General features: G+C 33.1%; 7 protein-coding genes and 1 pseudogene across 9 annotated transcripts; 5 read left to right on the top strand and 3 right to left on the bottom strand.

The window, feature by feature from the left end:
• The first annotated feature begins 8,019 nt into the window (after positions 1 to 8,019).
• On the top strand, positions 8,020 to 10,135 carry LOC21385677 (histidine-containing phosphotransfer protein 1). The gene is made up of 6 exons (XM_010104380.2): positions 8,020 to 8,386; positions 8,520 to 8,650; positions 8,817 to 8,885; positions 9,375 to 9,446; positions 9,642 to 9,714; positions 9,825 to 10,135. The coding sequence occupies exons 1-6, from the start codon at positions 8,324 to 8,326 to the stop codon at positions 9,867 to 9,869; spliced, it is 453 nt and encodes a 150-aa protein (XP_010102682.2). The 5' UTR covers positions 8,020 to 8,323; the 3' UTR covers positions 9,870 to 10,135.
• Positions 10,136 to 12,357: 2,222 nt separating this feature from the next.
• On the bottom strand, positions 12,358 to 19,643 carry LOC21385676. Its single transcript, XM_010104379.1, has 13 exons — positions 19,467 to 19,643; positions 18,746 to 18,925; positions 18,278 to 18,388; positions 17,822 to 18,103; positions 17,529 to 17,705; positions 17,120 to 17,398; positions 16,309 to 16,431; positions 15,909 to 16,106; positions 15,053 to 15,306; positions 14,171 to 14,375; positions 13,787 to 14,089; positions 12,915 to 13,244; positions 12,358 to 12,435 (listed from the first exon to the last, which is right to left on the bottom strand). Exons 1-13 carry the CDS (start codon positions 19,641 to 19,643, stop codon positions 12,358 to 12,360), a joined length of 2,697 nt encoding a protein of 898 aa, XP_010102681.1.
• Positions 19,644 to 21,461: 1,818 nt separating this feature from the next.
• Positions 21,462 to 31,007, bottom strand: LOC21385675 (annotated as a pseudogene).
• Positions 31,008 to 33,937: 2,930 nt separating this feature from the next.
• LOC21385673 (myosin-7) lies at positions 33,938 to 36,576 on the top strand. The gene has a single exon (XM_010104377.2). It carries the CDS (start codon positions 34,060 to 34,062, stop codon positions 36,166 to 36,168), a length of 2,109 nt encoding a protein of 702 aa, XP_010102679.1. The 5' UTR covers positions 33,938 to 34,059; the 3' UTR covers positions 36,169 to 36,576.
• Positions 36,577 to 38,715: 2,139 nt separating this feature from the next.
• Positions 38,716 to 41,697, bottom strand: LOC21385672 (gibberellin receptor GID1C). 3 transcript variants are annotated; one of them, XM_024169644.1, is made up of 2 exons: positions 41,200 to 41,697; positions 38,716 to 40,399 (listed from the first exon to the last, which is right to left on the bottom strand). In XM_024169644.1, exons 1-2 carry the CDS (start codon positions 41,236 to 41,238, stop codon positions 39,401 to 39,403), a joined length of 1,038 nt encoding a protein of 345 aa, XP_024025412.1. In that variant the 5' UTR covers positions 41,239 to 41,697; the 3' UTR covers positions 38,716 to 39,400. The 3 variants fall into 3 exon arrangements, with proteins under 3 accessions (XP_024025412.1, XP_010102678.1, XP_024025410.1); XM_010104376.2 differs by having other exon boundaries at positions 38,716 to 40,396; XM_024169642.1 differs by lacking the exon at positions 41,200 to 41,697 and adding an exon at positions 40,628 to 40,766 and having other exon boundaries at positions 38,716 to 40,396.
• A 9,258-nt stretch (positions 41,698 to 50,955) lies between these two features.
• Positions 50,956 to 51,980, top strand: LOC21385671 (histone H2AX). Its single transcript, XM_010104375.2, has 2 exons — positions 50,956 to 51,268; positions 51,585 to 51,980. Exons 1-2 carry the CDS (start codon positions 51,065 to 51,067, stop codon positions 51,804 to 51,806), a joined length of 426 nt encoding a protein of 141 aa, XP_010102677.1. The 5' UTR covers positions 50,956 to 51,064; the 3' UTR covers positions 51,807 to 51,980.
• Positions 51,981 to 52,732: 752 nt separating this feature from the next.
• Positions 52,733 to 54,859, top strand: LOC21385670. Its single transcript, XM_024169646.1, has 7 exons — positions 52,733 to 53,007; positions 53,104 to 53,322; positions 53,570 to 53,656; positions 53,834 to 53,980; positions 54,142 to 54,168; positions 54,277 to 54,372; positions 54,473 to 54,859. Exons 1-7 carry the CDS (start codon positions 52,792 to 52,794, stop codon positions 54,671 to 54,673), a joined length of 993 nt encoding a protein of 330 aa, XP_024025414.1. The 5' UTR covers positions 52,733 to 52,791; the 3' UTR covers positions 54,674 to 54,859.
• A 219-nt stretch (positions 54,860 to 55,078) lies between these two features.
• LOC21385669 (probable protein S-acyltransferase 17) lies at positions 55,079 to 59,166 on the top strand. Its single transcript, XM_010104373.2, has 10 exons — positions 55,079 to 55,309; positions 55,383 to 55,476; positions 55,836 to 55,930; positions 56,062 to 56,229; positions 56,339 to 56,411; positions 56,519 to 56,571; positions 57,194 to 57,285; positions 57,362 to 57,414; positions 57,805 to 57,930; positions 58,547 to 59,166. The coding sequence occupies exons 1-10, from the start codon at positions 55,161 to 55,163 to the stop codon at positions 58,823 to 58,825; spliced, it is 1,182 nt and encodes a 393-aa protein (XP_010102675.1). The 5' UTR covers positions 55,079 to 55,160; the 3' UTR covers positions 58,826 to 59,166.
• The last annotated feature ends 4,955 nt before the right edge of the window (positions 59,167 to 64,121 follow it).

Here is a 64,121-nt window from a genome sequence, read left to right as displayed (position 1 = left end):
GGCAGACTTGGGTTGTTTCTGGGCATCTTCAAAGATTAAAACTTGATCTTCCTTGCCTCTTTTTGATTCAAAATCAAAACGCTAATTCTACCCAAAACCTAGAATTTGAACGAATTTAATCCGATCCATGGAACCATATAATTAACGACCAAATCCGTCATCCATATATTCGTCATCATGAATCAAATATAAACATCCATAAATGCAAGTGCCTACCAATCACATACATACATAATTAATTTTTTATTATCAAATAATCGGAGCATAAATTAATATCGTCTATAGACCGCTCTGATACCAATTGTTGGTCTCCGAATCGAATTCAGACGCGGAAGCGTGTTGGTAGGAGGAAGAGGCAGATCGTGTATAACAAAAATTTTCATAAAACTTTTGAGATACTCTATAGATTATATTAATTTATGCACGAATAAATTAATCTCATTAATTCATTTATTAAGAACTCAATCGGAAAAAATACCTGGAAGCTGACTCGGATGATAACTTGAGTTCTTTGACCACGAACAGTCCTTGCTCCAATCTTTGTGTTTAGAAAACCAATGTCTTCCACGTCAATTCCTAGAATCCACGAAGACGTGTGTGTGGGCACACATGAGACAAACGGGTTACAATAAACACTCGAATTTTCACAAACACCAACGCATGCACGATGTGAAATTTTTGGAGAAAAAATTTTTCCTTCCTTTCTCTCTTGAGGAAAAAAAAAACATGGCTTAGGAAAGTTTTAAAAAGAAACCTCATTCCTTCCACAAATCCAATTTTATCTGTGAAAAAAAAAAAAAAAAAAAAAGTTAAGGGGTACTAATGGGTTTCTCTCATTCATGTTCTTGTGGCTCATATTGTATTTTACATTGTTAATTATGCATATTACTATACGTGTATATATGTGTGTGTTGTACATTATACGTGCACAGTACAGGCGTATCGTATGCGTATTAACTGTTATAAATAAGCAGCACGCATCCATGTGTGTTATGTTGAGAGAGATTGTGACTATTCGGAGTAACACATCATGCATCACAAACATCTATAATTTTTGTGGGTATAAATAACTAATAATTAACATAAAGACAATATTCATGCAAAAGTATTTTCGGTTTGTGGCCTTTCTATGCCTTCATTTTTGTACTCTTGTCTTGTGACCTACCATTTGCAGCGCAACAAATCTACTGAGTTATGGACCCCACATATATGATGTATACACAGCACATAAAATGTGCATATGAAAACACATATATATGTATATATATTGCACATATGGTTATACACACACACACACATATATATATATATATATATGTATAGATGCCTTTCATGTCAAGATCAGGGCATAAGAATCCAACAGACTGGGGTGGTCCTTTCAATCTCTTACTAAGCACTGAGACACTAAAAATCCATTCATGAAATCTCAAAGAGCCTCACAAGAGCCCGTATTGAATGAGGACAAACTTAATGGCAGCCAGCCTTGTGGCCTGTGAGGGTCATCTAGTCTGCATCATCTTTCGTCTTTGTTTGGACTATTTTTTTGTCACCACATAACCAGTGAGTGGACGGTTTAATTTCTGTTGTCGTTTAAGGGCTATGATTGTCTTTCACAAGCCAACATTAGTGTTTGTTGTCGTTAGAAGGCTTAAATTGTCGTTCACGGTGAAGGGCTTAAATACTCATAATTAGTTGAAAGTGATTTTGTATTCAACTTTTACCATATCCAAGACCAACCCAACTGCAAACTTGTAATCGTTCCCTTGATTCTTTCCTGCTAGGAAAATGATACATATTACATAATGTATCTCGTGACAAAATTTTAATGATGCATTATTTATTTATTCTCTTCTGTTGTCTTCAAATTTTAATGATGCTACCATTGAATCGTGGTCTGTGGTCATGCTCATGGATGACGTTTCTCCAATGAGATAAGTTCAATTTGAGCCACAAAAAGATGATACAAATTATTTGTTAAAACTTAAATCCCTTGTACTACATATTGTACTAAGAATAAACTAAGTCTTTTAATGAAGAATTTTTGCGGTCATCATCCTAACTGAAGTTTCTGTAAAACCATCATGAATGAAGGACCGTGACAATCCTCTGATAAAATCATTTCCAATTTGAATGTTTTTCAATACTTCCAAGTTCCAAATTACACGAGTCCCCTCCAAGGCCTAATCCTTTTATTTGGATCCCAAAATGATATAATGCCTAAAAATTTTAGTCATCACTTGGTGCTTATAAATGCATCTGCCGACACATTCTAAAACATGTCCCCTCCATCATGCCTTGCGCGTCTAACACGTGGACAATCCCTGAAAAAAGGTGTCAGAAAAAACAAAATGTGCGTTTAAAATTCATTTTAAAATAATTTTTTTAATATGAAAATAAAAATAAAAACGTTTTAAATCTCAAAAAAAAATTATTTTTTAAAATACATTTAGTAATTTTATGAAGATATTATTTTTAGTATAAAAAAATTTATTAATGTCTCTCTCTGCTTAAGAGAGGAGAAAAGAAAAATAAAAAATGAAAAACGACTAAAAATCATTTTTTATTTTTTCTATCATTTTACACTAAATCAAAAAATCATTTTACTTTTCATTTTTTATCTTTCATCGTACTAAACGCCATTTTGATATTATTTTCATTTTTTTTTAAACGTGAAAAATAAAATCAAGAACCATTCTAAACACCGCAAAAATTTCCTCGTTATTATGAAATTCATGGTTGAAACATTTCAACCCAAAGTCATTTGTGTTTACAAATTGGGTCCGTTTAGTTCGCTGATTCGAGTTTTTAATTCGAGTTGAGATGTGATTTTATGTGAGAGCTTTTTACTGTAGCAAAAAAATTAGATGTGATTGTTTGTGAGAGCTTTTTATTGTAGTAAAACTCGAATTCTAAACTCGAATCAGTGAAATGAACAGGGCCATATTTCTTGAAAATGAGAAAAACTAGGAGATAAAAGGGTTTGTTCTTTTTAACTAACTCAAATCACAATTTAAATTTTTTATTATAATATTTTTTTTTATAAAAATTAAAATATAATTTTTTTACTACAATATATTTTTTCACGTACTAAACTCAAATTCTTAACTTAAGTTTAAAAAAAATGCCTAAAATTGCAATGTCGTCGTTGAAAGTAGCAAAAAAAAAAACACAACAACAACAATAAAGATATCATAGGGGACTGTGTGGGACATATACGTACTCTCGCTGTGGTAAATTGTCGCATTGAGTTGCACACAAATTATCCAATCAATTGAAAAGCACCGTTTCACTAGCAAAATGATAAAAAATAAAAAAAAATAAAAAAAAATGAAAAAGCACCGCCAATCAAACAACAACAGCAGGACGAACAACAACGAAAACGACAGCAGCAGCCAGCGATTGTGATAAGTGACGGAGCCAGAAAATATATTTAGGGGATAAAGTGAACCGAAATTTTAACTAAAATAACAATATAACTATTTTAATTAAGTTTAATTCACTTTCTAAAGTTTACAGTTCACAAAATTATGGATTTATATAATATTTTAGTTAATTTTTGTATTATTTGTTAATTTAAATTTAAAATACAAGTATCTTAAACTTTAAAAGTTAATTTTTGAGTATAACTTGAGGCTAGGGGTGGCAATTCGTGTCGTATTTTGATCATTTCTTTTTAAATTTGTAGTCAACCCGAACACGTCCCGTGATACGAAATTTTTTAAAAATCGCAACACGACCACTTTATAAGTTAACACGACACGATCTGAAAATGACCCGTGACACGAAATTGACCCGTGAACCCGAAATTGACACGAAAATTGTATACTTTTATTTAGTTTTTTATATATTAAAAATAACTTAAAATTCATAACACACTAAATTACAATAACATCCATTGAAATTAAGCAAATACTAGTATAAGATTTTGAGTATAACTATCATGATATCACAAGTTCATAATAAAATTTAAAATATGCAATGAAAAATATATGTATTTTTTAGTTTTTTACGAGTTTCGTATCGTGTTCGAGTTAGGCGGGTTCAACCCGAAATTGACCTGTGTTTTTCGTGTCAATTTCAGGTCGACCCAATTCTGACCCCGAACATCTTTTTTCTCAACCCTAACCCGCAAAATTCGTGTCGTTTTCGAGTCGTGTTGTCGTGTCGTGACCCATATTGCCGGCCCTACTTGAGGCCCCCTTCATTTCACTGATTTGAGTTTAGAATTTAAGTTTTATTACAGTAAAAAGTTCTTAAAAACAGTCACATCTAACTTTTTTATTACAATAAAAAAACTCTTACATAAAGTCATATATGAACTCAAATTAAAATTTCAAATTAACGAACTAAACAGGACCTAAAACTTCTCTAAACCAATTAATATAAATATTATAAATTAAAAATTTAGGGGGCAAATTAGAAAGAAGTTTGTAAACAAAATTTTTGTTGGAGTTTAGATTAAGATCTCATTTATTTTACCGATTTGAGTTTAAAATTTAAATTTTATTATAATAAAAAAATTTTAAAAATAATTACATTTAATATTTTATTATAATAAAAATTTTTTATATAAAATTATATTTAAACTCAAATTAAAAATTTAAATTAATAAATTAAATGAATCCTTAAAAGAGCCACTTGGGTCAGGAGGCAGCCAACGTGGCTCCACCACTGATGGTGATAAAGAATCTTGATAAGATTGAAAGCAGGACAGGCGTGATATGTGAAAAGGATGAGGGAGAAAAGGAAAGGAAGGAAAGAGTAGGTACTTGAGTTTTAAAAAAATAAATATGTAAAACGGATTTTTATTCCCTTTGAACGTCCAATCTTTTTCTTTCACCCAGCTCATTGATGATTCTTTTTTTTTTTTATCCTACTATATTTTAAATCAGAGTGATATATTCTAAAGTTTTCCCCTGTGTTCTTAACTCTCCGTGGCATGTCTTTTACCAAAGTTTTTGAAGAAAAGACAAACCCTAAAATTTCAAGAGATAATAAAAAGATCATGTAACGTTTTCCCAATGTCATTTCTCTATCACCATTCACCTACTTAATCCTTTTGCTTTCCATGCCCGCTACTCTTACCAGCTCATGAATCCCAGCAAATAATACGTAGGGATAAAATTAATTTGGTACATTATAACAAAACATTGAATTGATTTTTATAATATTAAAATGACACTTTTAAATTTTAAAAAAATATTTTTATATCTCGAGCATCTTTTTTGAGACGTAGAATGACGATTTTATCTTCATTAATATTATTTCAATATTCTAACATAAAGTTCAATTTCATTTTTTTCATTAATTAGTTTAAAATTGTCTTTATCATTAATTAGTTAACAACTAAAACTTAAAAGAAAAAACTAAAAAGAAAATTTACGCCTCTATAGCTTTTTAAATTTTATATCCAGATCTCAAATCACAAGCGTTAAAAAATCTCAATTTCAAACTTAGAATTTGAGGGTGCGTTTAAAATTCATTTTAAAATAATTTTATTTTTTGTATAAAAATAAAAATATTTTACATCTCAGATAAAAATTATTTTTTAAAATACGTAAGTAATTTTATAAAAAGATTATTTTTAGTGTAAAAAAAACTCATTAATATCTTTCTTTCTCTCTGTTAGAGAGAGAATAAAATGAAAATAAAAAATAAAAAATGATTAAAAATTATTTTTTATTTTTCTTTTATTTTACAATAAATTAAAAAATTATTTTTATTTTTATTTTTTATCTTTATTACACTAAAAAACGTTTTAAAAATATTTTTATTTTCATTTTTAAAAAAAATAAAAAATAAAAATAAAATCAATACCAAACACAATAGTTTCTAGAGAAATTTCATATTCTTATCTCACAACACTACCTTTGAGCTTTATTCAATCCAACAAAATTCCAAACCAAACAAACCCAGATTTCTTCTTCATTTTTCATCTATTTTTTTTTTTAACGAAAGAGAACAATCATGGGTTTGTAGATCTGGGTTTTCTTTCTTCCCATTGATCCCCAATCTAAAAAATTCACCCACATCCCACCTTCAGTGCTTAAATAACGCCGGCCCCTATCCCCACTCGGTGCCCAGTTCCCCGTTGAAGCCGTCGGCGAACCCGCATTTGCGATTCAACGAAAATCGTCTCCGGCAAAATCTCCACGCCCCAAGATCCGTGACTGTGACTTCTCCACACCCCAAGCTCGCCAACCATGGTCGCCTTTGCACTGTTCTCGTAAGCCTCCACCGACAAACCCACCCTCGTCACTGGGATAGGGCAATGGATCAAGGAGAGCCTAGAGGAGTCTTTGTTTTTGGGTTGCAGATGTTTCTGGGTTATTTTTGGGGTCGTTGTTTCGTAACAAAACTAAAAAAAAGTTTAAACTAAGTTATAATTTTATTTAAATTTACGTTTTTTTAAGTTCTAATTTTATTTAATTTTATTCAAATTATAACTTTAACTTAAGTTATAATTCAAATTTAACTCAAAAATTACACTCAAATTATACTTTAAAAAACAAACCTTTGTTACTTGGTTCTACTGTTTGCATATATGAGGAAAAAAATTTCTTGCAGCATGTAATTCGTTTGCTATTTTCTATTTTCTATTTGTTTGATTAAATATATTTTTTGGAGTTCGTTTTTATATTTTTTTCTTTTTGAGAAACTTTTGTTTGAATATTTAATGATCGATGAATAAACATATTATTTATTTATTTTTTTTGTTTCTTCAGAAGAGAAAATGAGTTTTTTTTTTTTTTTTTTTTTTGAGAATATGAAAGTTCTCTGGAAATTCAATTTCTAAGTTTGAAAATGAGATTTTCCATCATTTGTGATTTGAGATTTGTGATCTGGATATAACATTTGAAAAGATGCACATGCACAGGCTTAAGTTTTCTTTTTAAGTTTTAGTTTTTAACTAATTAATGATAAAGACAGTTTTACACTAATTAGTGAAAAAAATAAAATTGAATTTCAGAATATTGAGATAATATTAATGAGGGTAAAATCGTCATTTTGCATCCCAAAAAAGAGGATATTGAAAAAAATGTGGGGTACTAAATTAATTTTATTCCTTGTATGTCACTTTTCTCTCTATATATATCATTTATCTACATTTTTATAGGTGGGAAGATTCTGCTATCATGGACGTTGAAATAAAAATATAACATAACATTCATTTAACGTAATATTAAAATTAAAAATGAAAGTCACTAAGATAATTAAAATAATTTTTACAACTTTTTAACATCTGTATTATGTTAAATAACTAAATTAGATTACGTTTGTTTCTTATATTCGTCTATGATTTTGAATCATGATTTATTATTCTTTACAGTGTTTTCTCTCATAAAAAAATATACGTAAAACGAAAATAATTCTAAATCACGATTTTAAAAAAATATACCAAACGCATAAATTTATTAGAGTGTTATGTGTTACGTTGTATAAATGTCTATCTTATGTTTTTACTTGTACATGTTAGATAGTGTGACTGTCATCTCAATGGAACCGTAGATAAGGTTATATATAAATGGTCTACGTCAACTAAGAATATGTATTAATAACTTTTTTTTAGTTTTTGATGAATTTCAATCACATCTTAATCGCAATCTTCATATATATTCGTTTTGGTTTTACTGTTGAAAGTATTTAAAATGCTCAGAAATAGAAATAGATTGGATAGAAATACAATATATTTGTGAGGACCAAAGCACTATTGAAAATTGACATGCCCCACAGACTGAGACAAGTTAGTACCTGGGAGAAGAAAAACAAATGAAAAAACTAACTATGCCAGCTTTTAATATTTGAGAGAGAGAGAGAGAGAGAGAGAACAATAATTACTGGAAGAAAAAAGATGGGAAGGTGAAGTGTACTATATATTATATAAAGTTTTGGATCTTGCGATAAGTCTGAGTCTTGTTTTTGATAATTATATAAGTTTCAGTCTTTACTCAAATCTTTTATAACTGATTTTTGCTGGAAGATGAAACAAAATAATAAATAAAAACAGAAAAGAGAAAATCCAGTCAAATGAACAAAGCCCTGACTTTATAATGTACTACTGTATGCGTATTATTAATGTATTAGCCATTAGCCCACACCAAAGGAAGGAATCTTAAAAAGTTATCCCCTTTCCTCCAATAATTACCTGAAAACTTCACCAAAATTATCTCCCTTTTGCTTGGTACTTCTCTTTTCCAACACTAAAGAAGGAACAAAAGAAGCACAGCGCCATAGAATATATCATGACCCCATAATATAAGATCTTGATCAAAGGAGTGAAATTTTAACCCTTGTTTAGAAGAGTGCTAATAATTCTTATTCAATGGCTTATTTGGTTCAGTTGCAGAAACAGTTTGATGACTACAGAGCTTCACTGTTTAATGAGGTCAGTATATATATATATATATATATAATATATAATATATATGTTAGAAAAAAGACCATGTTGATTATATTTTTCCTCTCTTTGAGGTTTTTGATGAAGATTTTTTTTTTTTTCTGCGCTTTTTGTTTTGAAGGGATTTCTAGATGATCAATTTGAGCAACTTCAGCAACTGCAAGATGAGAGCAACCCGGATTTTGTTGTTGAAGTGGTTTCACTCTTCTTCCAAGATTCCGAGAGGCTTCTTAATGAACTAGCCACATCCTTGTGAGGACTATCTAATAAAGCTAATAATTATTTAGTATATATCTTTTACTTCTCATGAATAATATGGTAAAAATATATATATATATATATATATATGTGTGTGTGTGTGTGTGTGTGTGTGTGTGTGTGTGTGTGTGTGTGTGTTTATATATTTCGTCTCATGTAGGGATCAGCAGAATACTGATTATAGAAAGGTGGATGCACATGTTCACCAGTTGAAGGGTAGCAGCTCCAGGTATTTACTGTCCTTTTTTAGTAATTTTATTTTAACTCCTCTTTGTTTGGACAGAGAAAAAAAAAATCGTTTCTTGATATATAGGAAGTCTCAAGCTATATATATATAGATATATATGCACGGAGGACATTGATAGCTAAAATTAGTTTACTACAAAGAGGAAAAGTATAGTTTCCACTTCAAGAGAATCATATTGTACCTTGAGAAAGTCATGATTAGTCCATACTCCATAGTGATCAAGATTGTTGATCCATGTTAATATAAATTTTCTGGAACTTTAGATATTAGAATATATATATATATAGGTGGACTTATTCTTTAAGGTACATAACAAGAACAGATCTGAGAATACTGAAGATTTAGTTGTTAATTACTACAGAAATGTTTAAGGAACTATTAATATTCCAAGTTTTTTTTTTTTTTCCTTGTTGTTATATGTTTTCTTTATCTTTGTAATATTTCACGAAATAATGTTGGTTCTATTGACAGCATTGGTGCTCAGAGAGTTCAAAGAGTCTGTATTGCTTTCCGTAATTTCTGTGAGGAGCAGAACACTGAAGGGTCTGTTTCTAATTAAAATTGTCATACTGCTAATCTCTTTCTCTCTAAAAATAAAAAATAAAAAAATCCTTCAATGTACTAGGAAATTATGATGTACATATATATATATATATATATTATGTATATTCGTATGTGTACTGATATTATGTGAATTTCATTCTCATGTTTTCGATGGGATGTTATACTGCTATAAAGGTGCTTAAAATGTCTGCAACAAGTGAAACACGAGTACACCCTAGTGAAAAACAAGCTCGAAACTTTGTTCAAGGTAAGTAATTAATTATTCTTGTTTTCCTTTTTCAGTAAAATCTAAAATGTACAATATTTGGGACCAAAATTAAGGTCACTCTTTGAATTGTGTACTTGTTTGAAATGCAGTTGGAGCGTCAGCTTTTGGCCGCGAGAGGGTCATCGTTTGTGTAAAGATCAGAGCCGTTGAAGATATATAGATGATCATGATCATCAGAGACTACTACTGATCATAACAAACATGGTCACGTCATGCACATTAATGCTGTTCTCTTGATCTTCTGGGTCTGTAGAATATTTGTCTAAAATTCCTCCTTTCTGGTTGAGTACTACATATAAAAAAAACTTGCTGAGCTAAATTTGTGTGAACTTTTTAGCTTGATAAGACTGAGCTTTGTCTCGTGTTAAATGCAAAAACAATGCCCGTGATTTAGCGTGAATAAAAGCTCTCTCTCTCTCCCTCCCTCCCTCCCTCCCTCCCTCCCTCTCTCTCTCTCTCTCTCTCTCTCTCCCTCCCTCTCTCTCTCTCTCTCTCTCTCCCCCCCCCTCTCTCTCTCTCGCTCTCTCTCTCTCTCTCTCTCTCTCTCATATTTGCAAAATTGCACTCTCGCGCGCTCTCTCTCTCTCTCTCTCTCTCTCTCATATTTGCAAAATTGCACTCTCGCGCGCTCTCTCTCTCTCTCTCTCTCTCTCTCTCTCTCTCTCATATTTGCAAAATTGCAATCTCGTGCAATATTTGCTTCACAAAATATTGTCGGAACCAAAATCCAAGTTCATGCTAATTTTTATACCTTTAACTTTAATATTAACATGAACTCTGTGAGTACGCTTAATTTTATTTAATTTATATTACAGAAGCTCACTCATATATATCATTATTCCTAATGATCATAAAAATATGTTTTATAATTATTGAGTAAACTGTACGGTTATTTCAAAGAGTGACCTTTTGGTCCCAATTAATATTGCAAGGATATCTCCCAATAATGTTCTAGAAATTAGTTAAAGTTGGTTTTTTCACCATTGATGCTTCCCTCTGAGGAAGCAATGCAAAGTTCCCTGATATAATAAAAGGACAAAATATTCCACGTTACAATATGGAAAAAGACTAATGCACTACTCAGGCAAAAGTTGTGGTGGTTGTGGAAAATTCATTAGAAACTAACATCATTTGCTTAAAGTAATTATCAGGACCACATTTGGATAAAATCAACAAATTTATCCGAGATTAGTCCAAGTTATCTTAGGCTTTAATTTCGTTAATGCACAAGGTGATTTTCATCATTTGCATTCACCTGTTATTGATTATAATATGTGCAGATTATATGGAGTGTATATTACTGAGCTTAATAATATTTTAACTATTCACCTTTTTTTTTTTTTTTACTATAAGCTAATAATAAGCATATTGTATGGCTTTTTAAAAATTAACAAAATTTGAGCTGCACTGCTTCTAATACACGCGGCGTGGAATTCGAGGTCAGAATATATAAGGGCGTGACCCCATACATGGGTAAACCAGTTTTAAAGGGCATGTGAATAATATGTGTAGGTCAATAGAAAAGGATAACTACAAAGTCTTTGGCCATATAAAAATAAAAATAAAAATAAAAATAAGGCCACCGACCCTTTGTTGTGAGCGGGATACATTTTTGGTATATTATAAAGGGGAAACAGTTGTCAGAATATATAAATATTGTGGTACTGAAAGTAGAGAGCAAAGCCCACTTTTGTTGTGGGGATTTTTTTTTTTTTTTTTTTTTTTCGGGGCATTTCTCAAGTAAGTTCAATGAACATGATATGTGTTTTTAAATGGTCAACTGTCTGCTCTTTAGATTATAACATGAAAGCACGGCAAAGAAATACAAGCTGTAATGGCAGTGTTGTGTCCAATAATTTCTTTGGTTTGGTCTTTGACTAGTGTTTAGCTAGCAAACCAACCGGTTTAAATTTGTGTTTGGTTTCTCTTAAATATGAGAGAAACTACATTTGGAGGATTTTTTTTGGTAGGTAAAAAATATAGAAAAAGTCTCAGATATTTGACACTTAATAGTATTTTTCCTTCCTTCGCCATTGTTACATCATTTGTACGTTCGTGTAACATTAATATTTAATGCTATAAGTGTAGAACTATATTTATTGAGTGCACGAACGAGATTACAATGGCAATAAAAAATATTACAAAGAGTGCCTGATTGGTTCATGTGATTAATTAGAGGCATTTCTAAAAATAAAAATAACAATAATCAGGACAATTTTGTTAATTGGTTATAATCTGAAATGATTTTAATGTAATTTGATGGTTTAAACCTGTGTTTATTAATGAGATTTTTTTCATACAATTATTCTTGTAAGTGCTTTCATGCATCTTCTTGGCACATTTTGTACCTCAAGATGACTTTAGTACTAGAATAATAATATCTTCTAGGAAATTAAAAATTGTAAGAGGACAGTTTCCATATACTCTTCCTAACTATAACTTATTAAGGTATTCTTGAAAAAGATGAGATTCGATTATGACATACTAACAAGAGGCTCTACCTATCTCCTTTAAGCTAATGAGATTTATAAGCTACCTATTTTGTACATTAAAAAAAGAGTACGTGCATGCGTAATAGCATATAAAAGTTCCAAGCTCTGACACGTATCTTGTTCTTATATATTATTCTTCATATATGCCAATGCCACTAATCTCAAATAACAGTTCTTGAACTCCTACGTGGCAGATTTGACAGGGAATCTGCAGAGATACAGAAAATCCGAAGTGGGAGGAACTAGAAAATTAAAGGGAATTCTTTGGCCTATTTGGAAAAAAAAAAAAAAAAAACAGCTGTTGTAAGGGAAGCTGAAGAGGGGTTAAGATATAATTTAAAATATATATATATATATATATATATATATTGCTGGGGAGTATTTGCTTTGAGTAATTTCCAGCTTGGCAGATTCCAACAACAATATAAGATCTGCATATTTTTTAATCCCTTCCAATTAGTTTACTTTGCGCATATATGGCTTACCTTGCTTCCATGATGCATGCATCAATATCATGTTGTTTTGATTTTATTACATTTATTTATTATATACAGTTTGTATTAAATTGGTTTCAAAATAAATGAAGACAGATAGCTTTTAGATGCAGGTTGTAACGTTATTTTCCTATTTCTTTAATTTATGTTTGACATAAACAGCAAATAAGGACATAAGTACTATCGATCCTACCAGCAAGTTAGCATCATAGATAATATTTTCAGTTCTCTTTGGTGGGGTATAACTCCATATTCTCTTCTGTTCATCATAACTTCCTATAACAGCAGATTGCCTGTGATCACCTAACTGATTACCAAAATGGTCATAATATGCCTCTGGATTTATACTTTCCAACACTTTCACCTTTTTTCCTTGATGCTCATCAATGATAATCTGTCCAAGCTTTGATGTATCTCCTTCTGCCAAGAGCTTGAGAGACTTAAATTTAAACTTTTGGTTTAGTTGAGGGTGGTTCTCAGCTGCAAAGATTACTGCACCAAGGATTTCTCCCAAAAACATATCCTGCGAAATAATGAGGAAAACAAAGCTTAGGACATTCAACCAACTTAAAAAAGCTGCCAATTTTATTTAAGAGTGTATTTGGCGCTTTGAATTTTTCACAAAGTCACAAGCTATCACTTAGATTTTAATTTTGGCAAGTAATCCTTGAATCTTATAATTATATTACAGAATGATTACAAACCGGTCATGACTGCTAAAATTCAGATGAAAATCCTCACTTGCACATCATGTGATTTCGTTTTAAAGAAACAAGTGTGTTTTTGTTTAAATTTTAATAGTTGCCATCGACTTAGGGGCGGTCTGCAATATTTTACTAAAATATTGAGGAGTAATTTATCAAAATTAAAAATTTACGAAGCAATTGACAAATCAGAGAAGCACTTCAAGAGGCAATAGTACCAAAGAAAAAAGAAAACAACTTAAAAAAAAAAACTTTGCAAATATGCTGACACTGATAAACATATAGCCAAGAATCAAGCAAGAAATGAGTAAATGAGAAATAGATATAAACTAGAGAATTAAACTGTGCTGCACCAATATACCATATGAAGATATCTATGATCCTTCTGTTGCAATTGCCTCAGTCTCAGAAGCAGACGCCGGGCAAATACAGCTTCAGAAGTCCTATTTGTCTTCTTCAATTTATGAAGAATCTTGTGGAAAGAACCAACTCGCTTTTGCATGCGCAGTGGAATCAACGTAATGTTAAGTTTCGAGTCCAAAACCGTCTTTGCAGCTAAAGGATCAAGGAACATGTTGAATTCTGCATACTCATTTGATGGAACAGTGAAGAGATTTCCTTTCTCTTTGCCACGGCTAATTTGTCCTCCAACAATGTATATATCCTGAAAAACAGAGTTAATTATAACAAAGAAACTACTCGAATCAAGCCAAGACATTAGTAAATTAACTACTTAATTTATTACCTGGATAATAGAATTTGTCTTGTGATCAGAAAGAATAATTTGCGCTAAATTTGTTAACGGACCATTGGTCAATATACTAATCTTATCTCCAGGAACTAGTGACTTTGCAATCATCTTCCAAACATCCAAGGCACTTGATTGTCTAAGTTCAGGGTGATCAGTATCTCGAGGAGCTCCAAATTTAACAGAGTTTTCTGCCGTATATCTGATCAGAAAGAAGTTTAATTAATTAGGACCTGAACATTAATATAGCATTAACATAAACAACATAACATTATAAGAAAGAAAAATAAACTGTACGTGCAGATAAAATCAAATATTGTATATGATATTCACACCCCGTAAGCCACAAAAACAAATAGACAATAGGAGTTTTTCGAACGTCAAATTACATCAAAATCAAAATACGAGACATGATAAATATTGTTAAAATATATACAGAAACACACTCTGTCACGCCCCAAACCCGAGAACATGATGTCCCTATGCTCATAAGATATTAGCCTTTGTTAATAATTATAACACAACGTTTAGTTCATGAATTTAAAATTATAATTCAGAACCATTCTCGATTTACGTGTGTTTTTTGTGAGAAGAAACACTGTAGTGAATCACGAATTATGATCCGAACTATGGTACGAATCCACCAACCAAACACATAGTAAATATTCTACTTGAGCTCATACGTATCCTTATTTGTGTTCCCCATATAAGATCGTGTCACACCAGTAAATTGCCATAAATTTTTAGTTGGTGTGATGTGAAATTTTAATTCACAGGACATTATATTAGAAGAGAGATAGGAGTCATGTTATCATAGAATTATCCGTTTTTTTCGCAAGGGAAATCAACAAGGCAAGTGAGGATAAGAGTAGGCAGTACCTTCTGGGACTGCGAGGCAAGTGACGAGCGAGTCCATAGAGAGTGTCGGAATCCAAGAAGCCACCACTGCCATGAGGCACGTATTTGATGTAAGTGCAGTCTCCAATGGCAGGGAAAGCCGAGTGGGTTTGGCCCATCGCAAAGACATCTCCAAGGCCAACTGGCATATCATCACGTCCCATCATGTGTAGTACGTCGTATACAACATCCACTGTCGCAGCACTCGCCCACCCATTTCCACTAATCAGTATTCCCTGTCCAAAAAAAAAAAAAAAAGGGAAAAAAGTGCTCAAAATTCCACATAATAGATAAACAACAACAATGTATCGAGTGAAAAACGACCAACAGTTTAGAAATATTAATTCGGCTATCACAAAAACGACATTGCTTATGAAACGACATATTTCATAAAAACATTAGGATTAAAAAAAACAACAATAATTTGAAAAAAACAAAACAAAAAAACAGTTAGGAGAATCGCGATGACAAGTACTTCCCATAACGACAAATATAAAACGAAGAAAAGAAATACGGAAAAGACGAAAAGGGCGACGATATGGCACCAGATATCCGGAGGTGTGGATTTTGTTAAACGACAATAACATGAAACCATAACAATTTATTGAATAGTAAAACGACAACATTGAAATAAACGACAACAAAAACAAAACGACAAGTACTCGCCAATAATGTTTTTGAACACTAAACCGCAAATCCACAGCGCTTAATGACTCTTGATTATGGCGTTCACTCAGCTATTTCTGATAGACAGCGTCAAATAACTAGAAAGAGAAACATTTTGAAACCATGACAAAATTAAGGCTATTTTAATGACATATATACGGAGAAACTTTACCTTGACGTCGATGAGTTGTACAGGTAATTTCAGAAGATAGAAAAGAGCTAGGAAGTCCCCAACGCTCATGTCCATGTCAAAAATAACAGCTTTCCCTTTTATTTGCCTCACAAAGTCCGGTTTGTAAAATGTTTCCTCGTAGTAAGGAAACTGCGTTGTGATATTAAACCGTCCACTTTGTGCTGGACGGTTCATGACCTGCATTAATTGACGGTACAAATTATTGAAAAAAAAAAAAAAAAAAAAAAAAAACCCCACCATTGAGTTTAATTGTTTAATTATTTTTTCATGATTTTGTGGTTTACATATGTAAATTTGAAAGAAGAGGAGAAGACTCATTGGTCTAGCTAGTAGAAAGTAGTTCGGAAATATATAGATAATATTATATAATCTAACTTACATCCAAGAAATTCTTATAAAACTCCTTGCTAAGTGAGCTGCTTTTGTCACGGTTTTGTCTGGCTTTTGTCGCAATATGAACTTGCACTGCTTCCTCACCAGTTACCTTCTTTGTGTAACCGTCCTTTTAGCATATAACAAGATTTATAAAGTCCTGATTCCACTATATATACACATTTCTATGCTAGTACCCAAAGCCAATGCTATATTTGGCACGTGAAAACAACAAATTTAATGCTATTATATTTTATACTCCAATACATTATGCTGTTATAAATATTATATCTACTTTTTGTATTAACTTTTACGCTTTGTAGCCTGTAAAAATAAACTTTTACTCTTAAGACAATTTGAAAATGGTAATAACCGAATGAAAAGTTGAATTCATGAAAGAATAACAGTCAAATGCAAAAAATTGGTTATAACACTCTATATATATATATATATATATATATATATATATATCAAGTTTGAATTCAAATATAGCATATGTCAAAATTAACACAAAAAATAACATTGCATTTGGGGAGTGAATTTCCTATTTAAATGATAAAATTTTGGTATTGACACTATAATCTGGCACTGCATTAGAGATGCTCTAATAATGGCACTCCAATAATCATGTATTAAATTAATTCCAGAGGTTTCACCAGGGAAGACATCAATATTATACTCTGCTAAACGTTGACAATTCTTGGCTTAAATTATAAACTTTTTACCGATTTTCCCCGAAACATTTGTAGGTGTCAAGTTGCTTAAGATCAAACACATATGTTCTGATGCTTAAAAGAATATTAATCACATTTATATACCTGACACCTCCCTTTCTTTCCCTTATTGAGGCAAAAGGGGTCTTGCATTCCAAGCTGAACGTGACCACTATGCACCCCATTCTTATCAGGTACACTTAACTTTGTGATAGGCCTCTCATCAATGAGAGGATTTGGGCCATCTGACATAATTCCATAAGGTTCATTGGACGTAACTACTGTGATGTTCACGTACTCCATCTCAGCAAATTCATTTTCTCCATCATTACGCATTTGAGATAGTGCTACACCAGCCATGAAAGAGTCCCACATGCAATATTGCTGCAAAACAATATCATTCCTTCTCAATATCACCATGCGTATACATAAATTGCTATAAAGTACGTTTCTGCATGCTCTTTCTGAGTGTATAATATATCTAAACATACATAAGGAATCAATTAGTAATTACCTTATAAAATTCACTATTAATCCATGTGTCACGAACCATCTTCAAGGACTGGAAGCAATACTTTGCTTCATAAGTGTCCTGTTTCTGTTCAAATGCTGAGAAAAAGTTTTCATCTACAGGAATCGTTCTCGTCGCGTCCAGAGGAATGAGTGTGATTGGAATACCAGAGTGCAAAACCTGACTTGATCATTGGGGAAAAACAAAATCACAAACGTATAGATACATGTGACATATTTATCATTCATTTCCAGTTATGTCAAGATATAATTATAATGTTGTATATTAATAAGTACCGTGTAAGCAGCAAAAGGGTCTTGAAAGATATTAAATTCTGCATATGGATTACTATCTTGAGGATACAAATTGCCAATTTCACCATACATGTTTGGTCCAATAGAGCCACCCATGGCATAAATATGCTCCACATTCTTCTTAAGGTGAGGATTGGTCATTAGAAATACAGCTAAATTTGTGTGGGCCCCCATGAGAAACACAGTTATAGGACCTGCAGAGATTGCATCTATCATCACCTGTTGAGCTGTGGGTTGCCGAAGTGGTTTGTATCTTCTGTTACCCTATTATATTTTCCGCATATATAACACCAATCGTTAGACGTACTATAAACAGTCAAGTATACAGCTAGGCAAACAATATGATCATGCGTATAACTTGCATGGGTGTGTGTGTTTGTGTATATATGTATATATGTGTGTATACGCATATAGATATTCCTCATATTGGATATATACCCGAGGAAGGAAAGCTGTACGTAAACCATAGTTTGTATTAATATCCAGACGACCACCACGTCCCACTGGTATTGCCTGTCTATATCTACATTCTCCAGCTGTCGATGTACCCTGTCGAGTTGTCCCAAAAAAGAAAATGAATAAAATAAATAAAGAAACGACAACAAATTGATCGGATTTTCATATATGTATGTGGAGACGTAAAGCACTAGCTAACAATGATTAAATTGAAGCCACTATTGAAAGTAACTGAACAATTGATCACATTCTCACTAGAATTTATCTTCACAATTTAAAATTGATATCCATCAAAGGGGTTAGGATTACAACAAGTACACGTCATGATTTTTGTATCCATCACAAAACAATTAGTGTAGGGATATTATTAGTCCAATCTTAAACGTGTTTAAATATGTTGCAAATATGCTTTTTTTTTCTTTTTTTTTTTTGAGAAGAGAGAGGAGAGACCTGGTCAATAATGGGAAGGAATCCACCAACATTTGAAAGAATGGTAGCGTTAGGAAAGATGCCACCTTCACCACCAACACCAACTGGAATGTCATCACGATCCATCATGAACAGAATGTCGTACACGTGGTTAACTGCATGCCCTCCATCACTCCATCCATTTGCATTTATGGTAATTGCCTACAGTACACGTATATATAGTTGGACTAACCGGGCCTTTAGTACTAGTCACTTAACTAACACTGACACAACGCAATTACGGTTGTAGCCTTGTAGGCACATATCCTACTATTCTATTTAATTTCCTCTTATTTAAAAAAACAAAACAAAAAAAGTTAATCTCACTTTTGATTCCCAAACTATAGTAAAGTTTAATCTTCTGCCCTAATAGTCATGCCCTAATATTGTAAAATTCAAAATTCGCCCTTACAAAGGGGCGTACACCATCCTCAAGTGCCCTTTTTTGTTGAGAGTCGGATGGATAAAAGGACTAATTTAAAACAACTTGATAAAATAAAGTCTCGTTTTAAGATTTTTTAAAAATTAGAGACTAAAGTAAAATTTAACTTATAATTGGAGAATTTAAAATAAGATTAATCAGAACAAAATGAGTACATAATTAATTAACAGATCATGGTTTTATCAGTATCATACCTTTTATTTTTTTTTTTTTTTTTTTTTTTTTTTTTTTTTTTTTGGGGGGGGGGGGGGAGGGACAAACCTGCAAATCGAATTCTGACTTGTTTTGCTTTAAGAGATAGAAGAGAGCAAAAATGTCATCTACATCCGCATCCGTGTCGACAAGAATCCGGCGACGTTGAGCATCCAAACCGTTGATCATCATCACAAATATAATTAGAAATATTCCCTTCATGATTTGCATCCAACGGAGTCTCATGATCTCCAACTTCATTGCTCTATATATATATCATATATATATGTTAACAAAAAAAGAAACAAAAACGTACGTAAACCCCTTGTTATATATTTGTTCTCATATCATGATCAAAAAGTAATTCGATGTAATAGGTCAAGTGTCATCAAGAATCAAAGATACAAGAAGAGTGACATAGGAGTACATGTGCAAACAAAACGTATGGAATTCCAAGACTTACCTCAACCATACAAGCTCCTTCTAACTCTCCTGATCTTGGGGTTATTCTAACTTATTTCAAGTACTCAAGGAAGATGTATAGGATTTCATTTTCAAAACCAGGCCAGACTTGAAATGACTACATCTTCTTACGGATCATATATATATATATATAAGGAGCCAACTTCTAGAGGTTTAATTTCAATGATGAGAATGAATTATAATATTGTATGCATAAACGAGAAAGATCGTAGAAAAACAAAGGTGGTCCTTATATACTGGAAGTCAAACTTTGGAATATCAATATGCAATGCATGAAGAAGATGAATATGTGTGTGTGTGTGTCTGTAGAAAGCGAGGGGGAGAGATCAGGAAGTGAATGGATATTTCCTTTATTAAGAAAGGCCATATATAAAAGGAAGGTTTATCCTTATAATTGAAAATACCTAATTAATTACGAATGTTCACGTTTTTTTTTTCTTTTTCAGGGAACGAATGTTCAATTTTAAAAAATACAGACTGGTTTTTTGCTTTTCTGTCTCGATAAAAAATAAAGAATTTTAAGTGTTAAAAAGGGAAAACAAAAGGTCAAAATCCTTTTTTTTTTTTTTTTTGCTCGTCTCTTTTTATATTGTTTATTTTCGCTCTGGTATATATTGGTTCGCTTCTTACCATTTATTTAGCAAGGTCCCTTTCTCTTTATCTTATCTATTAGTCACTTTTCTACCAAAAATAGAAACTTATTGTCAATTATCCTTGTTTCTTACTCGTTAAAGTGTATCAGAAATAAACATCCCAATTTATTGTGTTAAAACTTCAGGATAAGAAGATTGTTTTCTTGTTTTAGGGTCCAGGATATAACAAAGCAAAATCAATTACTTTGTACTGAATCCTTCATTTTCTTTTTTTATTCCGTGAAGGAACCTATGTACCAATTAATCTAGTTGACTTGTGACTAAAAAAAAAAAAAAATCCTCTTGATTTGATTCCTATACTTTCCAAAACAATTTGCCGTTTTTTAGAAAGAGATCTGATCCAAAATTGACGTGTGAAGAAACAGCAACAAAATGTGGAAGCCTTCAAGCGTCTTTTTTTCATCGAAAACAAACGAAAAATAATCATAGAATAACGGCGTTAATTTAAGCGCAACGCAGGATAAACGACAAGAAATCTATAAAACGATAACAAACTCAAAGGGAGCTGCCTAAAAAATGACATTTCTCAAATGACTTATAAAGTGAGAGTGTAGTAAATAACAGATTTTTAAAACCAAGTTAAGTAAATAGCATATTTTAATACTATTTAAAATATGTTTATAAAGTAAATGAATCATTTAGGCTAGTAAAAATATTTTTTTCACGTAAATTTTCTTTTTACGACTTATAAAAAGAATATTTTTCCATGTAAATATATAAAGATTTTTTAAAAAAATTTTATCACGCAAGTCTGCATAAAGGATTCAATTACTACGTAAACTGTTATTTACTTCAAATATTTTTAAAATCTATTATTTATTTAATTTAGTTTTAAATGAAACAGATCTCTTCAACTACAATATCATGTAGCATTAAAATTGGGATTGCAATTCAGTCTTCTTGAAATCCTTTTGTGCCGCTATTACTACTAGTAGTTGCTTCTTAAAGCCAAACTTTCGCCATAAAAACTAAAGAAATCGGTCCATACTCCATAGTTGATTGTTAAATCCTGCCATAAAAAAGTAATTATTTAAAGATGCCACAAAGTTTCTCCTTATTTTGAGCTGTACTCTTAATTTATTCTTTTATATGGTATACACGTGATTTAAAGCTAAGATATAGTTTAAAAATGACGTGGAGAATTTTTAATCCCTTTCATACAAGTTTACTTTGTAATAAGCTTTTCTTTTTCTTCTTTTTTTTTTCCCTCTAAACTTTGTATATGTCATAGAGGTCGATTCGTTTGTTTATTTTGTTTTCTTTATGTATTTTGTTTGTTTCATGGATCAGTCAAATCAATATTAGTTCTTCAGTATAATCAATTATCCGCAGCAGCTTTTAGATTTTTGCTTCTGCTCTTACTTTTTCTACAAGTAGTGCTTCTATCTATATTCAAAAGCACAAAAATCTCAAACTAGGCCTTAGTCTTGAATCAAGGAAGAATTTAAAATTTTAAAAAACAAAAAACAAAGAAATTAAAATTAAAACAAAAAACAAACAAAAAGGTTGCTGCTTTAGATGGAGAATTTACTGAGTGAACATACCACATGGAGATAACTCTTATTTTTCTGTTGAAGTTGCCATAAACTAAGAAGCAGACGCCGGACAAAAACAGCATCAGGAGTGTTATTCACTAGTACTTTGATATTAACTAGTCAGCGAAACACCATTTTTCTTTTGAGCTAAATTTTAACCACTACATGAAGATAAAGAAGATAATTAATTAACCTGGATCAAAGAACTATTCTTCTAAGAAAGAATAGTTTGAGCTTAATTGGTCTATGAACCGTTGGTTAATATAGTACCGGGATTTAATGATTCAACATTGGACTTCCAAACATCTAACGCAGTTGGTTGTCTAAGTTCAGGGTGAGGAGTATCTGGAGGAGCTCCAAATGAGTTTCCTGCTACATATCTGGAAAAATAAATTAGTAAATTAGAACTTGGACACCATTAATTTAAAATAAACGTTACACAAACAAATCATTTATATAATCACAGATTAGTGTCTTGTAGAAATTGGACTATGCCCAAATATTAAGCAAAAAAAGACTATAATTGAGTTTACTAAATTGTTATAAGGCACCGGTAGTGCTAAGCACTATCGACTAATAGAGGTAGATCCTGCAGTGTGAGACTTATAAGTGGGACTCACATTTTATTAGTGATGGTACTTAGTACTGATAGTGCTCCTAAGCATTTTTTTTTTTGTCCAAATGCTCAATTCTAGGCTGGTATTTTTTTTTTTTTTAAGTAGTAGTAGTACCTACGTAGTGATCAATTCTAGGGTTTTTTTTTTCTTTTTTTTTTTTGGCAGTAGTGGTAATACCTTCTGGGACTACGAGGTAAGCCACGAGCAAGTCCATAGAGATGACGAATGGATTTGCGAAAGGTGCAGTCTCCAATGGCAGAGAAAGCCGAGTGGGTTTGGCCCATGGCAAAGACTTCACCAAGGCCAACTGGGATTTCATCACGCCCCATCATATGCAGTACGTCGTATAGGACGTCCACTGTCGCAGCACTTGCCCATCCGTCTGCGCTTATCAGAATTCCCTGTCAAAAACAATCTTCAAAAGTTTCACCCCCACTCATATATCAGCAGGTAACACCAAGGGGGTGTTTGGTATGCGAAAATCAGTAAAAATTATATTCTTAAGAAAGTGATGGAGGGTAATATGATTCCTATAAATAATACATTACTGTGTTTGGTTCCATATAATAATCTTTTTTAAATTCCCAAAAATATTACATTACTGTGTTTGGTTGTTCGCATGGAAGAAAATCCATATTATTATGAATAAAAAAATAATAATAATAATAATATTATTATTATTATTATTAATATAATATTATTATTATTATTATTATTATAAGATTCCCATGATTTTGAGATTTCTACGAATTTGAATAACATCATGTTGGGTGGTATTTAAATTACCTTAAAATGAGGAAAAGTGAATCTCATGGTAATCACTTTCTTGGGAATCTAAATATTATAATTCTTATACCAAACATGATAATATTACAGATTCTCATTCTCATCCTTAAGATTACTGCATACCAAACGCCCCTAAACATAAAAGAAGATGGAAACGATAATATATCTTAAACGGCAACGAAAATGGAAGTAAAAAATACGGTAAATTTTCTAATAAATGGTATTAAATCGATAAAGAGAGTTTATTTGAACAAAGTGGGTATCCTGAAAATGTTTTATAAAACCGTCAAGATAGAGGACAAAACACGCCATTAAGTGATGGAAAACGATAACATCCTGAAAGAGACCAGTGTCTCCTAATTGACAAAGTAGGAACAACAACTGCCATGAACGGCACTAAGTACAAAATGCAATAGTTATCCATAGAATACAATAACGAGTCATAAAAAACGATAAAGTTTTAGAAAAACGACATAACAAATAAAGGTCAAAAATCCGAAACAAAGCAAAAATAATAATAATAACAATAACACAAAAACGACAAAACAAAAAAACAAAACAAAACCGTGTAACATCAATAACAACAAAGGAATAGGATGTCCTAAATGAAAATATAGAAAACCGTGTATCGTTAATGACGACAGTAAATATAGAAAACGACACTGTTATAAAATGAAAATGACAAGAAAACGACAATACTCTATAAAAGAATATAAGATCATAAAAATAAAAATAAAATAAAAAAAAAGACACGTCCTAAATGAAAATAGTTCCGCCAACAATTTGTTTTGGAAAAAAACAGCAAAAGATTTTAGAAGAAAGAGATTTATTTGATAACAAATATTTGAACAGCGTTTTATTGAAACAAGGACAAACACTAGATTAATTAAGTTCAAAAATCAAAACATTCATAGAAAAACGAAAATGTCAATAAATTAAACAACGACAATTTATAGAACGATTTTTTTCGCTTTTTTTTTTATATAAAAACCAATAACAAATGACAGACGAGAAATTTATAAAAACGACTAGCTTTCTACACTGCCGACAAGACGATCGAAACAATAACATATCCAAGCTCCCATCTAGTTTGTGTATAACTCTCAAGATCTCAACTCTCTGTTAAATTACAACATCTCTTAAATAACATGCAGAAACGACAGCTTTCAGTAAAAATGACAACAAATCTAGTTATTTTGAGGTCGATCTGTTCCACGGGTAACTTCAGGAGATAGATAAGAGCTAGGAAGTCCCCGGCGCTCATATCCATGTCAAACACCACTGCTTTCCCTTTTACACGCCGTGCAAGATCCGGCTTGTAAAGTGTTTCTTCATAGTAAGGAAACTGTGTTCTAATGTTAAACCTCCCACTTTGTGCTGGTCGATTAAGAACCTCCATTTGATGGTAGAATTAAAAACATCTTTAATTAAGTTGAGTTATTTATAAGTAACGATTAATGACCACTCTTCACGCTAATTAAGATAAAAGTACTTAATCAAACATAAGTTTTCATATTCTGTGTATAAAATAACAAGTACTCACATCCAAGAAACTCTTGTAGAACTCTTTGCCAAGTGAGCTGGTTTAGCTTCTGTCGCAACGAGAACTTGCATTGCGTTCTCACCTGTTGCCTTCTTTGTGTAACTATCCTGTCATCATAATATAATAATTAAGGCAAAGTTCCATATATTTATCAACATTTTCCGATCTACGTGCCCTTTTAAATCAGACTAATTATTAATACTTTCTAAAATAAGATTTTCGATAGCTTATTTAATGTCATTTTTGTAGTAACTCTACCCTTTTCCTCCAAAATTTTTTATCTTTGGCAAGAAGGAAAGAAAATATGATAGAAAGAAAATATGAAAGTGATAAAAAATAGCAATGATAGAAAGGAAATTGATTTTCTTTTATGTTGTTTGGTATAAGAAGATGGAAAGAAAATAAGTTTACTTTCACTTGTTTGGTATTGGAAGTTAAATTGAAAAGAAAAAAAAAATCTTACTCGTAAATTACTTTTATACCCTTAAATTTTTTGCTTTGATGTTGATGGAGAAAATGATAGTTTAATAACTTTGCTCACTTTAATGAGTTGTCCTCATTTTCTATCCTATTTTCTGTCCACTTGTAAAAAAAAAAAAAATTATGGGGTCACATATATTATTTTTCACTCAATTTTTTCTTCTTTTCTCTTTTCTCTCCTATCAAACAACCTACATTTTTATTTTTTCTCTCAAAATCCCTCCACCTTTTTTTTTCTTTCTACTTTTCTTTTCTACCGAACATACTCTTAGTGAACAATATTATACGATACCTGACATTTTTTCTTCTTTCCCTTCTCAAGGCAAAACGTGATGGGGTTTTTCAAACCAATGGAGCCCACTTTTTTTATGAAGGAAAAATTTAGCACCGAAAACAGTGCCTAATAAAACAAATGAGGAAAGCCAGCTGTTTTTCGCAGCTGGCTCACGCGGAGAAGATGAGGGGGTTCAGTATAAATACCCCTTTCCTCCTCAGTTCATTTCAAGCGTCCCAACAGCAAAAGAAAGAAAATGAAAGGCTGCTGAGAGAGAGTTTTTATGTGCCTATAAAAGTGTTTTCTTTGTAAAGAGATTGTGTAGATTATCACATCGGGTGAATGTGAGAGAAATAGTGAGGATTTAATACCGGTGAATGTGAATGTGAGAGAATTTTATTGAGAATATTTCTCAAGTTATTGTTAAAATTTGAGAGATTGTTGTATATCTATTATTGTTATTGTGAAAATTATTACCGTGGTTCTTCCTTTTCAAATCAAAAGGTTTTCCACGAGATAAAATTCTTGATATCTATTTTATTTTTCTATATAAATTAGATCCTGATGGAGAATTGGAATTTTGTCCATATATATTCCCAACAAAAGGGGTCTTGCATTCCCAGTTGAACGTGACCACTATGTACCCCAGTCTTCTCTACACCAGACTTTGGGACAGAGAGACTATGAATTAGAGGATTTGAGCCATCCAAGACTCGATAAGGCTTGCCGGATTTAACTACTGTGATGTATTTGATCGTGCAAATTGCGCATTTGGGAGAATGCTACGCCGACCATGAAAGAATCCCACATGGCATATTGCTGCAAAAATCACTCTCATCTTACTCATGTATGTTCTACTTTAATACTAGATACGTGTCATAAAATTAAAGTACATTCCCACTTTCTGAAGTTAGTTACCCTATAAAAATCATTGCCGAGCCATGTATTACGAGCCATTTTCAAGGACCGGAAGCAATACTCAGCCTCATGTGTGTCCTGTTTCTTCTCAAACGCCGAGAAGAAATTCTTATCGACGGGAATCGTTCTCTTCGCGTCTAGCGGAACGAGTGTGAGCGGAATACCAGAATGCGAAACCTATGTTGATTAAAAATAAAATTACTAGTGACATAACATTAAAGTTAATTTCTGCTTAGGTGACAGAAGAACAAGGCATTGTACCGTATGAGCAGCAAAAGGGTCATGAAAGATATTGAATTCTGCATATGGATTACTATCTTGAGGATACAAATTGCCAACAATACATGTTTGGGCCAATAGCGCCACCCACGGCATAAATATGCTCCACATTCTTCTTAAAGTGAGGATTGGTCATTAGAAATACAGCTAAATTTGTGTGGGCCCCCGTGAGGAACACAGTAGTAGGACCTGCTGAGATTGCATCTATCTATCATCACTTGTTGACCGTGGGTTGCCGAAGTGGTATGTATATATATATATGTATATATATATACACACACTTATATATATGGGTGTGTGTGATTTGTTTTCAATATTTCATAAACGGTTGATCTTATATTAGTCTAATATGTAAAACTAACAGCATCTCTATTAATGCAGAGCCAATCAATGAGTCAATGTTAAAATTTGACGTTTACGTATGACAACCACTCTCTAACTATGCAGTGCTGTCTTTGATATTAATTTTAATATATGCTGTATTTCATGTTAATTTGATTCTTTTTACTTGATGTGTTACTTTTTTATTTAATTTTATATAGTATTGTCATTTCCTAATCATTCAAGAATTGAAAATTTACTTTTTCAAATTTTGAAGCTAATATAACATTTGAAATAACATATTTCAAATTGCATTAGGTACAAAATAAAACATACTTTTTTATACCAATATAGCATTGATATTGGCATTTATAAAGATGATCTAAGAAGTGTAACTGATTTTTTGTTCTATATAATAATGATTTTTGAAAAAGTGTAACACTGGTAAAAGGACTGTTTGTTTGTGATGAATAAAATAAAACCCATGCACTAGCGAGTTCACTATTTACACTTCAGGGAAATTCTTGTTTGACTAAACGACAGTTTTACGCTTCATTTTCAATTTTGCTGATTGTTATCATTAACTTCTCAACTACTAAATATGTGATTCGTTAAAAATTAGTAATAAAAGAGTGAAACAAACTCGCTACTCCTAATAATATCATCTAGTTTATTTCTGTTTGACTAAAACAATGATAATACAAGTAGATATACATTCACTACAAAAACAACACCATTGATTTATATGTTATAATAGCGCAATGCAAATGTATAGAAATATCCCATCCAAAAACACAATAGAATGATAATTGGGAAATTAACGACGATGAATCATGTATGTATGTATATATGTGTATATATGCGTGTATATATGCATGTATATGTATGTATAGAGAGATAGAGAGATAGAGAGAGATTATGGCTTAGTTTGGTAGTGCTGTGGATTTTAGAAAAATTGCTTTTAGTTGTGCTGAAGGAAGAAGCAGCTGTTACAAGAAGTAGCTGAGTGTTTGGTAAACTGTAATTATAATAGCTGTGCTGGTTCCAAAATCAGTGTAATAGCATTTGGTAAATTTTGAGGTTGAATTGTTGTAGGTATGTAAATGACCAAAATAGACATGATATGAAACTTAAATATATATATATATATAATTGTTTTTGGTATTTAGAAATACTTGTTTAACTTAAAAAAAAAAAAAACATCTGGATATGATTTTAACAAGAAATTTATGATAATTAATTCTCTTTTTTTCATTTCTTCATTCACAATATAATTACAACTAAAAGAAACATTAGTGACAATTACTCAGGGACAGATGCAATATTCGAGTTGTGGAATTGTTTTGTTCTCTCTCTCTTGCAAACCTTGGCAGGACAGTTGCATACCAAAAAACGGGCTAAGCTAAATGATAATTAATTAATTATAGGACCACAAATAAAGAACATTTCAAACATATTCATATCCATACACACACACTTACATAAATGAGTAAATTCACACATTGATGGGTGAGGCCCTCAAATTGGGCTAGGTGGAGCTGCCTAGCTTCGATTAGGATTATCATTTCCTAATCAAAATACCATTGGTATAATAGGATTATTAATGAAGCATGCTAGAGTGAAGTTATGCCATTTATTTATTTATTTGCATTGGATTGTTTAAGCAAAAAGAAATAAATATATGAAGTATTGTTTTATGGCACATTTTACTATTTTTTTACGTGCTTATTTTTTTTATAATAAAAACTTTATTGATAAAATTCAATAACAAGGGCAAATGACAAAGGTATCCTCAAACCAAAAAAAAACAAAAATGGTCAGGTGTGAAAAACTGACTAACATACAAAAAAAGTAAGATAAACACATAATCAGTATTTCAAATCAATTCTCTATTACATCTTTTCAATTCAAAATGATTAAAGTAAACGGAAACCCTAAAACAGCCCATAACAATGCATAAAACTTTACCTTCTTAAAAATATCAATTGACTCCAACGCCTTTTTTTAAAAGATTATGTCATTCCGCTCCATCTACAGAGACCATAACAATGAGAGCACTATAATATTTTATAGGACTCTGCCTTCTTATTAGTTCCTTCGATTCTGTATGTATGAATCAGAAGAATCAAACAAAACACGTAAACATGTAAATGTGAGAGTTGACTAATTTCTATTGGGGAGTGTTAGGTACAGGACAAAGGGTCAAATATGTATTTGATCACCAAAGGGAATCTGGATCATTTCCACTTGCATCAGGCCCACCTGAATCATTTCCACTTGCAGAAGCTTCGACACCCTGTGGCTCAGTGCCATTTTTACGTGTTTACCAAACACATTTTTTAGCTTCAGTTAAAAAAAAATGATTTTGACTTTTTAAAATCTCTACCAAACGGAGCCTATATACTCATATTGGTTACCTGTGGAAGTAGAGCTCTGCGCAAGCCAAAGTTTGTGTCGCTATCTAAACGACCGTTGCGTCCCATGTCAAGAAACGACAACAAATTGGCCAGATTTTTTTTAAGAGTAATGTCCCTATATAAACTCAAATCTCGATTGATTTGAGTTTTTAATTTGAATTGAAATATAATTTTATATAAATATTTTTTTATTATAGTAAAAAAGTTAAATGTGACTGTTTCTGAGTACTTTTTACTGTAACAAAACTCAAATTTTAAAATTGAATCGGTAAAATAAACGGAACCTCAATTTTTATGTATTTATTAATATGATACGTGAGTTATTATCTTTTTATTAATAGATACAATCACTTTTATTAATTAACATTGTAATGTTTTAAATACTCATTAATAAAAAAATAATAACTTACATATCACATTAAATGATACATAAAAATCTAAATTTAAATTAGTGTATCTAGAATTATTCTTTTTTAATGCATATAAATGAGGATTTCTAGTAATTACTAACAACAAATATGGAAGTTCCTTTCTAAAAGAAAAAAAAAAATAAACAATAAATAATACGGAAGCCGCCATCGAAAGTGAAGTTATTTGAACACATTCTACAAGATATTGAACATCTCACATCAATTTATAACAAGTTTTCAAACCAAACAAGGCCAAAAGTGTTTACAACAGCGACACGTTTCTGATTTTATATCTACGCATAAATTCGTTGCACACACAACTATTTGATTGAAAAAACAGAAATTCAATAAAAAAAATCACATATCAAAAGGTGAAATACGTGTATATGCTTGTATGCATGTTTAAATACACATATGTCGCCTTCCAAATTTTATTTCAACAGAATAAATAAATAAATAAATTGTAAAGACTAAACAATATAGAAAATGCATTATCAAGTTTTTTTTTTCTTTTCCAGTAGAGAGAAAGACCTGGTCAATAATGGGAAGAAATCCACCAAAATTTGGAAGGATGGTAGAATTAGGCAAAATGCCACCTTCACCACCAACACCAACCGGAATGTCATCACGGCCCATCATGAACAGAATGTCGTACGCATGATTAACAGCATGCCCACCATCACTCCATCCATTTGTGTTAATTGTAATTGCCTACATTAAATATATTATATACGTATCTGGTTATAGATTAGTGCTGCTCTTAATTAATTGTAACAGTTACTTTACAAATATTAGAATTTTTTTTTTGTATTGTTTTTTGTAAATAAATTAAAGTGATATAACAAAATTAAGAACCTGAAGATCAAATTCGGGTCTTGTTTTGCAGAAACTCATGATCAGGTTAACAAAATAACAAACAGATGATCAGGTTTGACTCTTAATGAAAAATACTGCTAATTTATGGTTAAAAATATAATGAACGGTACTTGTGGATAAATGGAAAAATATATATTCAAAGAAGATGTTAGATTTTTATACATATCGTGCAAAGAAGTAAATCGATTCAATAACTAGTGAAAATAAAAAAATAAATAAAATAAATAAAAAACCTCGCCAAGTAAGGTCAAGAAGAAGTGTGACATTTTCTTCCAAAAACATAATAAGAATAATGATACTATATACGACATGAGAGCGTAACGAGACATATAACACCAATTTAATATAGGAAATGCAATATTATCAGAACGGACTCGAACTGAAAATTTTACCTTACTTCAACTGTAATATTTGCTCTTTTTCTTCTCACTGAAATACTTCAAGCTACGTTTATGTATTTTTCAAAGCTGCCAGCCCACACTTGATGTCTTATAAAATGGCAGATTATATAATGATAACGATTTATAGAAATGAAGATTGGTCCTTGGATGAAACAAACATTGGATATTATAATGCAACGCGTGAAGTTGAGAATATATATCTATATATAAATATATAGACGAGTTTTTAATGATTACTCACTTCTAAATATAAGGTCTGTTTATTAGAAGGTATACTCAAATTATGATTTTTGATTATGAAGTTTGAAATTTAAATTTTTTATGAGAGAAAAATATTATAGCAGATCGATGATTTGATTTTGAGTATATAAAACAAATAGGCCCATAGAAATATAATGACGTGGCTTTCATTATTTGTCATTATTTTTTTTAGTTAACTATAATTAATTTATTAAACCTTCAAATTAATGTATTGCGGTTAAAATAATAATATTTATTGATGGATAAATATTAGAGTAACCATTAACACAATACAAATATATATATATATATAATATTTATAGTGATTGGTTCTGGGAAAAAAGAAAACACAATACCTTGGATATTATACGCAAAAAGACCACAACAAGAGAAACCATCTATGATTAAGAGAGATATTATCCATGATGGTCTACGTTGTTTACATATAGGGGAGAGAAGACTATGAATAAATAATTACATGTCTAATTGACTCTTGCAAATGGCAGATTTTTTCTGTTTGAAACACATGAATTTAAGGAGGGATAAAAAAAAAGCAAGTAAAATTTAACCCAAAAATTGCACCTTAAAATTTCTTTCTGGATCGATATCTCGAATGATGTGGAAATATTTACATTAATCAACATTTTAATTTTGTCTAGCCGTACTTTTAACATATTAATATATATGTCACACGTAATTTTTAAGAAGAATAAACCATGAATAGAATGGCATGCATGCAGTTGATTAACACAAACAAAGTTATAAAGCATTCTGTCCATTTTTTAAAGAGGGGCCGTTAGTGTGACATTTACAAAGCTTAGATATCAGGGATATGACACTTAAAAATTTAGGGAAAAACATAAGATGAGGAGTATTCATAACTGCAAGTTTGAATCAGGTTAAACAGACCGGTTTGAGACCCATTATTATTTGCTCAAACTCGGCCCAACTTTACCCTAAATTTTTTGGTCTTAGGATTAGGCTGAGCCAACTTTATCTCCTTTAAGGTTGGGCTAGCTTAGCCCAAACATCATATTTTTTAAAGTTTTTTTTAAATACCTTATAAAAATTCCGAGCTGAGCTAGGCCGGCCCTAAACTTTTTAGGTTTAGATTCGGGCCGAGTCGGCCTGCAATTTCTATTTGGATAGCTAGGCCAAGACCAGACGGCCCAAACTTACACCTTTACGAGTATTTTTAAGGACTAAAAATCAAATTATAACCCATAAATTAATTACAATTACGTATGAAAACGATAGCATATACTGAATTTCTAACCCCTCAAATAGGTACCCCACTATATTTTTAATCCCTAAAGATTAGCTCATTGATTTCTATCTTTTTACAATTAAAATAATGAAAATAGTTAAATTAAACATTTTTAAAATTCTAAAGTTATCCACAATGATGGTCCATTGGTAAATTATAAGATATGCTGGCAGTCTCCCGTCACCGGCCGGAGATCCCCATCGACTGGTCTCCAGCCGGCCATAACCTAGCAGGTTATGATCCATAACTTGACAGATTACACTGGCCACTGACAAGTCTCTGGCCATAACCTGACTGATTACACTGGCCATAACCCTAAATTTGGCCCATCAAATTTCCCAATTTGGCATCCTGAATCCCAAAATTTTTTTTCAGAATAACTTCACGAAACGACCGTGTCTTAATGACAAGATAATAAATATACAAAATGCCAACAACGTCATAGAACGTTGAAAACGACAACGAATATGAAAAAGGACACAAAGAAATGACAGACACATGACAGATGTCTACATGGTGTTTATCGTGTTTGAAATTGATCCACTTTTTATTTTTTACGTTTAAAAAAACGTTTAGTATAATAAAGATAAAAAAATAAAAATAAAAATAATTTTTTAATTTAGTGTAAAATAAAAGAGAAATGTTCATTTTTTATTTTCATTTTCTCTTCTCTCGACTAGAGAAAAAAATAGAGATATTAATAAATTTTTTGATACTAAAAATAATCTCTTAATAAAATTATCAAACACATTTTTAAAAATTATTTATATTTAAAATTAAAAATATTTTTATTTTTATTTTTATATAATAAATAAAATTATTTTATAATGAGTTCTAAAAGCACTTCACAATTATTATAGTCGATAGATCAACACTTAATTCAATCTGACAGCCGGATAAATTGCCAAGTTTATAGTAGGATCCACAAACTTTCTCCAAATTTCAGAAAAGCACCAAACTCTGGGCCCCAAAATTTGAATCCTCAAGAATAGCGGCCCATCCCCCCAAAAACAGATGTCTCTCTCTAAAAGTCCCCATCTCTTTGCTTATTTGCCTCTCTCATTTCCACAACCACAACATAAAGATTCTAGCAAAACCCTAATCCTCAAATCTTGAATATCCCCAAAATTTTCCATCGCCACAGTCCACACAGACTCAGAAAATGGCCAAAAAGAAAGTGACCCACCAATCCAAAGACCACCACCACCACCAACAACAACAACAACAACCCAAACCGCAAGAAGAAGCTCCTCAAAACCCACAGAACAGAGTCACCACCGATTCCGCCGCCGCCGCCATAGCCGTCGCCATGGACGACTCTTCGGAGAAGCTCCAGAGCCTCAAGTCCCTCAACGCCCGCCTTCTCAAGGAGACGTTCGAGGGCAGGCAACAGATTGATTCCTTGGTCAAAGCCAAGGAGTCTCTCGACGCCGAGTTGACTCGGGCCGGTCTTGAGAAGAAGGTTCTGTCGGCTGAGTTGACTCGGGCGAGTGAGGAGAGTGTTGGGTTGGAGCTGGAGAAGGGCGTGTTTGGTGTTTACGTGGAGGCCCAGATAAGAGAGAGAGAATTTGAGATTGGGTCTCTGAAGAGGGAAGTGAGGGAGCTCTTGGGTTGTATTGAAAATGAGAGGGAAAAGTTGGTTAGGGTTTGTGAGGAGAGGGATGTTCTGAGGAGGGATTTTGATGGTCTGGTTTCGGAGGCAAATGGGTTGAGGGAGAAAGTGAGGGAAACGGAGAAAAGAGAGAGGTTGGTGAAGGAGGAAGTTGAGAAACTGAGAGCGCAATGTGAAGGAATTTTGAAGGAGAAGGAGGAGAGAAAAGGAGCTGTTGAGGGGCTGAAGAAGGAGAAGGTTTTGGCTGAGAGGAATTTGGTGGAGTCGGAGAGATTGGTTGAGAAGTTGAAGAGCGAGAATGTGAAGATTTCGAGCGAGAAGAATGAGGCTGAGAGAATTAGAAGTGGATTGGCGCAACAAATTGGTGCGTTGGAGAAGGAAGTGGGGGAGAAGAATGGGATTGTGTCGGGTTTGAGAGGCGAGGTCGGAGTGTTGCGAGGGAAGATTTTGGGGTTGGAGAAGGCTGTTGGTGATGGAAGGAAGGGGGCTGAGAGGAAGTTGGCGGAGTCGAATAGACTGGTGGAGAAGTTACAGAGCGAGAGAGAAAAGATTTCGAGTGAGAAGAGTGAAGCTGAGCGGATTAAAGGAGAGCTTGAAGTACAAATTGGTGTGTTGGAAAAGGAAGTGGGGCAAAAGAATGAGATTGTCTTGGATTTACTGCGAGAGGTGGAAGTGATGCGAGCGAAGATTTCGGTGACGGAGAGTTTTATTAGTGAGGGAATGAAGGAGATGGAGAGGGAGGTTAAGTCATTGAAGGAAGAGAAGGAAAAGAGTATTGAGAAGTTGCATTCGCAGTTATATGTAGTAGAGTTGGCTTTGAAGATGACTACTATGGAAGCAAATGATAAGGAGCTAAGGATCGAAGAGCTAATTCGAAAGAAGAGCGAGATTGAGGAGGGGAAAGCTAATCAAGAGAGTGAAATTGTTGCGTTGCATAACGAAGTAGGCGACCTAAGGGACGCTCTGTTCGCATTGCGAAACTCGTGCAGAGATTATGAGGAAAACAACAAGCAACTGCTCTCTGAAGTAGGTCACTACAAGGATACTTTTGACCGGGTCACTCTTGAGAGGAATGAGGCTCAAAAGGCTTTTAACGAGGAAAGGAAGAATGCGGTACACTTGAAGTTGGTTATCTCTGAAAAGGAGAAAAGGGTTCAAGAATTCACAGTGGAGTTGCGCGGTTTGAAGGACGAGCGCAAGAGCCTGCTTGACAATGCTAAAACAGCTGAGGGCCGGTTGGGATCATTGGTGAAGGAAAGAGATTCGGCGCAGAAGAGCCTTCTTGAGGCGAAGAGCAGAATGGAGGAATGGAAAGCCAAAGTGGAATCAGCAGGGGGCAACTACGAGAAGGCGCTAGCAATGTTGAAGACAACCGCATCAATGATTTCGTCTTCTCAATCGGAACATGGCAAGAGAGAATTGGTCAACAATGAAGAGAAGCTAGAAGAAGAGGTTCAGCCGTACGTTTCGGAGTTGGAAGCTATCCAAAATGCTTTCAGGAACAAGGAGAAGGCGGTGGAAGACATGAAGAAACAAGTGGAGTCGTTGAAGCGCGCCGAGGCAGAGGCACACAAGAAGAAAAGCTTTTGGGCCTTGGTCTCATCAGCAATAACCATTTTCGCCGCAGCTTCTGTTGCATATGTTGCCAAGGCACGTTGAGTGGGGCTTGGTTCACTAATCAATTTTTGGTACTATGACTCAATTTTAGTTGCTTTTGGTGCAAGTAATCAAGGTCTGCTTGATGACACAATGATGCTGTTTGGTCCTTTTAAGAGCTAGTTAATTTCGAAAATAATGTCTTTGTTACCGGATTATAATCTCCAAAGGATGTACTGACGGGCCTTTTTTTTTTTTTTGTTATATAAGCCTAAAAACTATCTGTTCGGTGTAGTTTTTGAATTCTGAAATATGCAGATTTCAGAATTCTTGATGAAGCTAGCTTGTTCTCTTTCCTTTACTTTTTTACTCTATTTTTTATTTTGATTGCATTGTTGCTCTTGGAGTTGGCCGTATGTTCTTTATATGCTTTTGATGTGTTCAAAACTATGATTGAAACGTACAGGAAATACAGTCTTATTTTGTTGATATCGTCATTTATCGGATTATGGTTATTAATGCATCACAAGCTAATTGCAAGATCTATACAGTGTTTGGAGCATTAAACTGAAAATAATAACAGAACAAGCTATTGCTACGGCGGTATCTTTTTAAAAGATAATATATACAGCGTGATAGGTTACTTAGAGGATCTCCAAAGGAAATTCCTAAATTTTAGTTAAATTTTAACTAAAATGGCTATAAAGTTATTTTAATTAGTAATTTTTGGGTGATTAACTAGTTAAATATGGATTATTTTAATATTTATTGAATTTAAAATATAAATAATTTTATTGAACTTAAGAAAAAATCTTTACATTTATTATGGTTGCGAGAATAAAATAATACAAAAAATAAAATGGTTAGCCTCTCTATGCTAGTTAAATAAGAGCAACTCTAATAATGCTAGTTATTTCATGTTTTCAGTTAAAACAGCTAATGATTTAGCTAAAATTTAACTTTTCTCCACTCCAACCATTAGCTAAATGGTTAGTTATTTAAGAGAATGTTTCACACTAGCTAAATATAATTAGCATGGAGTTGATAGCCATTTTATTTTTTTATATTATTTTATTCTTGTAAACACAATAAATACAAAGTTTCTTTTTAAAATTAAATAAAGATATTCATATTTTAAGTTCAGTAAACATTAAAATAATTTATGTTTAGTTAAAATAAAAAGTATGGTTCGAGTCACTCATTAAAAAGTTGTCAGCTAAAGTAGTTTTTTTGCTATTTTAATTAGAATTTAGTTAAAATTTACAGAGTTTCTTTAGAGATGTTCTAATGCTAGCTATATTTAGCTAGTGTGAAGTGAATTATCTAAAATAGCTAATTATTTAACTAATAGTTGAAGTAGAAAAAAGTTGAATTCTAACTAAATCATTAGTTATTTTGATTAAAAATATGAAATAGTTAGTATGGACAGAGTTTGTAAGAAGTAAAAATAAAAAATTAATTTTTTTTTTTTGTTTTCTAAAATGGAACAAGTACCTAAACCATTACCCATGGTTATTAGGGGCATCTCTTCCCAATCACTAGATGCAACGTGTGGGTTGAATTCAATGTGATTTGTTGATAAAAGGAAACATAAATACAAAACACCAATAATAGTGTAATAAATGTACGAATATGGGAATTGGGTCACGACGCATTTGTAGGATCTTTTTGTTAACATATATTAGAATTTTCAAGACTCAAAAGAGGACTTAACAAAACAGAGTTTTTACATGTCCTTTTCAAAAGCTTAGCTGTTCCTTACCATTGTAGTGAATTTATTAAATCATTGTGAAAGCAACTTGCCTAGCCTATAATGGCTGTGTGATCCTCATGTGATCCCACAAAAACAACCAAATTCCAACCACCACTATTAACTTTTTCCCCTTCGAAACAGACCCTTTTTTTTTTTTTTTTTTTTTTTTTTTTTTTGCCTTTTTTGCTTTAATTTTTTGAGGGGGGACTCCTGTCGTGCCAAGCCCCAAGCTTACTCGTATACTTCTTTCTTAGAACAAGGATTTAACAACTGACAAGAGTGACCAAGATCAATCTCGATCAACAACAAAAATGGACCATTCTAAGTTGCTTCCAATCATCAATTCTCTTGTACTGGATTCTCATTTCCATTCTAGTGTTTAAGATTGCATCCAACGATTTTTAGGATTTATCTATGAAATGTCATTATCCCTAGCATCTAAGTTCCAAAACAACACATCCCACTCCCAGTTTTGGCATGTCAAAATCTATACTTTAACTTAATCTAGGGAATTTTGGTTCTAAAAAAAAATGTCCTTTTGGTCGAATATTCCAAAACCTTATAAGCACAATTGAGGAGCTACAACTTGAGCTCCATTGATGAGTATACAACTATGTTCAGCAAAGACATAAACAACCATAATCCTTGAGACCGCACAATGGATCTATTGGAGGATTACGCACAAGAACAAAAATGCTTGAATGACTTTCGGCTGTGTCGTGGCGGCTCTTATTCCAACTCTTGTCGTCCCAATAAACTCCTTTTAGAAGGTACAAAAAACCAACTTTCGCTCTTGCTGACCATACAAACATCCAAAGGATAATAGGCAAGAAAATTATTTAAAACAAAAGTGTAAATATAAAATATCTTTCATTTACAGTTGCCAAGTAGACTTGTCAAAACACGAACCATACAAAAAGAAAACAGAGGAAAATTCAACTACAAAAGGCCATACCCAACAAGCAAACATTTTATATAATCTAAGGCATATATCTATAAACATAACAAGATTACAATACCATGGATGTTTTTAACATCCATGTCTCGAGATTAGCTATATATATATATATTCTATATATATATATATATATATCATTAGCCAGGCACCAAGCAGGTCGATCAACAACCAAATGTTATAACCCCCACAGTATCAAGATCCTCTTTTTCTTTGTGGCCAAAAGTCAATAAATGGGTAATCTCAGTCTCCGTTGGAACTTGCTAACTTAGTCAAACAGCACTTGCTGCAACTTAAGCTTCAACCCAAATCCAGAAATTTTAGATTTTCCACCAACAGAAAGGCATCCCAATCCAGCTACATGCAGAACTAATACCCTTCTGTATATAATATATCCAACAACCAAGGACCAAACTCCAGCGTTGAAGGATCTAAATATATACCACGGCAAATCAATACAACAGCGAACAGTAAGTAGAGTATTACTACACAACCTTACAAACTATCAAGCAATCCTTAATTACCCCGGGCCGAATGTCAAGCTTCTATTATGTATGGCTGCCTGTTGGTATTGGTAAAGTCAAATTCTATTCACAGTCAGAACTCACAAAGTTACTTATCTCATCCATCACGGTATAGAAGTGTTCGGTGTTGGGCAACAAGTAGAACCCAATTGTTGCCTTCTCCAGATATAGAAGTTTCACTTCTTGATAAACTTTCTCAAGCGCTTTAACATAAGCCAATTGCCAGTCCTGAATAAGATCCAAACCAGCCACCACAACAAGGCTCTTGGGAAACTTGAGTCCTTCCAGGCTCTTACCCCTTGGACCAAATGGGTTGCACGCCGGATGGTCCCTGTCTTCGCCCTCAGGGAGAAAAGCTCTCCAGTACCAGTCTCGGTCGAGGAGGGTAACAAAATATTTCCCATCTAACCGTCTCTCAGATTCAGTCCTCACTTGCCCACTAAACATTGGATTGAGCAGGATGTTCCCTAATACTTCGATTCCACATTCCACTGCTCTTAAAGCGACATTGTGCACAATGTTTCCACCGGAGCTGTCACCGGCCAAATATATATGAACCTTTGAGTCATTTTTGCTTTGAAGCCATGATCTTGAGTTCACCCAATTGAGAGCAGCCCATCCATCATCATAGGCACATGGATACCGATTTTCGGGTGCACGACGATAATTTACTGAGATGACCACAGCCTTGCAGATTCCCACTAATCGGCGGCATAGAGTATCATATATAGCGCTATTTGCAGAGGAGTGGGCGAAGCTTCCACCATGAAAGAAGATTATTACAGGGACAACCTCAGAGCTCACAGGCTTCTCAAGATCAACGATGTTTGAACGAGGTTCGTCTCCATTAGCTGGACGATATATTCTGCTAAGAAGGCTAGTTTCACGGTCAATGATGACATCAAAAGAGTAAACCCCATCAACTGCGTGTGCATTTGCCGGAACTTTTCGGTCAAGAAATTCTGCCAAGTGGCGGTTGAAAGTACCATCGGGACGACGAAGAAGATTGTAAGCCAGCTTGAAATTCGAGATCAAGACCCATGTATTCAGCGGAACCACCTGCTGTAAAAGGCAGCAATTTCAGGAAACTATAACGTAGACTTGGGAGAAGATCTCTAAAATTGCAAACAACAACACGCAGTGATTGCTCTTGCATATCGAAAACCAATTTATTGCCTGGAGCAACAATACACAACAAATCTAACAAGGCACAAACAAGTGAAGAAGACATATAATCACTAGAACAACAAAGACAAAGCTGAGTAATGTTCAGAATAGGAATGTAATTACCAACCCCAAAAGATAATCAAAATCAAACATAGTCAACAAAGTCAAAATCAGGACTTCTGACAAAACCCTAGATTTGATCATCCAATCCAATCAAACAACCAAGCAGCCTGCAAAACAAAAGCTAAGAAAAAGAAAAATCTATCAAAGTCAACGGTAACTAAATCACAAGCACTTAAAAAATAAATAAATAACAAAAAAAAAAAAAAAACCAAACCACAGGCTTAAACCAAGACGAAGAGTACACACAGTAGAAAACAGAATCCAAACTAAAACTGCCCTAAACGTAAACTGAGCCCCAAAATAGAAAAAAAATATATATATTTGAACTTTTAACAACCTAAATCAAAAAACCAGAACCCAAAATCCTTAAAAACCCAGAAGAGTAAAACACACGCAATACTAAATCAACATGAAAAACCAAACCCCCTCCTCCACAAACCAAAATCAGCAACAAAAACAAAGCTTCATAATTCAAGACAAAAAAATCCGCAAAACAAAAAGAAACAAGTCAAATAACCAACACAAGAAAACGAATTGGAACAGAACAAGAGCAAGAGCTGAAGAGCTGATACCTTGGACTCATTGAGGTTGACTTCATGACTCCCAGCCATTAAAACCCGGTCTCAGAAAATCCAACAACCACAAAAGAAAACCCACCACGCAAGATCCTCAAAAAAAAAAAAAAACCCCACTTCCAGAAAGTTCCTTACGTATTCAACAAAACCACGAAACCAAGCGAACAAACCCACAACATCTGAGCCATCGTAACATTACAAGATCACTGGCTTTCTTTCTATTACAAACCCATTGCTCCTGATCTCCAGGATTTCCTTCCTTCTTGTTCTCCCCAAATCTAGGCGGTAATGGGAAAATCCCCCGTGTAATGATAAAACAGAGCGAGCGAGAGAGCGAGAGAGCGAGAGAGAGAGAGAGAGAGCGAGAGGGAGGGGGTGCGAATGATAAGAAGAGAGGAGGCGTACGGTACACAGAGAGAGATAGAGATAGAGAGAGAGAGAGAGAGAGAGGACAAAAGGCTAAAGTGCGAGAGAAGGGGATGAACAAAGGACGATAGAGCGGACAAAGTGATCGGCCGAAAGAAAACACTGTTCACTGGGACCCACTTATCTATTATATTTAACTTCATTAATTATTTCTTTTTTTTCTCTCTCTTTTTTATTGTGCATGACAGGATTGACGAAATAATTAAAAAAAAAAAGCAAAAAATATATATAAATATCCATATAATTAAATTAAAAGTGAAGTGTACAATAAATGCTTTCTGGCACTGGGAGTGGGGGAGGCTAGGGGGCACCCGTAGGGCAAAAGGGTCTCAGTTGTGTTGAGGACCTTGAGGTGTTGGCACTTCTCACAAAAACAAAAACAAAAACAAAAACAAAAAAAATCAAAATATCTCTGTTAAATGACAATTTGGTACTTTCCTGTAGATCTTATCCACGCAACTGCCAGCAGAATGGTTTTTTTTTCCTTTTTCTTTCCTCATATATACGTACATATATAAGAAATAAATAAATAAATAAAATAATACTTTGAAAGACCTACTTACAAATACTCTAGCACTGTTAGAAGTTTATATATATTCATGGATAAAAATGTCTATGAGTCATTGAGGTTTTGATTTATGGATAATGTGCATAAAAATGTTGATATTGACGGATATTTTGAAAAAAAATTAGATATTTTGAACAAATTTTAAAATTTTTTATTGAAACTATAAAAATGTTAAAAATAATTAATATTACTTAATTTAGACTAATTTAACAAAAATAATACATTTTTGTCAAAAAAATAGATTTATGTAATAGGAATTTATCATAATTTTATATAGATTATAATTTAAGTATAATTTTACACAGTTAATACAAACAAGGCAAAATAATTTAATATATTACATAAAAATTAACTACCAAACATAATAGAGCACACACAGACTCAAAGTGATTTCAATACCAAAATGAGTTTTTAACACGTTGAAAAGCATTAGGTAGATTTTGATATTGATCTAAACAATACATTTGCTAAAATATTACTCTTATACTTCTGAAGTAGATCTCATGTAAGAACTATTTGGATGATTATAACCATATGAACTTTGTTCAGTTCTGAAGCTCATGGAATCAAAACTCAAGGCCACAAGATTCTCATCAATATTACCCATTTGAGTCACACCACGTGTTCTTATAAATTGTGTTTCAATTGTCCCAGTACCAAGACTTGTTGCACTACATTCATCATCTTCGTCTTGTATAACATGAGTAAAATTTTCTTCCTAAGTGAATGGACTCAAAGGTATCTGAATATGAATCATTCATTTAAAAGGTGAAAACTATTCTAAATACTAATTAAGTCTTAGGGTGTATTCATTTGCACAACTCAAATCGTGAATTGGGTTGTGTATGTGATCGAAAAATACTGTAGCAAAAAAAATTAAATTTGAATTTATGTAAAATAAAACATTGTAGCAAAAAAATTGAATTTGAATTTATGAGAGAGAAAATATTGTAGCAATGTGACTTGAGTCATAACTTAAATTGTGTAAATGAACACACCCTTAATATTTTTTATTGATTTTAATTTGAATCATGTTGTCGCATTTTATTTAAAAAATAAGAAAAATGTGCTACAAAATTAATTTTTGTGCAAAAAAAAATGTTCTCGGTGTTTTTGGGCATTTTTCAAAAATATCCTGAATATTTACGAATATTCACGGATTTTACAAATATGTTTGAACATTGTGGATATTTTATGGACACGTCGAGAAAAATATATTTCCCCTGTTATTCATATCAAGACTAAAAAATATAAATAATGTCGTGAAAATATCAACAATATTGTGGACATTTTCATCGATCAATATATCTTCTCCGATCTTTGTTGCATTATGTTATTTTTACGTGTTGTTTTACATAATTGATATGACATTTAAAAATATCTTTATAACTTTTTAAAAAATACAATTGAAAGAACAATTACTCATTTTTGAGAAAATGGCCAGATGACTATTGACTATATATATATATTTAATATTTCATGGCGTAGTGAAAAGTGAGTATATGAGTAGATATATATTTCATGGAAAGACGTACAAATACTAGTTCACACTCATATGTCTCATGATATAAAGCAGACACGCAACAGCTGGTTCCTTTTATAAACTTAAATAAATTGCTCGATTGGAAACAGTGTGAATTGGGTCAAGCAAACAGAAGACACTTTGGGGTTATTTTTTTGAGTATAATTTGAGTATAATTTTTGAGTTAAATTTAAATTATAATTTAAGTTAAAGTTATAACTTGAATAAAATTGAATAAAGTTGAATAAAGTTAAAATTTAAAAAAACGTGAACTTAAATAAAATTAAAACTCAGATTGTCTTTTTTTAAGTTTTTTTGACAAAAGAACATGTCCTTTGATTTTACAGAATTTGTACGTACGTGAGTCGTTTTCCTAATTTTTTGTTTTTCTTTTTCGAAAAATACATGCTTTCTATCTTTTGTTTTTATTTTTCAAAAATACATGTTTTCCATTCCCTTTGACTGAGGCTTTTTTCTTTTTTTTTTTTTTTTTTTGGCCAGATGGGTTTGGGGCAGAGGGCAATCTTTTCTCTTTTACAGGAAGAAAATAAAAAATAACAAAAGAAACTAATAATGTAAGATGTCAATTTTCTATTTATATGTTTTACAGAAAAAAAAGATGATCTTTACTTTATGCAAAGCAAGCCTTGCATTCTTCAAAAGATAAATAAAGCATTGTAATGGAGACTCTTGAAATATTCATTCAGTTAAAAGTGTTGATAAATTAAAAATCAAAAGAAGTGTTGATCTATTTAAATTAGTAACCAATAATTAATATCTTATACGTGTAATGATCTATATTGGTGTATTGTCCCACTTGTAGCCCTAACCTTGTAATCATTTTATTAAATTCTGCTAAACAATCGACAGTTTACTGCCTTGTTGGTGGTACTGGTGAGCAGGATATGCCGACCACAAAGGGTAATTTCGGAATTCTACAAGGCTTGCCACATGGGATTATTAAATTAAGGGAATTATTATGAAGCAAATCAAAGATAATATGTGGAACATTTTTTGGTGTGGGAAGCAATATTCTACGCCAACATTTTTGTCCATGTTGTTCTGCCTGTTCTTCATCAATTAATTTTTGGGAAGCAATATTCTACGCCAACATTTTTGTCGAGTTTTTAATTCAAATTAAAATGTTATTTTATGTGAGAGTTTTTTACTGTAGTATGAAAGTTATATATATTTTATTTGAGAGCTTTTCAATGTAATAGAAAAGTTATATGTGATTTTATGTGAGAGCTTTTCACTGTAATAGAAAAGTTAGATGTGACTTTTTATGAGAGCTTTTTACTGTTGTAAAACTCAAATTTGTGAAATAAACGAGACCTAAGATTAGACAAACATGGAAAATAGGGTTTGTCCATGCTCTAATTTTTTCCTTTTATTTATTCAAAAAAGACATAAAATTTTTGTTATTGATTCAACACCCAACATGTGATGTTTATACAATGAGTAAGTGAATGAGTCTAAATTTTTAATCATTTATTTTAAATGAATATCTATTTTAGTCAAATATGAAATAATTATATTAGTTAAGATAGTATTAATGAAAAATACCACATTAAAATTCATATCCATAGGCTCTGAGAATTTTAATGGGGCCTATTAGAGACCCCATTATAAGCCCACAAGAAATCTCTTTTTTTGCAAGTAAGGGTTAGACTTAAGTAGTACTACGAAATGTGAACAATAAGCGGGAAGTCATGAACCAACCGAACAAGGTCTTGGCATAAAGTTCCCAAGTCACTTTCTTTAAACTTAACTATCAATTGGTCTACTTGGGGCATTTGAGGAGGAAAGCTTTCACACTATTGTCGTTTCAGGCCACAACTGGTGGGTTTTGGAAGCATTTGCCTAAGGTCAAATACTTGGAAACAGTTTTCGGAATTTTGTGGTTTATCCTCTTTTTTTTTTTTTTTTATAAATCACATTATAAAGTGTGGCCCAAAACTCAACACCGTTTTCCTTTCTCCTTCTCTCTTCCAATCCTTTTTGTCATCATCTACATTTTTCTTTACATTTTAGTCCCTCCACTTTTTCACACTCCTCTAGTCTCTTCTATCTTTATTCTTCACCGATTGTTTTGGGCCTTGTAAGTTGTAACCCAAGTTATATTGGGTCTTGCGATTAATAGAGCCTTCGATTTGGGCCTCATTATCTCTCAATCTATAATGTATAGGATTACTTTTACGAAGGATTGACTCGAGATCGCATGCTCAAGCCCCTAACTCAATTTCCTAACTCAAGTTCTTATTTGTTTTGCCTTTCATAATGTATAAGATTCTTTTCTCCAACGTACGCAACTTTCTTAACTTACATGGTAAAATAAACATACCCTACATTTTTTTTTGTTGATTTTGTTTAGTCGCTTAATTTTTTCTATTTTTGCAGATTGCATAAGGAAGACAGAACCTACGAAAGATTTACACATAACTCAAAAAAAATTTAGACTCAAGTTACAACTTTATTTAAGTTTATGTTCTTTTACAAAACTTGAGTTTGAACTTGAGTTTGAACTCGAGTTTGAACTTGAGTTTGGAGCTAAAATTTAAGTTCAAGCGCCCAACTGAACTCAAGTTCCTAAACTCAAACTCAAGTTAATGAACAATATTAAATTTAAGTTTTTTATTATTTCTATTTTATCTTTTTTTTTTAGATTTTTTAATACGATTTTTTAAAATCAATTTAGTTAAGTTAATAAGAAGGGCAATTTTGACATTTTATATTTTAAAAATCAGCTATAAGGTGTTTAAAAAAAATATGAAATGTCGAGATAACATTTTAATATTATTAAAAATAAAAGGTACTAAAATCATGTTTCAGTATGACACAAGGTACCAAAATAATTTTATCCCTTTTCGGAAACTTGATCTTTCTTTTCTAGAAAATGATGAAACTTGATCTCAATCAAGGACGAAAACGTCGATGTCGATAGAGTTGTCGAGATTTTAATTTATAGATAATATCAACGGAAATGTCGACGTCGACGAATTCTAAAAAAAGGGATACCTTGATAAAACTTTAAAAATTTTTGTTGAAAGTGTACAAAATGCTAAAAAATACAATCAATATTACTTAATTTGAACAAATTTAATAACAAAGATAATACATTTTTTTATCAGAATATGAGAGTTATGTGGAATAGTATAATAGAAAATTATCATAATTATACATGGATTATGATTCCATAATAAAAAGTAAAAATTATTTACAAACTAATGAATATTTGCGGATGTTAACAAATATTGCGATATTCTTAAATATTACAGACATTTTATGGACACGTCATAAAGAATATCTTTCTTTGAGTATCTATGTCGAGACTTAAAAATATGAATAATGTCGTGGAAGTGTTGACATTTGTTGTGGAGTGGACATTTTCATCCTTGATCTCAATACAAGTCGAAAGATTTCCATAGGCTCCATTTGGTACGAGAGATGGAGAGTAGGAATGATGAAAAAAGTTGAAAGGATGGAGAGGATTATAGTAATCCTTCATGTTATTTAGTATGAGTGAGGGGGAGTTGAACGGATGGATGATAGTTGTTTGCCCAATTACTATATTATTCATTTCATTTAGTTGGTAATATTTCTTTTAAGTGTAAAATATATTTTTAGTTTTAAAATTAGATGGGTTGGTTGAATACTTCAATTAATGAAATGATCTAAATTAGTGGGCTTGAAGAGATACTCTCTGCCTCCATATCTCATATCCCTTCTCTCATCCTGTAACACCTCGAGAAATTAAAGAGGATTAATTAAGATAATTAAGATTTATTAGTGTGCATAATCTGGTTTAATTAAATAATTTTGTTCATTAAATGTTTTTGATGTGTAAATTATTTATATTTTCACCCTAGAAATGTGTGTAGACACCTTTTCTGTTTATTTTCCTAAATATCTTTGATGTTTATCTTTTTCCTTTTCCTTTTTATTTTCTTTGTCCTCTTTTATTTCTCTCAGCTCGTCACTCTCACTCTCGTTCCTTTCACTCTCTCTCTCTCTCTCTTGTTCAAATTGTCACTGTTTCTTCCGAATCTTGAATCAAAGAAGAATTTCAAGGAGTTTTCAACGTCAAGAGAAGGATTTAAGGTAAGATTTCTGAAAAACTTCTCTTGAATCTCAAATTTTTCCTTTAGAAAAACCTATTTTTAGTTCGAAATGGATTTTGGTTAAATCCTGATGGAAATTGGGGACTTTTGATTCTTTGGACTTGATTTGTTGTCTGGAACCTAAATTTGTTGAATTCCTTTGAAAATATCTCAGATTTGAACTCAAATTTGTAGGTTTTGGCAAGATTTTCTTCGGATCGGCCATGTCGGTTGAGTTGTTCAACACCCACTGGCCGACCGGTCCGGTCGACCAGTTTCCTCTTCACCGGCCGACCAGTGAAGAACAACTTCTCTGTCACTGGTTGATCGGTGTACCGTGATTTGAACCTGTTATGCTAAAAATGATGTTTTGACCCTAATTTTCAAAGAGAATCAAAATTAGCTTCATTTGGGAACTTAAAGTAGAAGGATTAACATCTTTAATTTATATTTTGATATCAAAATCCTTAGAATGATGATTTGAAACATAAAACGATTTATAAAACTTAAAATTGGATTAAAGCATACTAATAGGAAATTGAAGTGTATAATTAAGAATGATTAGCTTTAGGAATGAGAATTAAATCCTAAAGCACTGTTTTATGTAAATGATAGTTGAAGAATCGACATGAAGGCTTCGAGAAAGCGGAGGCTAGGATAGCGCAACTCTAGCCACATTTTTGGTGTATAAAAGGCAGGATTTCTTGTTTTTTTCTTTGACAGCCCGTTTTAAAGAGTTTGGCCTTGTAAATGTTTTAAAAAAAGGACATGTTTGCGAAAGAAGAGCATTTTAACACAATAGCTTGATTTTAACTATTGGAATTATAATGAACTATTTCAGAATTTTAATGAATAATTTCTTAAGATAAGATATCTTACGAACTGGTAAGCCGGGTTATGGCCTAGATAGGATATGCCGATATGGAGATCGTATCCTTAGGGGCAGAACCCGAAACCCGGACCGGGCCACTACGGTGGTGATAAGGTTTGTGCTTGTGGTTGTGTAAGTAATTTATCATAGTATAAATTACTTGTTAATGCCTGTAATACGAAATTTTCAGTTTATATTTCCTTTCATAAAAAGGATGTGAGGTTCTAACTGTTGTGTTGGAGCTGAATATCTTTATTTACTTGCCTATTTATGTATTTACTTGTTTATAAAGTTTATTTTAAAATACATCCTACTGGGCCTTCCGCTCACGTTTTATTTTGTTTCTATAAATATTAAACCCCTCCTAGGCGACGCTAGGAACAACGATGAGTAGCTGAGTTAGTTGCTACCGTCTGATACAGTGATGGTTGTGTTCATCATCCTGGTGTACAAATGTAAGGATTGTAAATTCTGAAACTCAAAACTTAAAGTTCCAAGACTATGGTTGATGTCTGTAAGTGTTATTTACATGTTCATGTATGTACAATACTATATATCCTATGGGTGAAGCCCTGAATGATGCCAGATGGTCAGTTTTTAAACCTCTTTTATCAGAAAGTGTGAAAGTCCCCATAACTTTCTTGTAATTTAATTTCAGTAAAAATGTGGGGCTTGTTTAGAAATTCCCTTAATATTTTACTTTTGGTTTTGATTATTATATTTCCAAATGTTTAATTACTTCCTTAATCATGTTTAATCTCTAAACGAGCTTTCACGTCACTAACCCCTGTTTTGGAGAGTGACACATTCATCCAATTAAACAAGGGAATTCTTCTCTCCCCCTTCTCCCCTCTCCCTCCCTCAATCCCTCCATTATACTAACCACACCTTTAATTACAATGTCGTTCATGAAATGTCAGAATATGACCGTACAAAAAAACCGTAAAATTGAAACAGACCGCTCAAAAACTGAAAAGACGGCCCCACGTGGAACCGAAGATAGTCGGTCCAGTTAACCGACCGAACTCTTTCGTAGGCGGTTTGGTTTAAGTTTTGGGTTTAGAGGTTCGGTTAAAAACTGAACCGACCGAATCTTTTTTTTTTTTTTTTTTTAATGTTGTCGTTTTTCTTTGTCCTCTTTTCTAGGAATAGTGGAGGGGAAGGGCATGGAAATTGAAGAGGGTGATAATTGAGTCATCTTATGCTTGTGAATATTCGGTTTTCACAATATTGGTTTGGCGTGTGTGTGTTCACGCTTAAAGCAATATTTTATGATCCTATGTTTTAGAGATAAACCGGATATTGCTGCAATGTAATCTTGCTATCATTTGAAGAACCTCTCCCATTTTTTCTCATCGAAATTTGGTTCAATTTGTGACGCCGTTTAACAGGGGTACTAGTGCCATACAACATTAAGTGGCAACACGTCCAATGTTTATTGACTTGGAAGTCATGAATGCAGATACAAGATTGGTTCTTGGTGACCATAGTTCACAAGCTACTCCTAGTAATGTTGCTCGAGGCCTTGCTTCCTTGTACAAGGAAATTACAGATCTTGATATTTTCACCGATTTTCATACAAGAGGTTGAATTCTTTTATAGTTCTTTTGTGATATCTTTTTAGTTTATCTTGTAGATACTGTACGTAAGAAGACAGCTACAATAATGATTGTATTCTCTTATCCTAATGAAATAATGTCAATTTTAGTTCAGGTAAATAATAAATTTACTTATATTAGCACGTGTTTAAGTTACGACAGTATTAGTCAATACATTTATTGTGATTACAGATTTATATAGAAGGAAAGTTTTACATTTTTTTAAATTTTCTGATAAAAAAATACAACTAAAAATGTTAATAACTTAATGATTTATTAAGAGTTACCTTTCTGATTATCAAAATTAAAAACTGACTAAAAACTGAAATCGGTTAACCGAACGACTATTCCCTTATGCGGTTTGATTTCGGTGCATGATTTTGAAAAATTGAAATAGTCAGTTCAGTCACTAAACCGACTAAAACCGACACACACCTTTATGTGAGAATAATTCTGAAGAAAAGCCGCGAAACGGAAAATAGGAAAGAAAAAGAAAAAGCAAAAAAAATAGAAAAATAAAAAAAGCGAAATGAAAAACTTTCCCGCGAATCGGAAAGTGTGTGCCACGCTGGCAATCCTTGTGAGTACTGTCTTGACCAATGAGAGTTCACCCTCACCACCTATATAATATAATCTCAGCGCCTCTTCATCCTCACAGACGAGTTATCCGGTCTTCTTCTCCATCTCACGGCAAAAGTCTCTGTTATCGAGAAATCTAGGGGTTCGTCTTTTTCTTCGTTAATCTCGCGAAAATCGTTTCCTTTTGATCGAGAAAAGATGAGTTCGACCGTTGCTGGTTCGACGAAGGGCGGCAGAGGCAAGCCCAAGGCATCGAAGTCCGTGTCGCGGTCGTCGAAGGCCGGTCTCCAGTTTCCGGTGGGTCGGATCGCCAGGTTCCTGAAGGTCGGGAAGTACGCCGAGCGTGTCGGCGGCGGAGCTCCGGTTTATCTGTCCGCTGTTCTTGAATACCTAGCCGCTGAGGTATTTCTTTTTCTTGCATTCGATTTCAGTATCTTGTTCGGTGGAGGCAGTATAGGGTTTCCCGTTTCCATTTTGCAAATGTGTTTGGCAATCGATTATTGTTTCTTCGATCTTAAATTTGATTTGATTTGATTCAAAGTCTTTTAAAAGATTTTTTTAATCCTTATATTTGCGACTCTGTGTTGGCAAATTGTATTTTGGAAATGGATTATTGTTTATTCGATCTTAGGGAGTTTCTTGATTCAAATGGATTATTGCTTTTTGTTCATGTTTTTCCTTTTGGTTATTGGTTTTGATGGTTGGTTGCGATATTCAGACATTGGAGCTTGCTGGGAACGCCGCGAGAGATAACAAGAAGAATCGCATAGTGCCGAGGCACATCCAGCTTGCGGTGAAAAACGACGAGGAGTTGAGCAAGCTTTTGGGGTCTGTGACCATTGCCAGTGGCGGAGTTTTGCCAAACATCCACCAAACACTTTTGCCTAAGAAGGTGGGCAAAGGGAAGGGCGATATCGGTTCTGCTTCTCAAGAGTTTTAGGGCTTCCTAGTTTTTTTTTTTTTTTGGTCATTACTACAGTGTAATGTAGAGGGAATTCTTCTGTTTTCTGCCTAGTGTTTTGTCTTCTGTCAAATTATCTTGTATTTTGATAACGGGTTTGTTAGCGTTTTGCTAATCAATCTATTTATAATATTATTTGATGGGTTTATTCCATTTGATTTCCCTTATTTTCTTAATTTTGATGTCAAAATTTAGTTGAAGAGAAGCAAAATATATTATGGTTTGACCAAGCTAAGAAGATGACTAAGCCGTGACCTAAAGAATATGGTTTGCCTTATTATGTTGCAAATGAACAGAGTGAAAAGGGGTTAATGTTGAATTAGAACTCATTTGCGGCTCCTTATAAATTCTTTTTAAAATTGGAATATAATAATCTCCTACGTTTATATTAACACTATTGGAAATAAGTCAAGGGTCAAACTTAAATATAAAGGTCGTTCATTTCGGGTTCGTTTAGTTCGTTGATTTGAGTTTTTAATTTGTATTAATATGTGATTTTATGTGATAGTTTTTTATTGTAATAAAAAATTAGATGTAATTATTTTTTAGAGTTTTGTACTGTAGCAAAACTTGAATTTTAAATTCAAATTGGTGAAATAAACGGAGTTTTCATCGTTTTGAGTTTAGAATTTGAGTTTTGTTACTGTTAAAAACTTTTAAGAATAGTTATATTTATTTTTTTTGTTATAATAAAAAACTTTTATATAAAAACATATTTCAACTCGAATTAAAAATTTAAATTAACGAATTAAATGGACCTAAAATTTTTGCCGCGCTTGAAGAGTGAAATTCGGGCATCGATAAAACTCAACTGTGTCTGTAGGCGTTAAGAATTATTGTCTTTATCTACTCACTATGTGTGGCTTAGAACGACCGGAATATAACTCCCAAACATACATCCAAGCTTCGCGAGTTGGGGTTTTGTTAAGAGATTAATGGTAATGTCCGTTGAAATTTCAGCGAAATGCTTCATTATGTGGGCTTATCACACTTTCCCCAACTAAGATTTCCTTCTTTTAGAGTCAAATGTTCGTCGGAGCAGGTTAGTGTGTCGAGACGAAAAGTATTGGAGAAAGTGGATGAAGAGCTCACCAAGGGAGATGAAAAAGCAGCACTCTCAATCGTAAAGGATTTGCAAGGCAAACCTGGTGGGTTTCGTTGTTTTGGTGCTGCTAGGCAGGTTGGTTAACTCTTTCACTTTTTATTTATTTATTTTTTGTGGGATTATCTTTTCAAATTACTTCTAGTTTCTTTACCATTTGACAAATTATACCAGGTGCCCCAAAGACTTTACACCTTGGATGAGCTAAAGCTGAATGGAATAGAAACGACGTCTCTTCTGTCACCAGTTGACGCAACTCTCGGCGCTATAGAACGAAACCTTCAGCTTGCTGCGGTTGTAGGAGGTGTTTCTGCCTGGAATGTGTTCGGTTTTAGCCCCCAGCAAGTTTTCTATCTTTCTTCGGGATTGTTGTTCCTGTGGACTCTGGATGCAGTAACTTCCTCGGGCTTGTCTGAAAATATTTTCTTTTGTGTTAATAACATATTGAACCAGATTTTGTTTTTGAGAGGCATATTAAACCAGATTAAAACTATTTGTTGAAGAGATGGAAATTGACTTGTGATATTTTCATTGCCATTTGATAGGGAAAATTTCTAGTCTTTTTCTTGATGCTTTAGAGTGTTTATGCCCACCATTGTGGTTTCTTTCATTTCTTCACTAATACGTTATCAAATCGTAGGTATCTTTTAACGGAGGAGTTAGTAGCTTAGTTCTTGATACAACAGGTCATACCTTCAGTCAGAAGTACCACAACAGAGTCATTCAGGCAAGATCTCTCTCTTTCTCTCCCACTCAAAGTGCAAATGACTTTCATTTTTATCTATTTTCGCCTCGTATGAAAATGATTGATAAAACTGACTTTTATTTTTCACTACTAGGAGTTCTGAAAACCTTAAAGTTTATAAAGTAATAAGGAGGTACTAATCAAACAAATAATGTGCAGCATGAAGCAGGGCATTTTCTAATTGCCTACTTGGTGGGAATTCTACCCAGGGGCTACACGCTATCTAGTTTGGAAGCTTTGCAGAAGGAAGGATCTCTCAATGTTCAAGCAGGGACATCGTTTGTGGACTTCGAGTTTCTTGAAGAAGTATGCACTTTTTCCCACTTCATCTGCTACTAAATGAAAAATTGGTTCTTGCACTATTCTTATGCATATCAAAAAAGCTAGATTCTCGTGTTTGATTTCAACTTTTCAATACCTAATGCTATTTATAGTCATTTTGAGTATTGACCAATTCTATAATGCAGGTCAATGGAGGAAAAGTATCAGCAACAGTATGTTATCTACCTCTCACCTCTTAAACTTGCTGCATCCAAACATATCAGATTGCATGTCGTTTTTGGCAGAGAGAATAACAATAATTGATGAATGTGTGTTACCAGACGCTGAACAGATTCTCATGCATAGCGCTAGCTGGAGTGGCGACTGAGTATCTTCTGTACGGATACGCCGAGGGAGGTCTTGCTGATATAAACAAGGTTTGGCTTTCAAATTCACTCGATTTTTCCAAACCATTATTTGCAGCCAAGAGTTTTGCTGATCAGAAAGTGAATGTAAACACCTGTATTTGTGAGACAGTTGGACATATTGCTCAGAAGCTTGGGATTCACACAGAAGAAAGCAGATTCTCAAGTGAGATGGTCAGTACTAAACACAATCTTGATCTTGCGTCGCCACAAAGTGGCACGAGCTAAACTTGCGGAGGCGATGACAGCAGGGAAATCTGTAGGATCTTGCATTGAGACCATTGAGGACGCCATTGACAGTGCAGATATCTAGCCGCTGCAGATAGTATAGCTTGTTAATATTAATGCCCAAACTTCAAGTTCTGTAACATTTTTCTTTTGTTACATTAAGTGACATTCCTATACTTTTATTTATGAGATGTTTGTAGATGTCTAAATAGCTTCGGCCTTGTGAATTTTTGATGAGTTAACAACTCACTATCTTATGAAGTGTGTTAAATACCGGTCAAAATTATTCACACCGATTAAAAAATATGCAGATTTAACATTAGAAAAACTTAACGAAGACGTATTAAATTATCTCTTATAAAGTAAAACGATGATAAATAAGAAAAGACAAAAAAAAAAAAAGAAAAAAAGAAAAGAAAGTTAACGGTTTGTCGTTTGCACTGTTCTACAAGTGAGAAGTTAGTCAAAGCATCAAAGGACAAAACAGAGGGCCGTCTCTGACTCAGAGCTCCGACCAAAACACCACCAAAAAAAAAAAAAACTTCTTGAGGATAGATTTGATAGGTTCGAGGATGGGCGTACAGTGGGTTCTTGTGTGCCATGGAGTGGCGACGCTGGTGGTGGTGATCTCCTTCCTCTGTGGGCATTGGCCCATCTTCAATGGCACTCCAATTCAACGAATCCACCACTTTCTCACCTTCGGCGCCTACGATTACTTCCTGTGCACCTTCTCTCATTCTCTCTCTATCTCTCTCTGTTTCTCTCACTGTTTCTGATTTTTTTTTTCTGGGCAGGCGGTTTGTAGGGTTTGTGTTTGGGACGAAGGGCACTAACGCGATACTGTCCGTCGAGAATTTCTGCTGCGACCGACCCAATCCAATTCTTCAGGTTTGCTGAGAAACGGAATTCTATTGAATTTTGATTTTTGTTTTTGCTTTCGATAATGGGTATTCTTCGTTTGATTTTGTTTTTGTTGGTGGGAATGGAAATTGGTATAACTATACGTGATTTGTAAGATTTTAAAGGTCGCAAATTTTGAAGGTCTTGAAGGGTTCTTGAGGGGGTAAAGTTAAAAACTTTGGGTTGAGTGAATTGAAAGCTTAAGAGTGTATTCATCTTTGGTTAAATTAAAAATAATGCCTCTTTTATAGTCTTGGAATTGGATAGTAGAATATCTTTGTCCTTTGTTTTATTTTAATTTTGGATTAATGGTTAACAATGAACATGGTGATTATTAATCATTGTAGGTAATATACCTTGCAATTCTTGGGGGAACCTTTTACTTTACTGCAAAGTCTTCCTTCAGCTACATTCCTGGCTATTATCTTAGCGAAGTTCACCGGTACTTGTCAAGGAGTAAATATTTATATTTGCCCTTTAATGTGTGTGCGCACGTTTTTTTTTTTTTTTTTTTTTGGTGAAAGAAAGAAAATTTTTGATGAATTTTCTTAGAGATTATGGTGTTTTCTGCAGGTATACAAGCGTGTTGGTTGTTGCTGTTGGTGTCTTGCTCTTTCTCTTAACTAGTTTTTCAGATCCCGGAATAATTAAGGCTGAGAATGTTTCTCAGTATCTCTCTGCTTATCCCTATGATAACATTTTATATTCCCAGAAAGAGTGTTCTACTTGCAAAATTCCAAAGTTAGTGTTTTTCACCTTTGGTGGTGCACTTGCTAGAAGTGTTTTTGTTTTGAATTCTAAGTGTTAAGGATATTGATTTTCCTCTTTATTCTTTTCTTCTGTGGTTCAGACCGGCTAGATCCAAGCACTGCAGCATATGTGATCGCTGTGTTGCTCGCTTTGACCATCATTGTGGATGGATGGTCTGAAATCTCTCAAAACTAATTTTTTCTTCTTTGATCTCAATCTCATATTGGTGCTTATCAAGTTTTATGCTTTGCATTCTACTAAAAGGGTCTCATTGTTGCAGAATAATTGTATTGGCGAGAGGAACACTCGTTACTTCATGGCTTTTCTTCTATGGTGAGTGACCTATGATGTAGCATCAGATGAGTTATGCCTTAAAGAGATATGAATACAACACGTTTGTAATTGTCTTTAGTTTGTATATTGGCATCTGTGCAGTTATCTGTATCTATTTTCAATGGTTCTTTCTGTTCTCCGTCACCCATGGTGCGCAAATTATATGTACCTAGGGTGCATTTTCTTCTTATACGATAGTGGACTGTGATGAAAAATTAGTTTTTGACGGTTCACGATGAGATTGGCAGGTCATATAAAGTTTTAGTGTATTGCTCTCTTTGAAATTATGTGCATCTGATCTTCTTGTGTGAAGTTGTGAAATCAAGGGGGAAAATATCTAGTGCTTATTAGCTGTTTAGTTTGTATGCTGCGTCAATTATTCTCTTCTTTTAGTTGGTGGGGTATACTAGAGATGCTCCTAATTTTTTATTTAATTTTTGGATCAAGATCTTCTCAGATATAAATATCCAAACAATGAATGGGCATTATCTATGTTGTTCCATGCTTCTGTCTTATTTCTAATATAGCTTTATATCTGAGGCTATTGAAATTTATTTGCAATGAGAGGCGTGCTGCTACTCTGCTCCTCATTTTCTTTATGTCCTCTTACGTGTCTTTTCAGGCACTTCCTTATTTGCTTGTATGGAGCAGTTGCCCTCGGGTTTGTTCTTGTGGGTCGAGCAAAAGAACTAAAAGTTGTATATATCCTAACTGGTAAATTGATGGCGAGACCTAGTTGAAGGCTAGTTGCATTTGGGCCTAAATCTAACATTTCCTTTCCTTGTTGCAGTTTACTATGGTGTAGAAAATTCTTTCCGTGGTTTAGCTCCACATGTTGTACAGGTGCATCACTTCTTGCATATCTGGAACTCTTTTGATGGAATCCATTTGTAAACAGTTATTTTCTATAGTGCTGGGTTGCCCTTGTCACAACTGAGCTAAAATGGACAGTCTTTTTAGCTCCCAAATTTTGATAAAAGTTCATTTCTTCTTCTTTTCATTTGATTGTTCTCTAAAATGCTGGAAAAGCAATTTGGAAGTATACTGAATAAATGATTGTTGAACAATAAGGCAGTAGTGTTTGTTATGCGTAATTTCTTTTTGTTTGCATGGTTGATGGGCTCTGCTAGATGTGTTTTGATTCTACTATTATTGCTGACCTTATTAGGCATGTCATTGTATTTGTTTCCTCTTTTCATTTGCTTACTCTTACTTTTTCTCTGTTTGTGACAGTGGTTACTGGATGCCTACAACACACAAATTCTTCTCATGGTGTTTCTAGCAATTGTTTCGTTGCTATTGGCGGGTTTCTTTGTTTACCATGCCCAACTCTGTCTCACGAATACAACCACTAACGAGGTCTGATTCCTACCCTTGATTTTGCTGAACGATTTATTCTTACAGTCACAATAGAGAGATGGCTATCATATAAAGTAATGTTTTAGACTTTAGATGTTTGTTGCCATTAGATGCATATTTCTCACTGAACCAAATCTAGTCGCTATTTTTTTCAACGAGGCCAAGAAAACTCACTACTCAATACTCATAGACAAAGAAATAAATGTAAAATTCCTCAAAACATGATACCTGCAGAAAACTCCATCGCTGTTTCTCGCTTCTTCCTTTACCTTTAAACTGCAAAAATCAGATCTTTGTTTTGGCTCTCTCTTGTTTTGCTGGGCGTGAGGCACTCTTGGAGACATATCCATATTCTAACTAAGATATGAGTTAGGAGAATTCTCGTTTGTGATGAGGATTATATGCGTTTTTTGCTTCTTTTCTGCTCTGTTAAGCCTACTAATACAAAGTGGATTTGCTGTTTTACAAATATAATTTACTGTCAAAAAACTATTAGGATTCCATGTGTTATGTGGTGATGTAGTTGGAATTCCAGCCATTTTGCATAAAGGTATTACTGAAACAATAGAATTCACTGTTGCCTCATGCATTTTTTTTTAATCCTTTTGGGAACCAGACTTTCAAGTGGCAAGACTATATAAGTTTGAAGAAGAAGATAAATGAAGCAAAGGCAAGTGCTGCGGCCCTCAAAGCAAGCATCAGTGAGATGAATAGTGAAAGAAAGCCTTCAGAGAGCAAATGGAGATCCTTCTTTCGGAGATCCCCACTTGAAGACGCTGAGGTCGTTGTTAAAAATAACGTCTATGATCGAGGATTTTTAAGGAACCTCTGCGAGATAATTTTTCCATTTTCAAGTAGATCGTCGTTTTCACGGACCAAACTGAAGCATGGTTGAGATTGCTATCGATAATTTTAGTTTACTCGGAGTAGTTTCTTCCCACCATTCAGCGGCCATTGTAGCTTATTCTTGCAATTCTTGATTTGTAAAGTGGACATGTATCAAGCATAAGTTGGATGCTTTTTATAGCCGTTTGCTGATTACACTCTTCAGAATTGGAGGCTGCGGATGTTAGATACAGATACCCATACACTTGACATTAGCATTTGTGAGAATTTTTCCCCTCTCATTTTGTGGATTCTCATCTTACTAGATCCCCACAAGTACTGTAATATTATTCATTTCTTTGATTGAAAAACCAGTCAAACAAAAACTCAGCAACTACGGTGTATCACAATTTTGCCTCTTTCTATTATTTTTAAACTATTAATTAACTTTTTCATTTCTTTTGCATTCTTTGATCATCTCTCCCTAGAGAGGAAAAGACCCATCAGCTGATCAATATCTCACCTTCCTCTCTTGTTCGGGTTTCTAGTTAATTTCAACGTTTTAAATTTTTTGTCGCTATCAATTTTTGTTGTCGTTACGACAATAAAACATAAAACGGACTTGAAAAGGAAAACGGCAATTGGAAACAAACGACAAAGATTCGGAAAAGGCAAAAAAACAGAAAACGACAAGATAGTGGTGGACGAGAATGAAAAGTAGGGTCATTTCCACTAGCACGCTAACTTCCGACGGTGGAATTTGCCCGTGCATCATCTCTTCCCTCACGGCTTAAGTGTGTTAAAAAGTCGTGTGTTCTTATAAGCACTCTTATGAAAAGCTGTTGGTTTGTGGCAAAACATCTCAACAATTCTAAGAGTAATTCATTCCTTATTTTAGAGGAGACCTTGGATATTCTCCTAATGATGTAACTATATTATTCTTTTTAATCATTGAATCTAATTAAAGTCAAATTAAATTAAAATATATGTAAAAAAGATAATTTTTAATATATATCTGAAAATTAAAAATTAAATCTTTTCAGTAATTTACTTTTTAAAAAATGCACTAAATAGCATTTTTAATACCACTTTTGAAGTAAACAACATATGTTTATAAAACTTGGTAAATTATAGTATATTTTTGTTACATTCTCAAAGAAATTATTCATTTCCCAATTTACTTACTGTTGGGGTTTTTCTTTTTTGTTTCTCACTCCCTCACAACAAGCCGCCACACGTCTCTCTCTCCCCTGTTCACTCTTATCTCGTCTGCAACAACTCCGTTCCTCTCTCTGGCTCTCCATTGAACTCTCTCTCACACACATCGCCGGCGCCGGCCGAACTCCGTTGGACCAACTCGCGCTGCCGTCACTGATGCACCAGCGACTATGTAACTGTCGCGAGGATTGGCGATGGAGACGGCGAGCTTCTCCCTCGGAGATGGTGAGACGGCGAACCAGATCGCGCCGTCGCGACGAGCAGAGATGTCAAGCTTTCTCTCGCAGATGGCGAGATGTCAACCAGATCGCGCCGTCATGATTCGAACCATTTTCAATTTACGTGTATTTTTTATAAGAAAAAATACTGTAACAAATTACGAATCATGATTCAAATCAGGAACGAATCTGCCAAACGCCCACGTTAACCAAAAAAAGAATTTAATTAAATTTACGTGGTTTGATTTACGGGTGTTCACTTAAAAGTCAAATTATTGAAATTCTAAATTAAGTGCCTAAAAGATAAAAATGTACCCTATTGACGGACAAAACAACGTGCCTTTGACATAGAATTTTCTTCACTGGAAGAAGGAAAGAAAATAAAAGGAAAATAAAAATTATAATGCATAAAAAATTAAAATGATAGAAAAAATTTTGATTTTTTTTTTATTTGTTTGGTATGATAAGGAAGAAAAAAAAATGAATCTAACTTCTATTGTTTGGTATTAGAAGTGATACTAAATGGATAGAAAAATTATTATTAGTGTAATTACTTTTTTGCCTAAATGAGGATAATTCAATAATTTAACTTCATTTGTGTAGTTATTCATATTTTCCTTCATAAAATTCACATATTTTTAAAGGGATTGAATATTGTGGGATCCACTAATAAAAATTTCTATTCAATTTTCTTTTCTTTTACAATTTTCTTTCTACCAAACAAACTAACTTTCTAATTTTCATCTCAAAATTCCTCCACATTTGCTTTCCTTCAATTTTTTATTCATACCAAACACACTGTTAATAGTAATAGTAGAAAGGAAAACATTTGGAGGCTTGTATGGTAAGAAACATTAATGTGATCAGTAATATTGTAAATATAAAGTTGAGATTAGACTTTTGACTGATGTACAGTTAAATGCTATTTGAGCATTCAATATCTTCGAGGTTGAGGATTGTTCGGAAATCAACAAAACAACTAATTAGGCAGATGTTTAGGATGCATTGAAGTTGCAGGGCTTCATATCTCTACTCCGAACGTAACTCAAAAATTGCCCAGGCAGCTCTTCTAGAAGTGCTTGAACAACGGGTATTTGTCCACCTATTAACAATCACAAATGAATTTACTTTTCATGTGCATAAACAATAATAAAAGGAGACTCTCCCAAAAAAAAAAAAAATAAAAGAAAAAGTTTTCTTGCTTTGCACGAAAAGCTTCAACCCATGATTTCTTTTTCCTTTGGTTGAGTTAGAAGACATCATTCTACTTTAAAAGTTTCGAATCACGACTTAAATATTTATTGTTTTATTTTTTCTTTAAAAAGTTTAAATTTAAGTTTTTATCTCACAGTATTTTTTTTATATAAATATATTTTTTAATTTAATTTAAAAATTTAAATTAATAAAACGAACGAGTCATTATAAAATAAATACAAGAACATTTCAGTAAGGAAACATTTTAAGGTTGATTTAGCAAATGAACTCACTGTGCACTTCTCGCATGGGAACGAACTGCACAATATCTCGTGTAGCCACGCGACCTGTGGAACTCTGTAACCTACGTCCATTATCCACATCAAGAATCTGCTAGTTGCAACAGTGCAACACTGTGGCAAACTCCGTTTAAAAAGCAACATTAATCAGATTTTTTAGAAGTTATTTAGTTTAATGATTTAAAATTTTAATTTGAGTTAAAATATTATTTTTTACAAGAGTTTTAACTGTAATAAAAAAATTAAATGTGACCGTTTTAAGAATCTTTTACTTACTATAATAAAATTTAAATTCTAAACTCGGTAAAATGTACGTAACTCTAATCTGTTTTGTATTGCAAGATATTTTACTATTTTAATGGGTCCCACATAAAATCTAACCACAAAGTACTCATGGATCATACCCTATTGATAGGGACAAGCACCTGTCCCCTACCATAAAATTTTCCTTTTATTTATTATTATTATTTATTACTTTAATGTTTATTTATTTCTTAATATAAGTCCTTTTTATGTAGATAGTAAAGAGACCAAATATATCTACATAATCGAAGCTGCAATAACTAATATTTAATTTGATCAAAGTTTTTTAATCAATTAAATATCATTATTAACTTTGGTTAGTGCCACTATTAAAAATCAAAGATACACTCTAAGGTCCTGTTCATATTACCGATTTGAGTTTTGTTACAGTAAAAAATTCTCATAAACAGTCACATATAACTTTTTTACTACAATAAAAAACTCTTGCATAAAGTCACATATAAACTCAAATTAAAAATTTAAATCAACGAACTAAACGGACCTAAAATTATACAAATATACATACGATAAGTAATGTGCTTTGTCCACTAATATGATAGTTGATTGACGTTCCAATATAAACCTCCATAATTAGAGTTAGGTAATGGTTCCATTGAACATCTCTATTTACTTTTCTTTCCATAAGTGATGTTAATACTTTAATGGATGACCTATTTATGAACAAATTATTTATGAGAATTTGGGTTATCGATTTGATCTTTACTATCGAGTATGCTCGATTACTCTTTCAACTAATTATTCAAATTAACACTACATGTCATTACGAAATTATCGATTTCATATCGGTGAATGAATATCTTAGCTACACATAGTATTATGTCTACTAAATGCCAAGCTTTATAAACAAAATGTTTAAATTTATTTAAAATAATGTCAAATAGTCAAAATAAAAATTACATTAATTGCTTTAAAAGCACCCTATTCCAATGTGACAGTGCATATCTATAATTTATATAGAAGAGGAGATGACTTTTGGACTATAACCTTTAATTGAAACGAACTAATGGTTAGCAATTAGTCTCTTTCCATTTAGTTCAAATCTATTGGTACAAATTTAATCCACGTGACTCATTTATTGTAACACCCTGAAGAATTAATTGAGATTATTAGTGTGCCCAATCTGAATTTATTAATTGATTATTAATAAATAAATATTTCTGACATGTGTAAATTTAAATAATTTCAAGGTATTTAAATATTCTGAGTAATTTTATTTTTAAACCAGAAGTGTGTATGGGCGCATTTCTGGACTGTCATTTTAAATATTTTGCCATATGTATTTTCTTTCCTTTTCTTCTTTTTCTTTTCCTTTTCTTTTCCTTCCCGTGCATTCACTCTCTCTCTCTCTCTCTCTCTTCCGTGCTCTCTCTCTCCCTCTCTCTCTCTCCCATTTGTGTCTCAAATCAAAACCAGATTCGAACCAAGAGTGATTTCAAAGAGTTTTCAACGTCAAGAGAAGGATTCGAGGTAAGATTACTGAAAGAACCTCTCTTGAATCTATGTTTTTCGGATTTCAAAACTTATTTTGGTTCAAACCGGATTTTTGATGATTTTGAGTAAAACTAGAGTAGAAATTGGAGATCTTGGGTTCTTTGGACTTGTTTTAGGACCTAGAACCCGGATCTAGTGGTTTCCCTTTGAAATATTTGGATTTGGGACTGGATTTGCAGGTTTTTGGACTGATTTCCGTGAGCTTCTCTCGCGCAGTCGATTCCACCGGTCGACCGGATTGCAGGCTGACCGGTCGACCGGTCCGGTCGATCGGTGTGCACATTACCGGTCGACCGGTAGTGTTGTACTGCTCTGTCACCGGTTGACCGGTGGACACGAGTTTGACCCTGTTTGGCTTGAAAAGTGTTGTTTTGACCCCTGTTTTGGGGAGAACCCAAATTAGCTTTATTTGGGGACTTGAGATGAAAGGATTAACATCTTTAATCCCTGATTTGATATTAAAACCCTTGGAATGGAATTTGAAACATGAAAATGGATTAGGGCACACTAATTGAAAATCTTGGTACATAAGTGAGATTGGATTGCTTTAGGAATGAGAATTGATCCTAAAGTGTTATCTTGTATCAGTGATCGCTGAGGATTCAGACTGAAGGGGCTTGAG

This window comes from Morus notabilis, unplaced genomic scaffold (genome assembly GCF_000414095.1).
Source record: "Morus notabilis unplaced genomic scaffold, ASM41409v2 Scaffold3053, whole genome shotgun sequence".
In the NCBI taxonomy this organism is placed as follows: domain Eukaryota; kingdom Viridiplantae; phylum Streptophyta; class Magnoliopsida; order Rosales; family Moraceae; genus Morus; species Morus notabilis.
The sequence above is the reverse complement of the archived record's forward strand: the minus strand, read 5'-3'. Positions and strand labels throughout refer to the sequence as shown.

What these genes read in the sequence shown, in the direction of transcription:
- LOC21385677 (XM_010104380.2), top strand. Translation starts at nt 8,324, where the DNA reads ATGGCTTATTTGGTTCAGTTGCAGAAACAGTTTGATGACTACAGAGCT. An exon ending in AATGAACTAGCCACATCCTT is followed by an intron (nt 8,651 to 8,816) that starts GTGAGGACTATC and finishes CGTCTCATGTAG; the next exon opens with GGATCAGCAGAATACTGATT. An exon ending in GAGGAGCAGAACACTGAAGG is followed by an intron (nt 9,447 to 9,641) that starts GTCTGTTTCTAA and finishes ACTGCTATAAAG; the next exon opens with GTGCTTAAAATGTCTGCAAC.
- LOC21385676 (XM_010104379.1), bottom strand. Translation starts at nt 19,643, where the DNA reads ATGAGACTCCGTTGGATGCAAATCATGAAGGGAATATTTCTAATTATA. An exon ending in GTACAGCTTTCCTTCCTCGG is followed by an intron (nt 18,104 to 18,277) that starts GTATATATCCAA and finishes AAAATATAATAG; the next exon opens with GGTAACAGAAGATACAAACC. An exon ending in GAAAGAAAGGGAGGTGTCAG is followed by an intron (nt 16,432 to 17,119) that starts GTATATAAATGT and finishes ATATGCTAAAAG; the next exon opens with GACGGTTACACAAAGAAGGT.
- LOC21385672 (XM_024169642.1), bottom strand. Translation starts at nt 40,708, where the DNA reads ATGATCAAATCTAGGGTTTTGTCAGAAGTCCTGATTTTGACTTTGTTG. An exon ending in TTGATTATCTTTTGGGGTTG is followed by an intron (nt 40,397 to 40,627) that starts GTAATTACATTC and finishes CTTTTACAGCAG; the next exon opens with GTGGTTCCGCTGAATACATG.
- LOC21385669 (XM_010104373.2), top strand. Translation starts at nt 55,161, where the DNA reads ATGGGCGTACAGTGGGTTCTTGTGTGCCATGGAGTGGCGACGCTGGTG. An exon ending in GGCGCCTACGATTACTTCCT is followed by an intron (nt 55,310 to 55,382) that starts GTGCACCTTCTC and finishes TTTTCTGGGCAG; the next exon opens with GCGGTTTGTAGGGTTTGTGT. An exon ending in TCTACTTGCAAAATTCCAAA is followed by an intron (nt 56,230 to 56,338) that starts GTTAGTGTTTTT and finishes TCTGTGGTTCAG; the next exon opens with ACCGGCTAGATCCAAGCACT.
- LOC21385670 (XM_024169646.1), top strand. Translation starts at nt 52,792, where the DNA reads ATGCTTCATTATGTGGGCTTATCACACTTTCCCCAACTAAGATTTCCT. An exon ending in TCCTGTGGACTCTGGATGCA is followed by an intron (nt 53,323 to 53,569) that starts GTAACTTCCTCG and finishes ATCAAATCGTAG; the next exon opens with GTATCTTTTAACGGAGGAGT. An exon ending in GTCTTGCTGATATAAACAAG is followed by an intron (nt 54,373 to 54,472) that starts GTTTGGCTTTCA and finishes TTTGTGAGACAG; the next exon opens with TTGGACATATTGCTCAGAAG.
- LOC21385673 (XM_010104377.2), top strand. Translation starts at nt 34,060, where the DNA reads ATGGCCAAAAAGAAAGTGACCCACCAATCCAAAGACCACCACCACCAC.
- LOC21385671 (XM_010104375.2), top strand. Translation starts at nt 51,065, where the DNA reads ATGAGTTCGACCGTTGCTGGTTCGACGAAGGGCGGCAGAGGCAAGCCC. An exon ending in TTGAATACCTAGCCGCTGAG is followed by an intron (nt 51,269 to 51,584) that starts GTATTTCTTTTT and finishes TGCGATATTCAG; the next exon opens with ACATTGGAGCTTGCTGGGAA.